We start from the raw sequence: 70,730 nt of genomic DNA on the forward strand, positions 1-70,730 counted from the left end.
ATCTATGGCTGTTCTGCAGTGACATTCTCATGACCATCTGCCCCGCTTGATGTTCTCCTTCATTTCATCCCTGTACTCTGGTGGGATTTTTGAAAGGAAGGAGTGACTCTGTCTCACATGAGGTGATTATACTTGCTGAATAATACCTGGTATAGTTGCCACCCAAAGCTGCACTGAGGCTGAAAATTTTCCTCAGCAGTGAGGAAAATTTTTGGATAGAAACAGGGGTTGTCGTACTCATCCCTCTGTTGTCTCCTCCTCCTCTGGGCCCCTATCTGGTTCAGTTGTGGGAGGCTTAGCAAGTGAAGACACTGGGGAGTGGGATCTTCTCCTCTTCCTAGGTGCATGGGAGGTTGAGCTGCTCCTCAAAACATGGTAGCACAGTCCCCAGTAAGGCCAATATGGCCCATATGGCATGCTGTACGGGTACTGGCCTGCTTGAGACTGGCTGGGCTAAGTGTCAGTCCCATGCAAGTTGGGGTGGTGCTCTGAATGGGGCCTCTCTGGAGCCCTCCTAAGGGTCATATTCTGATGGCAGGAAAGAAGAATCTGTGCTCAGTCTCAGCAAGGAGGAGTTTATCTATTCTTCAAAGGGTGGCATGGAGGGGTGGTATGGAGCCAGTGCCAGATCTGGTGCTGGTTGACTTTTTGATACAAAGAGAGTCTTTGGAGGTTATATGGATACCTCAGGTCCTTGCTCAACTCCATCATGGTACCAGGATGGGTGCTGGGTTTCTTGCTTTGCCCAACTGCTGTGGGGCTTTGCCCTTAAAGGAGTGATGTATTATGTCCTCCTTCTGGAACTTCCCTTTGGTTCAGAACTATGCTTAAGCTTGGTCCAATTACGAGAGACCCATTTTGAACAGGCCTAGGTGCCCGAAGTGCTGGTGTCAAGGTAGCCACTATAGAAATTGGAGTAATTGGCACTGAGGCTATCGGTGCTGAGGTAATTGGTGCCAAGACTGTCGCTACCAAGGCACTCAGTGCCGAGGCTGTTGGTGCAGAGGTCTTGTACGCCAAGGACTTCACTCATGTTTAGGTGCTTGGTGTCAACTCTGTTGGCATCCTCTTTGCCTTGTTTCCCATGCCCAACCCCGTGGTCGAATGTGCACTCAAGGGAGCACTGGCCAGTAATGGTTTATCCAGTCTTGCTCTGATCATAACTGTCACCTTTGGGTCCAAAGTGACCCCCATGGACTGCTCTAGGATCCTGGAAGAGAAGGACTTGTACATAGAGCACCTGTCTGGGATATGGCCCTGTCCTAGGCAGAAAAGACATCAGCTGTGTCTGTCCTTGATGGAGATCAGCCTGTTTCAGGGTTTGGAATCTGCCATGAAGAGTGGCAGTTGGCACAAAACACCTCACCCCATTGTAAAGGAGGTGTACAAGGGGATTGCCAATCAATTCCTCTCCCCGCACACACCTTCTTTTAAAGGATTGTCCTTCAGATGAAAGTGTGAAGATAAGATTTCTTCACCAAATAGTTTGAAAAATAATTGGTTTAGTGTGTCTCGAGAGAAGTGGGTCGGACACTTACTGGGTTCTGTCTTGCTGCCACAGGCAGTAAGGAGAATCAAGTGAGGGGCTTTGGCCGCCCCCCCATCACATTCTTACATAGGAGCACAAGGAAGCTCAGGGCGCATTTTTGAACGTTATAATTCTTGACATCTGATTTGTGTCCATTTATTCTTTTGTGTTGAGACTGTCCAGTTTGGCCAATGTGCATGGCAGAGGGGCACTGTTGGCACATGATGGCATATATCACATTGGTAGATTTGCAGGTGAATGAGCCTCTGATAGTGTGGCTGATGTGATTAGGTCCTATGATGGTGTCCCTTGAATAGATATGTGGACAGAGTTGGCAACGGGCTTTGTTGCAAGGATAGATTCCTGGGTTAGTGTTTTTGTTGTGTGGTTGCTGGTGAGTATTTGCTTCAGGTTGGGGGGCTGTCTTTAAGTGAGGACTGGCCTGTCTCCCAAAAATCTGTGAGAGTGAGGGATCGTCTTTCAGGATAGGTTGTAGATCCTTGATGATGCGCTGGAGAGGTTTTAGTTGGGAGCTGAAGGTGACGGCTAGTGGCGTTCTGTTACTTTCTTTGTTGGGTCTGTCCTGGAGTAGGTGACTTCTGGGTATTCTTCTGGCTCTGTCAATCTGTTTCTTCACTTCAGCAGGTGGGTATTGTAGTTTTAAGAATGCTTGATAGAGATCTTGTAGGTGTTTGTCTCTGTCTGAGGGATTGGAGCAAATGCGATTGTATCTTAGAGCTTGGCTGTAGACAATGAATCGTGTGATGTGGTCTAGATGAAAGCTGGAGGCATGTAAGTAAGTATAGTGGTCAGTAGGTTTCCAGTATAGGGTGGTGTTTATGTGACCATTGCTTATTAGCACTATAGTGTCCAGGAAGTGGATCTCTTGTGTGGACTGGTCCAGGCTGAGGTTGATGGTGGGATGGAAATTGTTGAAATCATGGTGGAATTCCTCAAGGGCTTTGTAGCGAGGTGGTGGGATACCCCACAGCTCCGCTGAGGGACGAACCTCCCCTAACACCAACGTGGGCGGAGCCACTGGGTCCTGCGCCCGCCCCTCAGAGGTCATGGCGCAGACCCGGAAGTATAAAAGCCCACCTGCAGAGCTCAGTTGAGAACCAGCTGCCGGAGAGACCAGACATCTGTGACCGAGCTCCCACCTGGGAGACGGCAGCAGGCCGCGGCCGGCCTGAGGTCGCACCGGGCCAGCCGAGCCTACCCCACGCTCGTTACCCCGAGGACTGGCCAAGCCTGCCCCTGTCCAACTACCCCGAGGAGGAGCCGAGCCTGCCCCTTGCCAACTACCCCGAGGCGCAACCGAGCCTACCCTTCGCTACCTACCCAGAGGAACTGATGCTGTTAGAGACCGCCGAGGACACTAGCACGACCCAGGTACCCTACGAGGGGGAGTGTGGAAGTAGCCTGGGGGCAGCCGACCCCAGTCTGGCTGCAGCACTGCCAGAGCCGATGTCAGTGTGTTGCGGCCAGGATCCCCACTGATAGCAGCGAGTTTCCGCCACTGCTAGGGCCTTGGGCTGGGACGCAGTGGAGTGGGAGGGCCTGCGTCCCTCCTGCCACCCACTCCTTGGGTGGCAGACTCCCCCTTTCCCTGGCCTGGAGAGGCTAGGACCTCTTCTTGCTTATTGACTCAGCCCCTGCTTAAGGGCCTGAGTTCCTGACTGTTTGGTTGCTGCCCCCCCGACCTACGGCCTGGGCGTTGGTATAGAACTATTGGCTCAGATCCGGCCTAAAGGGCCTGAGCCCCTAACAGTGTGTTTGCTGTCCCACACTACCGCAGGGCCAGGACTGACAGCGAACTAGAGCGAGGCGGTGGGATACCCCACAGCCCCGTTGAGGGACGAACCTCGGCCAAGCCCCATTACAGGCTTCTTTTCCATGGGTCCAGATGATGAAGATGTCATCAATGTAGCGCAAGTAGAGTAGGGGTGTTAGGGCACATATATAACGTTCAAAAACCAATCGGAGAACACTTCAACCTCATGACTTATGAGGAGAGGCTGAGGGAACTGGGATTGTTTAGTCTACAGAAGAGAAGAATGAGGGGGGATTTGATAGCTCCTTTCAACTACCTGAAAGGGGATTCCAAAGAGGATGGATCTAGTCTGTTCTCAGTGGTGGCAGATGACAGAACAAGGAGTAATGGTCTCAAGTTGAAGTGGGGTTGGATATTAGGAAAAACTTTTTCACTAGGAGGGTGGTGAAGCACTGGAATCGGTTACCTAGGGAGGTGGTGGAATCTCCTTCCTTAGAGGTTTTTAAGGTCAGGCTTGACAAAGCCCTGGCTGGGATGATTTAGTTGCGGATTGGTCTTGCTTTGAGCAGGGGGTTGGACTAGATGACCTTCTGAAGTTCCTTCCAACCCTGATATTCTATGATTCCCTGGCTTTCCTACCCATTCTGCTGCACAGTTTCTGTGATGCCTATTCTATCATTATCTTCATTTAATACCAGGAACTCAAGTTCACCCATCGTAGTATTTAGACTGGTTGCATTTGTATACAAGCACTTAAAATTTGTCAATATTTAGTTGTCTGCCTTCATGTGATGCAATTGAATGGGTCTTTTTTGTGTTTGACTGTTTCTTCTGAGTTCCTACGTGTACTTAATCAACTTCTGTCCTCTTCTCTTTACTGGGATATAGAGAATCCCCTTTAATAAATCCTCCTCTAACGGATGTCTCTGTCCAAACTGTGTGTTCCTCTTTACCTGTCATTTTTTCCCCAGCCCTTAGTTTGAAAATTCCTTTATGACCTTTTTAATTGTATAGGCGAGTGATCTGGCTCTGTTTTGGTTAAGGATCTGATCTGGAAGTAAATATAAAATCTCTGCTGATAAAATTTGCAAATTACACAAAAATAGCAGATAGGTAAATTATGAGAATAAAGCAATCTGGATTGCTGGATAAACTGGGCCCAGTCAAACAAAATTATTTTTAATACAGCCAAATGCAAGGCTGTACATTTTGGAACAAGGAATGTAGGTCACACAGACAGAATGGGGGACTGTATCCTGGAAAGCTGAGACTCTGAAAAGGATTTAGGACAAACAACTGACCATTAGCTCCCAATGTTAATGCAGTCCTTGGATGTATAAAGAGGGGAGAAGTGAATAGAAGTACAGACTGGATTTTACCTCTATATATGTTATTGGTGAGACTAATACTGGAATACTGTGTCCAATTCTGCCATCCACATTTAAAAAAAGATCTTGAAAAATTGGAGAGGGTGCCAAGAAGAGCCACAAAAATGATTCAAGGACTGAAAAAAATGCCTTATAGAGAGAGGCAATCTGTTTAGTTTATTAAAAAGGAGACTGAGAGGTGACTTGATCACACTGCATAAGTAGAGAAAATATTGGGTACTGACGGGCTCTTTAACCTACCAGAGAAAAGCATAACAAGAACAAATAGCTGGAAGCTAAAGCCACACAAATTCAAGTTAGAAATAAGGCGCAAATGTTTAACAGTGAGGATGATCAACCCTTGGAACAAACTACCATGGGAAGTGGTGAATTCTCCATCTTTTGATGTCACAGATCAAGACTGGATACTACCCCATATGCTTTCTTATGGAAGTAGTTGCCACAGGGATGCTTTGAGGTTGTGAATGGGAGAGGAGGTGCCCACCAGACAATCACTGTAGTAAGATGTGGGCCACGCTACAAACTGCTGCCTTCAGTAATGCTGAAAATGTCCTTTGTCGGGATGTGTGATGTATACGTCTCAATAATATTTAATTTAGATACAAAACAGGATCCAATCCCTGAATTCTGGGCAAATTTGGTTCCTAATTCAGATTCAAACTACTCAGCTGCTTTCCTTTGTTTCCGTAACCAAAACAAAACCAGAGAGCCAAGAACCCCCTAACTGTGGGGCTCTGATCCATCTCCAATTTCAATACAAATATATGTTTAAAAAAAGCAAATACAAATCAATTATTATTATTTTACAGTATGTGTTAGGCACTGTATAAACATAGTCCCTGCTCTAACGATTTTACAATCTAAATCAGGGGTCAGCAACCTTTCAGAAGTGCTGTGCTGAGTCTTCATTTAGTCACTCTAATTTAAGGTTTTGCGTGCCAGTAATACATTTTAACGTTTTCAGAAGGTCTCTTTCTATAAGTCTATAATATATAACTAAACTATTGTTGTATGTAAAGTAAATAAGGTTTTTAAAATGTTTAAGAAGCTTCATTTAAAATTAAATTAAAATGCAGAGCTCCCCATACCGGTGGCCAAGATCTGGGCAGTGTGAGTGCCACTGAAAATCAGCTCACGTGCCACCTTCACCACGCATGCCATCGGTTGCCTACCCCGATCTAAATAGACAAGAGAGGAAATTGAGGCATGAAGATTTACCCAAGTTGATCAGTGGCAGGATTAGCAATAGCACCTACATTTCTACTCCTAGCCCTGTCTTTTATCCACTGGAATACACTCTCTGAGACTAGAGAGAATAATATGATGCTAAAAGCAGGGGTGAAAATAACTTAGAGGACTTACCGATACTGCCGGAGTCCTGGGGGGCGTGGCCTCATCTGGAAGAGGCGTGACCTCAACTGGAAGAGGCGGGGCCTCTCAAGATTTAAAGGCCCTGGGGCACTGGCTGTGGCTGGGAGCCCCAACCCGGCAGCCGGGCTTGGGCGTGGATTTAAAGGGCCTGGAGCTCCCGCCGCTGGGGAGCCCCGAGCCCTTTAAATCCCAGCCTCAGCCTAGCCGCTGGAGTTGCGGGCGGGATTCAAAGGGCTCTGGGCTCGCAGCCGTGGGAGCACCAAGCCCTTTAAATCCCGCCCGCAGTTTGGCGCCTGGGCCGAGAGCCCTTTAAATCCCCGCTGCGGAAGTCGGTGCGGTCCAGCACGGCGTACTGGCTCTTGCCGGTATGCTGGACCCGACCGGAACGGCTTACTTTCACCTCTGGCTAAAAGGGTTAGTCTGGTAGCTTTCACTACACTCTTAGAAGTAGTGCTGATTATGCTACATTGGCTGCAGCATATCTGCAGCTGTAGCCGGTTGTACTATGGTTCTGTTAGAGTTTCCCAGCTAAATAAGGCTCTATTGGGTCAAAATGTGGATGGAAAAGTCGTATAGAAAGTGCGTGTGGCTCAATAGAGGTCGCTCTTTCTGCTAGGTCAGAATTGAGTCAGGGGTGCTGCTGCTGGAGGCAGTATAGGCCTGAGAGCCTTTTCCTGTTGATCATTACAGGTCCTGCGGTTCTCATGACAAAGTCAGGGTCATTGGCACCACTGGCCAAAGTCTAGTCACGGCCTCTTCGGTTCGCCTGCAGTGTCAGCTGGGCTCAGTATTCTCATTCGCTTCCCTGGCCTGTTGTGTTACACAGCTGCCGCGTACTACCTCAAAGCCGGGTGAAGTGCTCCCAGCGTCTGTCTCTCGCGCTGTAGTTCTATTAAGGGTGGTGGGATCCTTAAGCGATGAAAGAGGTTGTTTGAAACTCGACTGGCCTGATCCTGTACGAGGAGAAGCACCATGGCCTGGGGCGGGAGAGCTTCCCACGCTCTGAAAGGCTCCTGTTCGCTTCGTGGCTCCCGCTCCTTTCCCGCAGGGTGGGGAGCTGGGGAAGGTGCGGGGCAGGGGCTGCGCTGGGGCAGGCGGAGACGGGCTGGGCGGCCCGGCTCCTCCCCTGGGCGGCCGGACTGTGGAGCCGGCTCCGCACTGAGCTGCCAAGTGACTTTACTGCTCCCCTTCTCGGTGCCCTGGGATCCTGGAGGCGCCGGGCGAGCTGGCCTGGCAGTGGCGCCTTTTCTACTCCCATCCACAATGCCCAGCCCCCGGGGCACCCACCTCCCCAGCCCCACACAGTCGCTGACGTCGTGACTCTCCCCAGCCCGTGTATGTGCTTGCCTCCATGCGCACAGAGGGGGACCCGGAGCTGGCTTTGCAGCCTCCTGCTGGGCAGGAGTGACAGGCCCCCCTCCCCACACCTGGCCGAGGAGAGCACCTGCTCTGATGCGAGAGTCTGGGAGTTTCTAGTTCATCTTAACCCCCCTCTCTGAACGAGAATTGTCTGTTTCAAGTTTCCCTCCATTTGGGAGGCACCCCCCGCCTCAGACCCGGGGGAGACAGATAGACTTTACTGGGGCTCTACATATAGGGTGACCAGATCACAAGAGTGAAATATCAGGACACATTGGGCGAGCGGGACGGGGGGAGGGGAGAGGATGACAATGACAGACACAGGTGCACAGAGCCATGAGAGGGGGCCCTAGGAAGCTGCGAGAGGGGTTGTACGGCCCCTGCTGCAACCCGCACCACAAGCCACAGGGCAAGGACACCTATTGAATTCAATGAGAATTTTGCATGTGCATTGATGTACCTAGTTCTGAGATTATAAAGCCAGAAGGGTGATCACCTGGTCTCACCACCTGTATAGCACAGACATAGAACTTTCCCAAAATAATTCCTAGAAGATAGCTTTTAGAAAAAGCTTTTAGAAAAACACCATGACCCTTAGTATATTGTTAATCATTAATTACTCTCACCATTGAAAAGGTATGCCTTATATCCAGTCTGAATTTGTCTAGCTGCAACTTTCAACCGTTGGCTCATGTTCTGCCTTTCTCTGCTAGACTGAAATGCCCATTATTAACTATTTGTTCCCCATGTAGATACTTACAGTCTATAACCAAGTAACTTCTTAACCTTCTTTTTGTTAAGCTAAATAGATTGAGGTCCTTGAGTCGATCACTATAAGGCATGTTTTATAATCCTTTAATCAGTCTTGTGACTCTTCTCTGAACACTTTCCAATTTATCAATATCCTTCTTAAATTGTGCACCCCAGAACTGGACACAGTATTCCAGCAGTGGTTGCACCAGTGCCAAATACAGAGATAAAATAACCTCTCTACTCCTGCTTGAGATTCCCCTATTTAGGCATCTGGTCACCTTATTTCTGTATGCATTTCCCCAGGTTTTTTTGTAAAAATCAAAACTGAACTGCCCCAGAAATTCTGTCATGTGGAATCATCGTGAAACTCGTATGCCTCCAACCCTGCCGATGAACCTTTAGATCCACTGCACAGACTTCTGCCACTTGAGCTAATGGAGTAAGTGATGGCAGAGGCAGTAGGTTGTCATCCTATATGTGATAGATCAGCTCTATAGGGGTATGAGACACTTTTTTTGCCACTGGGTTTCACAGATATCTGCTGACAGAAGAGGAACTGTGAAACTCAGGAATCCTGGGTCTATTCCAGGCTCCTGAACGGAGTGGTCTCTAGTAGTCAAAGACCCTTCTTCCCCGTCCCCTGCAGTCTATGTCTATCCTATTGCTGTCTAACCCGCCCCAGCTCCTCATCTGATTTCAACTGCCCCCACTACCACTCTGGATTCCTTGTCCCAGTTCCCTGGTCCTGTCTCACTCTCCTCTCTCCCTGCCCCCATCCCTCAGATGGGATGTTCGTTCCAGACTGGCAAAATTATAAGGCTTCCCAACATTTCAACACTTCCCATTCTAAATTTTTGGTTGCTTAACTATAGGCTAGCTCTGCCTACAACAAAGCATATTCAGAACCTCTGATTGAAGGGATTATAAGTGTAGCAACCTCCATCATAGCTAGTCACCAAAGATTGAACCCGAGCCATCCAGACTTAAAAGCATGAGCTTCTACTACTTGAGTTCAAGATATAACTCCCTTAGCTGGTAGCTATACAGTTATCCTCTAAAAATCCACCAGAGGAGGGCACAAAACACATGTTGAAAAGGGAATTACAAAAGTGCTAAATATTATTATTAGACCTGCAATACTTTTCACAATGAACATCAGCAGGGGATAAACTGGGAGTTTAAGAATATTTGGAAAACAATTTTAGAATAACATTCAGTGCTGTGGTTTAAAAGAAAAAAAACCTGTTAAAACTCATAACTTAGCAGCATTCAGTGTTTGAAAAAAACAACAACTTCTAGGAGCTATGGGATACAAGTTAAGGATGCTGAAACAGGAAGATGTTATGCTTAGTTACCACTTGGGCAAGGCGGCGTGCTATGTAATACTTGCAGATTTCACTGTAATGTTTTACAATACATAGCAGCGCAATGCTGATTCCATTGATATTGTTGAGCAATTCCTGCTGATTTTATTTCAGCCCACATCTTAATAGTTTTGAATACTGTAGATCACAATTTTCAGCTCAGTTGGTCTGAACATGCAGAGCTTTAAAATTGCTATGCTCTAAACTGTATATTAACTACAATTTTATAAACCTGCATGTCAGAGAACTATGTGCCACTACTACTAGACAGTGGCACAAGGCAATTCAGTGTGAATCACAGAAATGTAGGACTGGAAGGGACATCAACAGGTCATCTAGTCAAACCCCTGCACTGAGGCAGGACTGAGTAATAACAACTAGACCATCCTTGACAGCCTGACAGGTGTTTGTCTAACTTCTTAAAAAACTCCAATGACTGCTATTCTATAACCTCTCTAGGTAATTTGTCCAGTGCTTAACTACCTTTATAGTTAGGAAGTTTTTCCTAATGTCTAACCTAAATCTCCCTTGCTACAATTTAAGCCCATTGCTTCTTTTTCCTGCATGTCCTGAGTGGGATGGGGGTGGGTCCAGGCAGTGGGATTGGGGGGAGGGAGGTTGAGGGAGTCGGTGGGTGTGTGGGGATGGACCCGGGGAATAAGAGTAGAGGAACTGAGGGGGACAGGACTGGGACTGGGGGAGTCGGGGAGGCTGAGGGGGATGGGACAGGACTGGGATGGGGGGAGTAGGGTAGGGGCTGAGGGGAGCATGAATGGGACAGGGTAGAGAGAGCTGTGTAGAGTGGGGCGAGGCGGGGGAGACAATGGGGCTGGGCTGGGGAGGGTCAGGGGATTGGGGAGAGGCACAAGGTCTGGAGGAGATGAGACAGAGGGGAACAGGACTGGAATGGGGGGAAGTTGAGGGGGTGGGGCAGCAGGGGGAGCGATGGGGGTGGGATGATGGGGGAGGCTGAAGAAGAGATTTGGGGTAGGGCACGGCTGAGGGCAGTGGGTTGGGAGGAGCAGGGGGACTGCGGGGGAGGCTGTTGGAACGGGGACAGGGACTGAGGGCAGTGGGTCGGGTCTACACTGGCACCTCTCAGCATTGCTGTGCCGGGCGGCAGACCTGCACCAGCACTACCCTGGCGATGGAAGAATCCTCAGTGGAAATGCAGACTTCATGACACAGACCCTCCTCGCCACTTCAAACCTGGCGCTGCTCTGGTCAGTCGCTAGGGAGGCTCTTGTCACTTTCAAACCCATGCAGGGTATCTGGCTCTTTTTCAGTTCTCAGGTTAAGAAAAGCCTCTGCATTTTGTGAGGGCTTCAGCATTCACTTTCCTACTTGACAAACTGTCTGCCTGACACATTGCTCCCGGGCCATTCATCTTTATTCATTATCAGCAGGTCCATCAGATTAACGAGCAACACAGGGGGAAGCAACACAATGGTGTCAAGGATTTTTAATTTTTCAAACCACTTTGGCCTCAACAGGGATAACAGCAAATCTGGACAGAGCAGATGGGTGTCAGGATGGGTTTGTTTTTGTTTTTGTTTTTTTTTTCAAGTGAAAATGTTTGGGTCTGAGCAAAGGCTGCAAACTTCCCTTTGGAAACCTCTGCTGATCTTTTGCCCCAGGGGCTAACGACAGCCTGGAATCCGGGACAGATTTCCAAATCCATGCAGGGTGAGATGATCGCAGGGGGGAGGGGAATGGCTGTGGGGGAGGCAGAGGGAACAGGGTCAGGGGGGCTGAGGGCAGTGGATTGAGGGTGGGGGTACAGGGGGGGACACTGCGGGGGAGGCTGAGGGAACAGGGTCAGGGTGGGGGCTGAGGGCAGTGGGGCTGAGGGGAGCCCCCCCCCCAGAGGGACCTGCCAGGGGGCCAGGTGAGCCCAGCAGTGCTTACCTGGAGCAGCTCCCAGGAAGCATCCAGCAGGCAGGTCCCTCCCAGTCCCTCTGGCTCCTTCCTAGGGTCGGGTCGGGTCGGGTCGGGTCGAGGGGAGGGCGGGGGCTCTCTGCCCAGCGCTCACTGCCGGAGTCTATAAGCCCCGCCCCGCTGCAGCAGGCGGTGGAGTGAGACCTCCTCTCTGTGTGCCCGGGGCAGGGCTGCGCTCTGCAGGCTCCTGCCGGCCGGGCAGCTGGCCTCGTGGGCCCAAGGAGGAAAGGTGAGTGGCGCCGGTGGGGCCGGCTTGCTGCGATCCCCCTCATATAGGGAGACCAGACGTCCGGACGCGGGACAAGTCCCCTAAAATCGGGACTGTCCGTCTGGTCACCCTATCTACATACTTGGTTTTCTTTCTTCAGACAGGGGTGGTGATGGGCTATTTGGAATCTCCCTGCACCTTGCTGTGGGTGGAGGATAAAGAATTGTACAGGCTTCCTCTAGTTGGGCAAACACAATTTTAAACAAGAAGCACAGAAACTGTTCTTTTTAATGTGGGTTGGGGGGTGTATTTTAATCAAAAAATGCACTGGCTGCTCAGGTAGAGATGAAGGCGGGTTGATAATTTTCGCAGAGTTAATGGAAAGTTCAGCTCACTAGTTTATCTGGGTTAAAGGGTTAAAAAAAGTTGTAAAAATAAGGCTGTGATCCTGCATCTAGTTCTGTGCAGGCACAGGATTGGGACCTAAATGTCCTCCCAGTGTTACTAACAGCACAGGGAATTAACTTCAGGTAGTAGTTTATTAAAATGGAAGGACAGTTAAAATCTGACTTGCTTTTCTACATTAATGCTCTGTTTACTTTTGTGTTTCATTCAGATTGGACAATCAAGCTAGAATAGTTAGTTCCACTTATCCATTCTAAGAACATAAGAATGGCTGTACTGGACCAGACCAATGGTCTGTCTAGCCTAGTATCATGTTTTCTGACAGTGGCTAGTGCCAGATGCTTCAGAGGAAATGAACAGAATAGGGCAATTATGGAGTGATGATCCATGCCGTGTTGTCCAGACTCAGTTTCTGGCAATCAGAGATTTAGGGACACCCAGAGCATGGGGTTGCATCCCTGAACATCTTGGCTAATAGCCATTGTTGGACCTGTCCTCTTATTTTTTTTAACCCAGTTATACTTTTGGTCTAATTCTTTGTATTACTATGGCAGTGCTCCATACATTTTCACAGAGGAATTAGCAGTGCTTTCTTGACTGTCCTTCATTAGCACAGGGCAGTAATGTTTGGGTTGCAAATACTGTAGGTAAAAGTTTGCATGATAATAGAAATATCTCCTATGTAAATTACTAACCCTGCATTTTGGGCCTGACTGGCACTTTTTGAAGTGACAGGAAGGTGTAACCACAATTTGCAAATTTCTTGCTGCAGATAATTTTTCTGAAAAAGCTATTGTGTGTAAATACAATTATTTTATAGTCGTGTTGACAACATCCTGGAAACACCTCAGCTCTCTAAAAGGCAGTGCACTAAAAGCATTTTTGCTTTGTTGTTTGGCATTTTGTGGTGACACAGCTGAGTGCCTCACTGAACAATTTTTAAAAATTAAAAGCAATCCTCTGGAAAGATCCTGTTTGTAGTGGGATCCTACTGTTGCTTGGTAACTGCAGGGATTTCTTGCAAGAACATCTGGTAGCAAGATGCCAAATTATGGATCTGTTCAACTACTTGTTTCACAGAAGGCCATATGTCCTCAGGAAGTTTGTTGGATTGTGTATTTTATTTTTGGGCTCGGGTGGTGAGAGGGGATGAGATGTGAGCATCCCTACTGTTACAGTTGCCGTACAGTCAGCATGGGGGAAGAGAGAGAGGGAAGCTGATGTGCCTTTCAGTGTTGAACCATCATAATTGTTCTACTTCTAAGCAATGGGAAAACTGGGGAACACTTGGCACCCAAGCCTGAGAGAGGCTGAGCATCTTCAATTCCACGTGTCTTCTCTGGGAGTTAAGGGAGTTTAGCACCTCGGACCACTTGGCCCTTTGCATATTTCAGAGAATGCAGTTTAATTTTTTTTCTAGGTGCCTTTGCCTAAGTCTGAATTTTCCATTGCAGGTAGTTTGCAGACTAGAAAGGTCTGAGCTGTTGCCTGCCACTGTATATGTTGCCTGTAGGAAATTAGATCCCAGGTAACTCGGAGCTGTCTGTTAGAAGCCGTAAGTATTGTATTACAGCTGGCATTTCTTATGCAGCCTTTGTGTATCTCCTCCATTGCCTTATACATACAGCATAACTGCATTTTGTATGTATCTTTCATACATACCCCAACACTATACAGTTAGCCCCAGATCTTCAGAGGTTCTTAGGAGCTTAAATGCCTTTGAGGATCTGGACTTGAGTCCGGGTGTTTATGTTCTAGTACAACAAGAAGATACGGATTTGATGCGGGAATCACTGGGGGAAGTTCTATGGCTTGTGTTATGCTGGAGGTCAGATTAGATGAGCATTATCACCCCTTCTGGCTCTCAGATCTGTGTATCTGACTTTACTGCCACAAAAAAATGTTTACTCCTATTAGGCCAAGATAACTATGGAGGAACAAGCTGGGCCCCATTCTGCCTCTTCATCAGCAACACAACTATTAACTAAATTCCACAGCTGCACCATCCTGAAATTTGTGCCATCCGATTTTTGTAGCAGTGCTGCTTTGCTCGGCTCCTGGAGTTATTAAGGAGACCTCAATATGTCTGGAATGCTAGGGTGCTATTGTGAGGGATCTCATGAAAACAGTAGCTCTACCTTTAAGCCTGGTTAGAGCATCCTTAGAGCACTGTTCTGCTCTGAAAAGTGACTTATCTAAAAACAACCCCTTCTTTCTCCATAGCTCTTCCTCTTGGGTGTATAGCTGCTGACTTTAATGATTAATTACATTGTATTTTTAATTAATTGTCCCCCTGCACCTGCAGTGTGAGCTAGACGCCTACTGTTTTATAAATCAAATAAATAATCAGGTTTTACTGCCTTTTACTCCTGTGAGCCCTACAGAAACAGCATAGCTAAGAGGAGAGGAGCTATAGGCTATCCTTCCTTGTGCATCATTGCATAATTATTCACCATGCTCTGGTGACACCTGTGCAAACTCATTGAAGGCAATGGCAATAGGTGTGACAGAGGAGGCATAATTTATCCTGCAGAATCTTTACTGCTGCAGATGGAGGTGACAAGGAAAGAGCCCAGCATGACCCTCAGATCCCAGGGTCAGTTGGCAGGGCTGATATTTAGAAACCCCTCATTTGACTTGCAGACTGAGCACATTTGGTATGGATATCACTGAGAGACCATAAACCAGAGCCCCACAGTGCCATTTTAGAATCACTTTTCAGAGTAGACCTGCACTTTAAACACTGGGTGCTGGGTGGCGCTGGCAGCCTGTGATATACAGGAGGTCAGACTAGATGATTCCTTCTGGCCTTAAACTTTATGAATGTACGACACTCTGACTTGTCTTTGCATGGCCCATCACCATATAGCTGTGCATTGGACAAAGAATGAAGCAGCAGTAATTGAGAGCTGTGCCGAATGGCACAGAGACGAGCAACCATTCAACAGTCAAGCAAGATGAAATCTCAGAACAGTGGGAAAGGACATCACAGGGAACCTCAAATGTCTTGGAAGGTCATAGTGGAAAAATTGTTGTCCAGAGATATCAAACCTAGATTATTGAGGCATGATGAGTATATGCCAGTATGCCCCTGATATTGCATCCCAGTATGAGGATAATAGTCCACAGCATGTTGATTTAGAGCTACAGTGAACAAGTGCAAATGTCAGACTGTCATGATACAACATCATGACATGTCTTTGTCCTGCAAGACAATAGAGCACAGGTGGCTGCCCTCAGTAGCTTTGACTCTCATGAGTAGAGCATTCAGGGGGTTGCACTATGGAGAAGTTTAAATATTCATGAGAATGGAGAAGAGAGATGCCTGGTTCAGAGTCTGAATCTGCTGAAATATTCATTGTCTTCAGTGATGCTTATCTTATATTGGAGTAAGGAAGCACAAAGCAGCATGGAGTGGCTCCTCTATTGGGCAGTGGGGGCAGGTGTCAGGATGTAGAAACTATAGTTAGATATTTCAAAACATTGGCAGGCTCATGGGGCTGGTGATAGAATAGCTCATCCTTCACTTTAGGGGACTACTTGTAATCCAGGCTGGGCTAGCAGGGTTGAAAAGTGATGATCATTTCAGGGGTGTTTGGTGATCTCTATGAAATGAGTCTGGGGGAAGGGAGCGTCATTCCAGTTCCCAGTGGATAAGTGTCCACAAAACCACCATCACATCTGGTCCCCTAGTAGGCATTCTCAGCAAAGAAGATAAGGACTTACAGGCACAGGGACTGAAGTGTGCTGGTACCAAGAGGTCAGATGCGAGACACATTCGTGGATTGTAGAGTGTTGTGGTTTGCCCTGTTGCTGTTTGTGACTAAACAGAGGCTACAGATTTCCTTTTAAAAGTAATAAAAGGTCTAATTTCATTTCATTATTTCATTAAAATGTAAGAGGATTGTTTCCTTCTCCCAGAGTTCCTCTGCATCCATGCTAATGGTAATGTACTGATGCGTGTGTGCCCTTATGCCCTCAGCTTGATGGGGATAGGGTGTGCATGTGTGTGTGCATGCATGTACTCTTGTCCTCTGTTCTGTGCGCTGAAGTCAGTGTTTGGCAGTCAGATGAATTCGTCATGATGGTAAGTTTCCCAGCACAATGCCATAGCATTGGCACAATGTAATCTTTAATCACAACATTGTCTTTCAGCAACATACCCTGCAGTGGTGTGATGGATCATGACAAGAGGTGATTCGTGGGAGGGGCATGAAGGGAGAGGAAGGGGCGGGACCAGAGCTGGAAGAGAAGAGACGAGACGGGGCCAGAGTTTCTTCCAGCCACGCTGCCTGGGACGCTGCCCGGTGCAGCGCAGCGGCTGACTGGGAGATTGCCTGGCTGCGGCAGCAGCAGGCTGTCCCCCGTCCAGGCTTAGCTTCTGGGGACAGCGGCCGAGTGAGCTGGAGCCCCCCCCCTCCTCTGGCGTGCTCAGAGTTGGCTCCTGTCCCCAGAAGTACTCGCTGCCCCCTCCCCAGCCAGGCTCTCTCGCAGCCAGCTATTGCTGCGCACAGAGCATGCCAGAGGGGCGGGGGGCTCCGACTCGCTCAGCTGCTGTCCCGGAAGCCAAGCCCAGGTGGGAGGCAGCCTGGCACTCTCCCAGGTAGCTGCTGTGCTGCATCAGGCAGCATCCTGGAGTGGCTTCGGGGCCTGGCTGCTAGGGAGAGCAGCCGAACATCCGGGGGAGCTGGCGCAGTGGGAGGATAGAGCCCCCCCAGTATGGTGGGAAGGGGACAGGGAGAGCGCAGGGCCTCTGCACTGGGAGCGGGGTGGGGAGAAGTCACCTGGGGAAGTCACATGTCCTCCCTTTCAGCAGGTGCCCCCAGTATGGGAGGGCACCAGTCATGGGGAGGAGCATCTTGCACACAGTGACAAAATTTGAATAATCACATTAGATCTGGGGGGTGTAGTAATCTTAGTAGGTTAGTTTGCTCTTGGTATCTCTCTTTATTGATTGAGGCCTGAAAAAAGCCAATAAGCCCCAACATTGCCCAAGTGGTATTAACCTGGGTTTGGGGGCAGTGATCACGATTCCCTTCCTCACTGCACAGGTGATTCAGCTGAAAACAGTGACATCTCGGCGGAGGTGGCTACTGCCCTCCCTGAGGTCACTGAGATCTGATGTCATGGCCTGCAGCCTTTCAAACAAAGTTGTTGGTCAGGGCTGCTTCTTAACTGTCCAGCTTGTTTGCCGTTGAATAATCTGCAGTTCTCCCTGCCCTCAGCCATTTAGGGTCCAGCCTCTACAACAACAGTGATCCCAAGCCCCTGGCCTGAATGTTGCACTAAAAGAGGCCCCTGGACTGGGACACCAAGGGACGTTAAACCAGTGGTTCTCAACCGGGAGCTGGGGCCCCCTGGGTTGCTGCAAGCTGGTTTCAGGGGGTCTGCCAAGCATGGCTGGTGTTAGACTCACTAAGGACCAGGGCAGAAAGCTGAAGCCCCACCATGCAGGACTGCAGCCTGGGGCCCTGAGCTCCAGCACCTGAGGCTGAAGCTGAAGCATGAGCAACTTAGCTTCATGGCGCCCCTTGTGGCATGGGCCCCCAGGCAACTACCCTGCTTCCTAGCCCTTAATGCCAGCTGTAGATTTTATATGGAGAAAAACAATTGTTGTGGTACAGGAGGACGATGGAGTTTTTATAGCATGCTGGGATGGGGGTGGGGCCTCGGAAAGAAACAGGTTGAGAACCTCTGTGCTAAACAACCCTTTCAGTGGAGCCACTCTAGGTAAAATCTCTTGCTGTTTCACTTTCTGCATGTGCAGAGCCTGCCTGATACTTAGGGAAAGTGCTGTGAGCACTGCCAAGCTTGTCGCCTGGAGCTGTGGATTATCTCAGCATGATGGGAAAAGAGAATCCAAACACGGGGGCTGCATTGTTTCCCTGTTGCTTTTGGAAGGCAGAGCTGTTTACAGTTTGTTTTCTTCATTTAGTCCATGCTGCGGACTTACACATGGCATTCAGCAATCACCACAGGAGGGTTCACTATGAGGAGGGGTTGTTTAGATGGTATGGAATTGTTTAGAGTCCATTACAGAGCCAAGGACTCTTGTTCTCTCCATCCAATAAATTCTTGTCATGTCATTAGCAGCTTCAGTGTGCCAAATCTCCTTTTACTGTAAATTTTGTTTCCCCGTTTTTCTTTCTTTGGGAATCTATCCATCTGTCTCTGTGTATTTCTGATGTGCTATCACTGTACTGCCAATAGGATTAGGCAAATATCCTGCAAGGTGCAAAGAGCTCTTAACTCTGTAGTGGGGGATTTGGGTGCTTAACGCCTTGTAGAATTATCCTCATGGCTCAGAAAATCTGAGTGCTTTTTTTGGTGCATATAAATATCTTTTGTTGCTGAATATAAACAGTAGATCATGGAGTTAAAGGGCCTGGACTATCTATATCTATCTAGGTTTTATACATCCTAGAACTTAATAATAGTGATAGTTTTATATTTTAATGTTAATGAAACTATGATCACTTTTTTACATTAATACCTTTTGCTGCAGTGAGTGAAGCCAAACACAGCTGGGCTTCCCTCACTCTGAAAGTCAGGAAGTGAAATTGGCGAAAAATAGAATGAAATTGACCAGCCTGCTTTCACTCTCCCAAGGTAAATAAAATGCAAAGAACAAACAAGCAGCATCAGTGGCAAGAAATTTGATTTAAAAAAAAAATAATTGTTTTAATAAACTTGGGTATTAGCAGCAAAATGGGTAAGACTATTTATGTGGAAATATTACCCCACCAGAGGGTAACTCAGTGACGTCCCCTCACTGCATATCTTGTAAAGTCAGAGTGAAGTGTTTGCAGGGAATGAGACCTCTCCAGTGTTGCCAACTCTTAGGATATCTGGTGATTTTTTTCCCCTTACAATCTCCGCTCCTGGAATCATGGAGATTCTGAGCTTACATTTTTTTAAAAACGAAAGCTCAGAAAGTGGTTGCGGAGAAAAGCTTGAAAACATTAACCTTGAAGGTTTAAATACCAGAAGGCAAACTTAAAAAAAAAAAAAAACCTATAATGTATTATTTAAAAACACATCTCATGATTTTTAAGTCAGTTTCCTGGTTGTTGCTTGACTCATGACTTGTGAGTGGTTGGCAATACTGCTGTGGATCATGGGAATCAAAAGAGAAAGGATCCCTCTGGGTTTGTTGTGATTTTCACCAGATCAAAAACCCAGTGAAAAACCTGAACCCTGGCCTGACGGTTTTATTAAATAAAATGTAAAACCCATACTCTTGTGATTCCTTTGTAGGCATAGTTACTGCCACCTTCCATTGTTCTGTACTGTTTCCTTAGACATTACTACACTCTTTCCAATTTACTTGCTTTTTTAGCATCCAATTACAAAGTTTTAACTAAATCAGTCTTTAAACTTAAAACTTGTTTGATGCTGACCTAACTGGACAGGAATGCAGGTCTTTTAAAAATTGACACAATTCTGAATTCAGCTGTTCACGCTTCTGAGATTTTACATCCTCAATTTTCCACCTTTTGACTCATTGAACTGTGACACAGCCTTCTTCACAAACACAAATCAAATCTGGATCTTCTATTTTAAATGCTAAAAAAAAAAGAAAAGAGCACGGAACCAGCCAGAATTCAGGCTTTTTTGTCTTGTCTGGACTCTTGTATTTTGTATCAGTTTCATAACTTTTTCAAATAGTTTTTTTTTTATTTTTGCCTCTTTATGTGGTTCCACAGTATAACTACAGATTGGTCCTGGATTTTGGGTGGTTTTAAAGGCAAAAGGAGACTGCTCTTTAATGAAGTTGAGAGCTTTCAGAGAGCCTGGAACAGGGATTTATATGATCATTGCAGCTGTTCTTTGAGGAGAATGAGGGCACTGAAAAGGTCGTCTTTGCAGAATCTTCATATTCATCATAGTTTTGTTCTACTTTGGTAGACAAAGTTTCGTTCAATGACGCCTTTGATCTTGAAGAATCCAAAGAGATATTTCTGGCAGATTTCATGAGACGAGTATGAATCTTTTCTATCTTACACTTATGAACTTTTACATTAGAAGAATTTGGTGTTCATTATTTCAGGCCAGTTAGTCACTTGTTTCCCATCAATTTAAGGCACGCTGAATTAGATAAATTCCGACACTGATGTTTGGTAATAGCTAAATGCTAATAATCCATTTGCTATATTGATCAGGAGCTTTCACATGTACTACAGTTAGTATGAGAAACAGCAGTCTAGTGAATTCAACACTCTGAAGACTGAGGGAAAAAAAAGAAAGAAAAGTGAGCTAACCACTTTTAATATAAAACTTACATTATCAGATGCCCTGACCATCTTCCTGAACTGTCTAGATGCTAGTTGGCTGAGCCCTCCTAACAATTTGTGACTCCTATCACAAAATCCAATGCTTGTTGAATCCAGCCACAAGCTACACCCCTCTCCCCAACCAGTCATGACTTCACTCGTTTCCCTTCTCCTCTAGCTTATTGTTTCCTAACAAGCCTAATGGGCATAACCAAAAAGCTTGACCTTCTCGTCACTTTCTGAGAACTTCTTAGAAGCTGAAGCGCTTAAGCGAAGATGCTACTACACCAATGGGAAAGCTTCTCTTGTCAGCACAGTTGGCTACTGCCTCTCGGGGAGGTGGATTATGTCGATGGGAGAAGCCTTCCTGTTGACATAGCTCTGTCTACATGGGGGGGTTAGGTTGGTATAACTACATCGCTCAGGGGTGTGGATTTTTCATATACCTGAGCAACATAGTTATACCGATATAGGTCTGTAGCGTAGACCTGGCCTGAAATTGGAGACTATGGGTTTCTAGTATCAAAACCCTTTCAGCTATATTCATGTAAATATGTCAAAGTGACAGAAGCCCAGAAAAGGAGGGGGGAAGACAACTTACAAACAATCAACGTGCTTCAGTTTTGTGTCAGTGTGATGGGGTCTGACTCACCTCTGCGGCACCCCCTGCTGGATGTCCCAGGACCACAGCATCCTCTTCATGACACAGCCCTCTGGCTATGCTGCGCTCTGTGCTCCCCACTTCCGTGGGCGCAGCAGTCCACTGTCCAGCCACTTCCCTAGTGGTGAGTGGGGGCAAGGGGGACCCACGTCCGCCCACTACTCCAGGTCCTGACCCAGAGACCCTGTAGATGGCAGCCACATGCTGCATCCCCTCCAACCCCTTAGTCTACTTCCCTGGGCCACTTCCTGGCAGCCCCAGCACCTTCTCTGCCCTTGTCTCAGGGCCTCAGTATGCCAGTAGTCAGCTGGGAGCTCACTCTCACTCCCCTGATCCTGCCCAGCACTGCTCTGTGACCGTGCAGCTCCTGCAAGGCAGCCAGTTCTCCCTCCTCAAGCTCCAGGGAGTGACTGAAGCTGCTCTGCAGCCCTTCTTATATGGGCCAGCCCAGCTCTGATTGTCTGCTTCTCGCAGCCCCTCTCTAATTGTCTGCCTCCTGCACAGCCTCCATAGGGCTCTGTTAATCCCTTATGGGGCAGTGTGGGGCACACACCCCATCATAGTTCCCCTCAGAAAACACAGATACCTGCACATAAAGCTGACCTACCATTGTTAATCTGACACATTGCAGCATTAGTTCAACACCGACTTGAAGGAAGGGCGCCACCTGTTGCGTCACAACCACCACTTCCTGCAACGCTCTGGGGCTTCTCATTGACCTGCCAGCCCTGTTTTGTGTATGAGAGCTGATAAGATGGTCGCCTGAGCTTCCTGATTGGAGCCGAGTGCAGCAATGAACTGCAAGCGTCAATGCACCAGCCCTAATTATTACTGCGGAGTGATGTGATTTGCACCGCAACACTGGCCATTGCATAGCAAAGGCATCGGAGCCTTCCCAAAACGGGGGGCGAGGGGAGGCAGGTGCCCCCATCCCCGAGGCCCTGTCCTCCTCTTTCCCCCTGGAGACCCCGCCCCTGGCTAAGCCAGAAGTCGGAGTGGGGCCGGGGAGCCTGCACCCGGGGTGAGGCCAAAAGCAAACCCCCTCCCTGTGTCCCTGCCCCTCAGGCCCCCGCCCAAGGCAGGTGGAGGGACCCAGGCTCCCCACAGCTGCCCGCACAGCTCTCCCCAACCTGGCTCTGGCTGTGGGAGGAGCCTTGGAGCCATCACCCGGTCATGATAAGAGCCACACGGGCAGCTGTGGAGAGCTGTGACATGGACCCTTCACCTGCCTGCGGTGCAGGGGGTCCGGCAAGAGCAGCCTACTCACGGCAGGTGGAGGGACCAGGCTTCCCACAGCTGCCCGTGCGGCTCTTCCCATGGCCAGACTGTGGCTCTGAGGCTCCCCTCCCAGCCAGAGCTGGGTCGGGAAGAGCCATGCAGGCAGCTGTGAGGAGCTGGCACGGAGTCGCAGACCTTCCACCTCTACCTGCCCTGGGCTGGGCAGGGACACGGCCCAGGGGCTGCTCTCAGCCCCCCTGCATTGCAGGCAGGTGGAGGGTTTGCATGGCCCACACCAGCTGCTGGCCTGGCCAGGGGGATGGGGCTGGGGCCGCCGTGGGGAAAAGTGGATGGACTATGGTCCCTGCCCCACCCCTGTTCCGGCGCCACTGTCGCATAGAGTTCTGCTGCTGGGGACTGCCATGTTGGACTTATCATTGGGGCCTTAAAGAAGCCATCATCTCCTGTTCGCCTGGCAGCTTTCTGAAGCTTGATTGATGCTCCTTGCTTTCCTGGGCTTCTGTGAAAGGAAGTAGTGTGATTTCCACAAGCTCTAATTAGAGGAGGGAGAGCAAATGAGATGGTTGTTGCCTTTTGGCAATATTCACATGAGCACTTTATTGCATACTAATGAATGCTAATTGTCGTTGGTGACCAGCTTTTATGGAAACAGCAGTGAATCCATTTGCATAATAGCATGAAAGTGTTTTTGAGAGGTTAGGACCTTGGAAAGTTTGAAGAATCCCCTTCTCCTGCGAAGGGGCATCAGTGCACTGGAACGCAAAGCCTGCTTTGAACTTTGCTTCCTGGGCAAAGGCTCTGATTCCCTGCCAGCTCTCCATGTTATGCCTGAAGCAGAACTCTTGCTAGATCTCTGGGCTTCCACACTTTTTTTTTTTTTTTAAACTGGAAGCTCCCTTTTAGATTCATGGATTCTAAGGGATCATTGTGATAATCTAGTTTGACCTCCCGTGTAGCACAGAACTCCCTCAAAATAATTCCTAAGCAGATATTTTAGAAAAACATCCAATTTGATTTAAAAATTGTCAGTGATGGAGAATCCCCCACACCTGGCTGGATGGGTACATGGGTGTCCTTTCCCCCATTCCCTCTAGCCCTGCATCCTGTGTGAGAGGAGTTCCTTTGTTGAGAATTTCTCAGATATTATTTTGTATTCAGTTGCTAACAAACAGAATGGCCCACATGTGCCACTCTGGGCAGGGCTTGCGTGGGCAGGGGAAGTGTACAGAGAGCCTCCCCCTCTTTCTGCACTGTCACAGTCGGAGTCCCTGTGCTAGGGAGAATCCCAGATGCCTGGAGAGTTCAGGGATGGTGGGGCTCTGCACAGGTCCCTATAAAGGGCAGGGAGTAAAGCATACAACGCGGTCCTCTTTGGGGAGTGTGAGGTTCACCTTGTTGGAAGAAATTTGGTCTTAGAATAAAGATGTGAGCATATGGGATTCACGGTGCAACCTTTGCTTTCCTTGCTGATAGAAGCTCATGGCCATCTGTTATTAGGTGTGCAAGGCTACTGGGGTGATCCCTTTGGGGGAAGTCACAGAGCTAACTTATTTCCTTTCTAAAGAGCTTGGCCCTTTCACTTGGGCCAGGCCATACTCTACTAGTGGCCCAAATTGTACCCCAACCAGGGAAATCCCAACCCTCTGTGCAGGAACTCCATGAGCTTCTTTAGAGTTTCCTATGAACTTCTTCATGGTGGGGCGGGATGGGGTTTGCCTCTCTGTGGAAGAAACAGGGCTTTGGCCTCCAGATCATACAGATCTTCTGATATATGAAAGTACTTGTGTCTGGGAGATTTGGTAGGACCAGTGCCACCCATGCAGCAGTCCTGTATTTGCACCAGCTCCAGAGTCCTGTGCCTGCTTTCTCTGGCTCCCTGTCCATGTGGCTCCAGTGACCTTCTCATGGGCAGGGAGAAATCCATACACACAGTGGGAGAATGACCAGGCATGCTCTGGGCTATCAATATTAAACGGATCATTTGCCATGGGTGTGCCTATCTCTCTGTAGCTCTCTGCATTCTGATACCATGTCTGTGGGCTCTGGCACACTGTGCATTGGTTAGATTAAATCCAAACCAAACTTTTCCTGCAACAATATCCCTTTTTATTTGTTCAACCTGTCATCTGTGCACTGGATTATAAAATTCTACGTTGATTTACATAAAAAAACCCTCAATGACTGACTCTGGGATATATAAGTGGGAGTTGCTGCAGTGATCTTAAGTCAAAGTAGCAATGGTTTGGGTGCTCTGATCTATCTTGTCACCCAGGTAAGCTTGCCAGTGTGATAGACAGTCCCTTACACCAAAAAATCACAATAATATTCAGGTTACTCCCAGTCCCAAAGGACTAATCACTTACCCCAGGTCAGTTGCATCTTAGATCTCTCCCCAAAGACAATGCTTGTAGCTGATCCTATAACTATCTAAAGATTTATTATATTGGAAAAGGAAATGAGAGTTATTTACAAGATTAAAGGCGGCAAACATAGATACACGCAAATGAGTTCCAATCTTAAGTTTCAAAAAATAATAGAAGATTCTATAATAAGATTCTCTCCGTCCTTTAGGGCTAACCCAGGCCAAGCACTGGGGATCTTTTGCTTATGTTTAGTAATCCTTGCCCCTCAGATTTGAAGCAGCATAAAAGATTCACTTCCTCCTTGTCAGAGTTTTTTATTCCTTGCCCTCTTCTACTTTGAGTTGCCAGTTCAGCTGTTGGGAGCAATTTACTTGCACAGCTCCTCTTCCTGGGGTGGGCGGGGGCAATCAACAAAGTCTCTTGTCCTCTGAAGTTTCACAATGGTTCGTCTGGTGCTGATGGGCCTCCCTTGGTTGGGCGGAAGATAACATCTCCTGTTGGAAACTGGTATTTCGCACTTGCTAATGCTTCTCTCCTGTCTGGTGATTTACAGTTACAGAGCAAACCTCTTACATATTACCTTATACATGGGCGGCGGGTACCGTAGGCATGGGAAGGCTCTGCCTTCCCAAACAGCCTGATGTGTTCCCGTCCATGCTCCAGTCCCAGGCCCCATCCTGCCTGCTGTAAGGCTGTTTCCTTTGTGCCAAAGACTGGGGCAGGTAGGTTGGGGACCATGCCACGCCACGCATCCTCCTGGTGCTGGGGCTGGAGCTGGCAGCTCGGCTGGGGGGCGCCTTCAGGGGTGAGGGGGCCAGCCTGCTGGGGGTTGGGCCGGGTGGCGCGGCCTGGGGAGGCTGGGGCCGTGCTGTCCGGCACTCTGGGACCAGGGGGGCTGAGGCTGTGCTGTTTGGTACTCTGGGGCCGGGGGGGCTAGGGCCACCATGCCTGGTACTCCGGGGGTGGGTGGGGAGGGGCTGGTGGCGCTAGCCTGGGACAGTGCCAGTGGCCACAGGGGGAGGGGGTGGACTGGGGGCACTGGGCAGGGGCCTGCTGCCACAGTGGAGGCTGGGCTTCGGTGGGCATGGAAGGGGCGGGGCCTCAGGTGAAAGGGGTGGGGCTGGGGCTAGCCTCCCCAAGCCAGGGGTTCACCCACTGCCTATGACCTTATACCATGGGATACAGATGTTATAATGCATGCAGCAACTCACACACATTTCATAAAAGCTTAACACATTCTTATAATTCTAATACCTTTTTTAACAATATTAACCCACAGGTGAGCCAGACGGCTTCCAGCTATGTATTGATCAGTGTTCAGTTGAGACCTAGGGGTCTTGGCATGAGCTGTCACCTGGTCTGCCACACCACAGCTAGATTCTTGAAAGAGCAGAATTGTGTTGGTATTTGGATTGGGATATCTCAGAAGGAAAAAAAATACAGTCCTGTGGTAGGCCAAGCAGTTGTAAATCCTGTATATAGTTGGAAACTGATCATGAATAAAGAACACAGGTGTTGCACCAGACTGAAGTATCCCTGATTCATGGAGGAGAGGGGCCAAGGGGCCGAATCTGGAGGGGCGCTGTCGGTACCTTGTTACACACATGTACAATTTTTTTGCATAAGCCTTTTAATAATAGGGTCATATAGGACAACTACTGAAACAGTAGCTTCTTTTTTCACTAAAGAGGTAGCCCTCCTGCTTTTTGGATGCAGAGGTGTGGGGCTCAGTTCCATGCTGGAATGGATACTTCACAAATACAGATAATCCTGTGGAGATGATGTAAATCAGAGTCTACACCAATTACACTAACGGAGAACCTGCCCTTAGGTTCTGTGGCAATATGAGCCTTGATCATCTAAAATGAAACTTAATAATTGTAAGTCAAATCATGAGACCCTTTTTCAGTTTTCACCCAGTTCTTCCTTACACATTGAAGTCCATAAGAGTTTGGCCTGAGGAAGGATCCCAGAATCTGGCCATATTTCTGACCAAAGGGAATTAATTTTTATATCAGGAAAGCTAGCAATGCAGTGGAGAAAACAAAGGAATGTCATGAAGGAAAGGCCGTGTACATGCCAATGTACCTGATTTGCATTTAGGCTACAGTCGTGAAGTTACGTAGCTGTTAAACAGCAGCTAGGAGAAAAGTCTGAATGTTGCACTCACCTAATCTATCGTTATGAGCAAATAAATAATGATCTACCACCCTTCTGTCCCTCTTCTACAACTGCTAACTACACTGGACTCACTTCTGGTTGTGTAGCGGAAGCCAATTAAAAATGTTGCCCATGCTAATTGAATAAGGATGCTTGAATAGAAGTATGACCTCATGTCTAAAATGGTAATGAGGGCTGTTAAACACAACAAAGAATCAAAGAGAAAATAGAAACGAAGGTGATGAGGAGAACCATTGCAGAGTGACATGATATAATACCCGGCAGCCAGAGTGCTGCGAGAGAGAAAAAATGTAGAGATGTTAGACTTTTAATCCTACTTAATAAATAGACTGGTCCAGTGTCGATAGCTAAACTGTCACTCAGACCCTCATTCAGAAAAGCACTTAAGCATATTCATAGGTCCATAGATTCCAAAGCCAGAAGGGACCATTGTGATCATCTAATCTGACCTCCTGTATAACACAGGCCATAAACTTCCCTCAAATAATTCTCAGAGCAGATCTTTTAATAAAACATCCAATCTCGATTTAAAAATTAGCAGTGATGGTGAATCCACCACAACCCTGGGTAATTGTTCCAATGGCTAATTAAATCTCTGCTAAATTTTACGCCTTATTTCCAGACTGAAATTATGTTTAATTTAAGCATACAAGTAATCTCTTCCTTGTTAAACAAAGCACTTAAGACCATACTTAAATTGCATTAAATTTCAGGTGATTGTGTTGCTGCTTGTGTTCTTCCTTTATTTAATGAATTTGTTATGTGCTGGAATGAGCTGAATCCTCAAGAAGTCAGCTGCAGCCCGCACGGAGGGATCCAGTGTAGTTTTGCCCTGGAATTCTTCTGCTGCTAAATAATGAGATCATGGCTGAAAGCAGTCAGTTCATGATACTGCATAGATTGTGGCCATGCACATGGAAACTGAAGGGTACTTTCACTGGAGAGCCCCCTCTTCTTCATGGGAGCAAGAAGAGTCATGTGACAGGGTTAGCATGGCACCCCCAAACCTCTGAATCTGAGCAGGGATGAGCCCCTGCAGAAGGGCCCTCTCTGGTGTGCTTGTTCAAGCCAGTGGTAAGACCTCATTTGAAATACTGCATACAATTCTAGTCACCCATGTTTGAATTTAAATTGGAATAGATGCAGAGAAGAGCTATTTGGGTAATCAGGGGAATGGAGGGCCTTTCTTATGAGAGGAGACTGGAAGAGTTTGGCTTGTTTAGACTAGCAAAAAGAAGCCTAAGAGGGGATATGACTGCGCTCTATAAATACATTAGATGTAAATATTATGGAGGGTGAGGTGCTATTTAAGCTAACCGACAATGTTGGTACCAAAAAAATGGGTATAGGCTGGCCATGAACAAATTTAGACTGGAAATTTAAAGGTTTCTAACAGAGGGGTGGAGTTGTGACAGCAAATGACAAAATTTGTTTTAAGAGAGAGCTGGACACATTTGGGAGAGCAGTTGTATGCCAGGGTTGCTTGTGATGGTGTGGAGGGAACAGGGTCCAACAGCCCAGGACTCACTTCTGGTTTATGGCCTGTGCCCCTAAGTGTCATGCTTCAGGGGTTCAGCTGGCTGCTGGCAGGGGGTTGTTTTTCCCCAATATATTCTGAGGGTTGAGTTTTTTAATATATTCTTCCTCAGAAGGATCAGGGATGACGATGGCTGGAGATGGGACACTGGGCAGGGCGGCCAGGGCTCTGAGATGGCACCGAGTATTCTCTCTTTCTATTCTCAATCTCATGCTTGGCTGGCTGGTTCTTGCTCACATGCTCAGGGTCTAACCGATCGCCATATGTGGGGTCAGGAAGGAATTTCCTCCCAGATCAGACTAGCAGTGACCTTGGCGGGTTTTCACCTTCCTCTGCATTGTGTGGGTGTGGGTCACTTGCCAGAATTATCTGAGTCTATCTGACTTAATCATTTCCCTGCCATTTCAGGGGCATTGGACACTGGTACACCTTGGTCCCTCCTATTCTCTGCCTGAAGCCCATAATAGTCTAGTCTCCTATGGATCTTATTTTCTTTGGTCTCATTTCCATTGTTGGGTTTAGTGTTGGGTGCTGGGTGGTGCTGGTGGCCTGTGATATACTGGATGTCAGCGCAGATGACCTAGTAGTCCCTTCTGGCCTTCAACTCCATGACTCTGTTCTTTCCCTCCTTCTGCGCCAGAGTGAAATCCTCCAGGGGATTCCCCTCTTGCAAGTGCTCCGGGTGGCACAGCCGCAGCACCCCCAGCTCCAGAGATCCGGGCAGTGCGTGCTCCTGTGCAGCCAGCCCCAGAGCACCGCGTGGTGCTGACTGAGCACCAGGCGGGCAGCACTGCCCCACCACCAGCCGCCCCCAGTCCCTGCGGGAGGCAGGCCAGCCAGCCCCAGCCAGCCTGGGCCAGTCAGGGCAGAGCGCTGGGAACTGCAGGAGGGGGCCTGGCCTGGGGCGGAGTGTGGGCAGGGCCGCAGTAGGCTGTTTGGGGAGGCACAGCCTCCCCTACCTATGATACCCACTGCCCATGTGGACAGCCTTCTAAAGTTCTGCAGCCCTGCTAAATTCCCCACTTCCACCTTGCTCGGAAATACTCACGGCTACAAATGATTTAATAACTTCTAGACAATCAGACCTTTGGGGCTGTGTCTTGGCATGAGCTTGTGCAGTACCCAGCATAAAGGGGCCCCAATCCTGAGCAGGGCCTCTGGGCGTTACTGTGGTATAAATGTTAAATATATTAATCATTTAAACCATATGGACCCTAGAGACAGTATGTTTTACTCCATGTGCCATCTCAAATAACCAGCGCCTGTAATAATTGCTGTTCTTTTCAGTTACAGGGTTAATGGCAGCCTTCCTTCTCTGTGGCCTGCAGGCACTGTCTTTATTGTGGAGTGGGGAGAAGCTAGGGCCGTATCCATACAACAGTGGAGGAGGCTGCCACCTGGTGATGAAACAGTAAGATTGTCATGTTATTTGAAGAGGATCAATACAGCTGATTTATTCAGACCTGTATGGACAGCCAACAAGACACTGCCTTGACTGGGTGTGTGGAGGTGGAGGTTTGCACAGGTGCGGAGTGGGTTCCTGCTGTGACAGAGAATGCCTGTTAAATAGTTGCCACCACACAACTGTGGTTGAGCATAACAGTGTCACTGACTGCAAGCCCCCGGCACACCTGAGACATGGGGGAAATGAGATGAATTTCAAGGTTGTTATTGTCACTGGAAAAACGTGAGCTGCTGGAGGAACTTGGCCCAGTGTTGGCCTCCCTTCCACTGCAGGACTGACCACCACCTTCCCCACTGCCCAGAAAATATGGCCGAATGAAGACTAAGGATGTGCTATGGAGCCTGGATTCAACTGCTCTGACCTGTGTGACAGCTACTCCAGTTGGAACAGCCAGGCGCGGAGGCAGAGGACCCTGCAGGATCTCTGCACGATAACGATTGTACGTACCAAGATGGGGACTGGGCTACTCTGACCTTGAATAGCTAGGTTCTACGCAGAGGAATGAGTTTGGGGGAGGCCTCTGGAGAGGAGGAGCACACCAGAAAACTTTCTAGGGGAAACTTCTCCCCAGTGGGAGTGAGGATGCTTGGCTTGTGGAGCAGTCTCCCAAGGGAAAGGAAGGACACCCCAATACATGTGGTCTTTAAAACTTGTCTGGGTAAAAGCCTGGCAGGTAGAGTGTAAGGAACCAGCCTGGGGAAATAGCCAAGGAATTTGAAAGAATCTTTCCCAGTTGAGCTAATGTGAGAGTGGAACTGAAATGACCTTCCGTCCTCTTGACCCCCCACCTTCCCTGGAACTTCAAAGTGCTTTTCAAATATTAATAAAGAGGGATTTAATTAAAAGCCACCATCCATGATAGTTGGGACCTCCTCTCCCCTGCCCCGTAAGTCATTGAGCTCTTGGGGATGACACAGGAATGATCTTAGTTGGCTAAGTCTATTTTGATATAATTTTGGAAGAAGAATGTAAGCCACTGTTTCCAATCTGGGGCTGCTGTCTTTGTGCCTGTCAGCGTTTGCATGGGCCCAGCTGGGCATGAATGCTGCTTGGCCTTCTACTGAATCCCGTGCTAGCCTCCACGCTGACCTTTAATTAGAAGATTAAAGCTCTTTGGTTCCCCTAGCTCTGGCTGCTTTATTACAACTAATATTCCCCTGTCTGGGCCATGAATTATACTCCACTCACCTGCTGCTGAAATACTCCCCCAGAGTTCAGAGCCCCGTGACCTCCAACAGAACAGTGATTGTTTTGTGTGTGAAGGAATGCTTGGCTTCCCCAGGTGGTTCCTGAGATAGAGTTTGTAGCCATGCTTCAGGCAGGGGCTGCTCAAGGCAATCTGCTGCCCTAGGCAGAACATCACTATGTCTCCCTCCCCTCCCACTCTCTTATAGCAGCAAGCTCCTCCGTAAACAGGCTGCCCTGGAAGGGCACCCACTGGGATCCACCAACCCTAAGAGCCAGCAGCCCTGCCCAGCCCCACCCCGCATTAGGGATCTAGCCCCAAGAGCACTCACGGCATAGGGTTCCTTCCATCTGTTCCCCCTCCCCATTGGGCTCTGAGTGGTGTCAATCCAAAGTGCAGGGGGAGCTGCACCAGGATGGGGGGAAGTCCCTGACATGAGGCTGGGGGGGAGGGTGGCTATGCAATACATGGGTGGAGCAATGGGAGATAATACAGGGGGACTGGGAGTAGGACATAGAGGGAAGATGGGGGACTAGGAAAACAGGGGCAGTGAGTAGATCATGGGGCAGATAGCACGGGGGATAGGACACAGGGCAGATGTGGCAGGAGGCTAGAGAATGGGGCCAGTGGCTTGGAAGGCAGCAGGACACAGTGGGACAGGATCCTGGGGGAGGGGAATGACTGGGGGGGCAGACTCCAAGGTGTCAGGGAGCAGATGAGGTGAGAGGTAGATGAGGGGGCAGAACCTTGGGGGGTAGCTGAGCCAGGACAGGGGGAGAGATGGGGCCAGGAAGGCTAGGACAGGGGGGATTAGGACATGGGGTGAAGTAGGGGACAGCTGGGGAGTGGGTAGTATGGGGGGAGGGGCAGGGGACAGATGAGGGACATGGGGTGTCACATACCTGGTTGCCTCCTGCCCTGGAGGGCCCCTCATCCTTGACTTGCCTGGGGAGAGACCAGCAGCAGCTGGGCCTGGCTGTGAGCTGCTGCTGGGCTGGGCCCTCCAGCTGTGTGCTCCATGCCAAGGCCTCTGCGCAGATGTTAATGCACCCAGATGCTGCACATCCTGCTGATACACATTAACAGTTCGTTAATGCACTTTGATCTAGTCCTGTTTCAAAGATTAGATCAAAGTGTATTAAGAAACTGCTAACGTGCGTCTGCAGGGTCCACATGGACAGTTACTCTGTGTGGGGTAGATTCACATGCCAGCTTGCCGTGAACTAATCTAAGGTTTTGTCTACACTAACACTTTTGTCGGTAAAACTTTTGTTGGTCAGGGATGTGAAATAAATACACACACACCCATCTGACATAAGTTTCACGAATAACAGCACCGGTGTGGACAGAGCTATGTTGGGTGGGAGACGCTGTCCTGCTGCCATAGCTACTGCCACTCGTTGGGGGTGGTTTAATTATGCTGGTGGGAGTGCTCTCTCCCATCGGCATAGAGCGGCTACCCGGGAGACCTTACAGCCGCACAGCTGCAGTGGTAAAACTGTGCTGTTGTAAGGTCTGTAGTGTAGACATAGCCAAAATGTTCATTTAGAAATCTGCCACCCTAGGCAGCTGCCTAGATTGCCTGTGTCTAGAGTGGCCTCTGGCTTCAGGCATAGCCCAGAGGGGAAAGGGGATGACTCATGGATGGACTGATGGCAGCTCTCCATCAGCAACAAACCACTCTTTGAAGTCCAGTAACATCAGGAGGTGGGTGGTACCCCTACATTATTGATACAAGTCACTTTTCACCATGCTGCTGGAACAAAGCTGTCCTAAAGCTGGGGCAAAAGGCCATGGGAGGTTCACGCCAGCGTAGGAGGGTCTGTCAGTAGCATCAAGCCTGTGTCATGGCTACTCTGCCCTCCTCTCCCCGTCCCTGCAGCCAGTGTAGAGGGCAAGGACTGAGTGTCACGGCCTCCCACTGATCCCCGCTGCTATATCGGCCTCTTGGGAACTCTGACAGCTGGCACAAGTTAGAGCAGCTTTCAGACTGCTCCGATTTGTGTAGGGGGACCAGCTTTGTGCACAGCTGTCCTAGGATCAGGAGAGCGCAATGGTGACATAAAGTCAATTTTGATCTTCCTGGGCTACACTGTCTGCTCCTGTGCTGTCGCCAGGGTTTGGAGGCAAAGTGCAGCTATGGCCCAGAAAGGGACTATGTGAAGCTGGCTCCTTCTCAGTTCACAGATCTGTCCCCTGGATATTTTTTGTAATAGTAAATGCTGGTTTTATTGATCCAAGCCAGTGTTTACTCCTGTTAGCCCCAGCAGGCAGAATGGACTCCAGCTGTGGAGGAGTGACCTGAGCTCGCCTGCCTTGTGTGTAATTGGGTGGCTAAGTTCTCAGCAGAAAATGTTTATTTCTAGTGATGCTGAAAGAGGTAGAAAAAGCCCAGCCTCGTTCTCAGATCCCTGGGGGAGAGTTTGTGACAGCAGCAGTTGGAAAAATGGTCTTCTGCCTTGCAAACTAAGCACGTGCAATCTGGAATTTGGGACCATCCCCAAGCTATTTTTGGAGTCTCTTTCAAGGTGTGAGTCTACTCTCAAAAGTGACCCTGTAAAAATGTTATTCTGGGGCTCCATGTTTGTCTCCTGATGTCTCCAGCTCAAATGTGCCCAGTTTCAAAATAAAAGGATTTTTGTCCTAACCACAAATAAACTCGGGGACCTGAGAGTCAAGCTGGGCTCTTTCCTTCTCACATGTTACCCCCAGGAATGAAGATTCTACAGGTTATATTAGGTTCTTAGTTACATCTCTGCACTCCTGTTGCCTTCAGTGAGTTTGCACATGTGTAACTAACAGGAATTTAGTAAACAAGTCTGCTGGCAATGCACAGGAAGGTATAGCTCCAGCTCCCTTTCTTCTCTGTGTCCTGTTTTTCATTGTTCCCCTGGCGTCTTTTAGAGGAGAACTGAAGTGTCATTTCAATAAATGTAAAAACTGTTTTAAGATCTCAGTAACAGACTATATATATGATATACACCATAGGAATGCTGATTGGGACTGTAACTTTTCATCTAACATGGAGGGTTGCTTTGGTTTGTTTTTGTTTTAAAGTGGGATCAGTTTACACATTTAAAATAAGGATATTTTAATGATTTGTTTTTCAAATTGCAATCAGATTAAAAAAAAAATTTAAACTTCCTTGTGAGTAATATTCAGAAGAACCAGCAAGTGGAGCTAGCCAGTGTAGTGTCACTGTTCAAACTGAGGCAAAGTCTACACGACACGCTTAAATGGGTATAACTATGTCACTCAGGGATGTGAAAAATCCACCCCCCTGAGCAACAGAGTTATACCGACCTCACCCCCGGTGTTGACAGCACTATTTGGATGGGAGAGCTTCCGTAGCTACCGCCTCTCGCAAAGGTGGATTAACTACGCTGATGGGAGAAGCTCTCCCGTCGGCGTAGTGGTGTCTTCACTAAAGTGCTACAGCGGCACAGCTGCATCAGTGGAGCACTGTATGTGTAGACAAGTGCTCTGCGCAGTACAGAAAGGGAGCAAACAGCATTAGTGGTGAAAAGTCTATTCGTTCCCTCCTGATAAGTGACAGTGTCTTTAGTCACACACCGCCAGAGAGAAGCAGGGTTTCTATGTGCTTTTTAACTGAACAGTTACTAGTAATAGTCCTTTGGGCTGGGCTGGCACTTCTCGTATTCAAAGCACTTTACAAAGCCTTGCCTGGGAGCACAAGAGGGAAGAGGACGAAGCCTCCCTCTTCCCCTATGCCCCACGTGCAGGGCCCAGGTGCAGTTGCACTCCCTCTAATCTCCTGAGCATAGGGAGTGGTCCCAGCTGGTATCCCTTGGGGCGCCAGAGGAAGGGAGGCCAGGGCCTTTCCCTCTTTTCTGACTGCACAGTTCGTCCCACCTCCCCTGCTCCCATTCCAAAGCACACCAGGGCCCAGTAGTCACAATCTGGCCATAGCTAGTCAAGCTTCACAATCTTGCTCCTCCTTCCCATGTCCTCAGAAGTTATCCTGACTGGCTTCTTTGGCTTTTGTTTTTTTAGGCACCCACCCAGTCAATACTCATCCCCATCTCTTCATCCCTCCTGCCTTCTCCAGCCCTCTGGTAGCACCCCTCTCCCTGCTTGAAAAGCACTATAATCTGATCCCCTCCCACTGCCATTCCCGGCCTGATATGATGGCCACTCCTGACTGCTATCCTCTGCCATCTCCTCTGGCTTCCATCAGTTCCTTGTCTGATCCTCAAGGAGTTGAGATCCTAACTCACCTCTTTTGCCCCCCAGTGGCTCCTGACTCAGCAGTTTGCTGAGGAACTGGAGAAGATAAGCTGTGTAGCATCTGCATGCTGGGGAATAAGGGCAGGGGTTTTCCCACAACAGTTTAGGTGGATCAGAAATGGACTTGCTCCTTGCAACAGGTAGCCCTCCTTTGTGCCCCAGCTAGTGCTGCCAAACCCTCAAGGCTGGTTTTCAGCTGTTCTCCATCTAAGAATGGCTGGTCAGGGTGTGGGATGAAGCCCGGGTGTGTACGTGGGTGTTTGTGGGTAACCCTTTTGAAAAAGCATTCACCTTCCCCGGCAACTTCTCTGCACCTGCTGGCAGCTCTGCTCATGATGAAATCAACCCGCTTGATTACACAATAGGGGCATGGTGAAAGCCTGGGTCCCCTTGGACGCCCGGCTGCGTGTGTCATACTTCTAGAAGGCCTAGCTGGCAGAAGGGTGCAGTGTCTTGCCCCCTTGTGGTGGTGCTGGGGGCTAAGGGAACATGAAGCCCTTCTCCTAAGATACATTGGACTCCTCTGAAAGATAATGGAGAAAATGAAAGATTGGTCACATTGGCCCAAGGTATCTGTACAGGTTCTAACACTGGGCTGTGGATGCGGAGGGCTCGATGAAGGGAATTCTGCAGTGAAAGATGAGTTCAGATGCGAATGGGATTTCCCTCCATTACTGTATTTAATCACAAACTGAGTGTGTAAGTTCAGTGGATGGTGAAAGGTGGCAGACTTCAGTTGGGGGAGGGGTGAAAGGTGCCAGACTGAGAGACTTGCAGAAAGAAGACTTTATCCATAGAGCAGGCAGCAGCTGGGCGGAACTCAGCTTCCATGGCCACTTCAGTCTCTGGTGCTGGTACTGAGACTGCCGACAAGGCGTCAATCAGTGCTAGCTATAGAGGCATTTTTTACAAGGTGGGCACCTCTCTCCTGGGAACCCTCAAGATTTCCCTTCACACCTACAGTCTCCACCCTTTGCCTTCTCTCAGACGGCCTACGACAGCAGCAGTAAGACCTTCCCCTCCTCCTCGGCTGCCCTCCTGGGAGTTGTGTGGACTTTCCTCACCGGTGGAGTCCTGCTGGCTCTTTTCTTTCTTGTCTTCACAATTCACTTCAGGAAGAACAGGTGAGCGACGCATCGTTTGGTTCCATCCTCCATTATGGAATTTCCACACTAGCTGGGAGAACAATTTCCAGGGCTCTCATTCCTCATAGAATCATAGAGTATTAGGGTTGGAAGAGACCTCAGGAGGTCATCTAGTTCAGTCACCTGCTCAAAGCAGGACCAATCCCCAACTAAATTATCCCAACCAAGGCTTTGTCAAGCTGGGCCTTAAAAACCTCTAAGGATGGAGGTTCCACCACCTCCCTAGGTAACCCATTCCAGTGCTTCACCGTCCTCCTGCTCCCCACCATAAACTGATCATTAGCTGCGGGGCTGGAAGGCATTACCCCTTTGGGATAGAATTGGACTATTAGGGGCAGTTATGCGGGTCCTACCTGCCTCTGTCACATCCAGCGTGGAGACAGAATGGCATGGACCTTGGGTCTTCCTACCTGCCTCTGTCACATCCAGTGTGGAGACAGAATGGCATGGACCTTGGGTCTAACTTTGTAGGGTAGGGAGATGAGCTACTGGACAAGGTGACCATAGGCGTGATCTGCTGTTGCATCACTTATGTTCCTAAGTACTGATGTGAGTGGCAGCCAAGGAGTGAAGGGGCTCCATCCCGTTTCTCCCTTTGGCCGCTCACACCACCATCTCTGAGGTCACCATTGGTGATCCTTAGCAGAGCAGTCAGCAGAGGTGGGAAGAAAGAGAGATGATTCCCACCTTCACCTCAGAGTCTGAGGACATCACTTCAAGCAATGCATCTAAGGGAGTGAAGACATCCTGGTTTCAAACCATAAAAAAACATAAGAATAGCCAAAGTAGGTCAGACCTATCTAGCACAGTATCCTGTCTTCCAACAGTGGCCAATGCCAGATGCTTCAGAGGGAATGAACAGACCAGGACAATCACTAGATGATCAGTCTCCTGGTGTCCAGTCCCAGCATCTGGCAGTCAGAGGCTTAGGGACGCCCAGAGCATGGGGTTGCATCCCTGAGTAGCTTGATTAACAGCCATTGATGGACCTATCCTCCATGAATTTATTTAATTCTTTTTTGAGCCCAGTTATAATTTTGGCCTTCACAACATCCCCTGGTAATGAGTTTCACAAGTTGACTCCACATTATGTGAAGAAGTACTTCCTTTTGTTTGTTTTAAACTTGCTGCCTATTAATCTCATTGGGGGACCCCTGGTTCTTGTGTTATGTGAAGAAGTAAATAACACTTCCTTATTTGCTTTCTCCACACCAGTCATGATTTTATAGACCTCTGTCATATCCCCTCTTAGCCATCTTTTTTCCAAGCTGAACAGTCCCAATCTTTTTAATCTCTCCTCACATGGAAGCTATTCCATACCCTTAATCATTATTGTTGCTCTTCTCCATATTTTTTCCACTTCTAATATATCTTTTGTGAGATGGGGCGACCAGATCGGCACGCAGTATTCAAGGTGTGGGCATCCCATGGATTTATAGAGTGGCGTTATGATATTTTCTAGTTTATTATCTATCCCTTTCTTCATGGTTCCTAACATTCTCTTTGCTTTTTTGACTCCTGCTGCACGTTGAGTGGATGTTTTCAGAGAACTATCCACAATGACTCCAAGATCTCTTTCTTGACTAATAACAGCTAATTAAGACCCCATTGTTTGTTGGGATTATGTTTTCCAATATGTATTACTTTGCATTTATCAACATTGAATTTCATCTGCCATTTTGTAGCCCAATAACCCAGTTTTGTGAGATTCCTTTGTAATTCTTCACAGTCTGCTTTGGACTTAACTATCCTGAGTAAGTTTGTATCATCTGCAAACTTTGCCACCTCACAGTTTATCCCTTTTTCCAGATCATTTATGATTATGTTGAACAACACAGGTCCCAGTACAGATCCCTGGGGAACACCACTGTTTACCTCTCTCCATTCTAAAAACTGACCATTTATTTCTACCCTTTGTTTCCTATCTTTTAACCAGTTACTGATCCATGAGAGGACCTTCTCTCTTATCCCATGACTGCTTAATTTGCTTAAAAGCCTTTGGTGAAGGACCTTGTCAGAGGCGTTCTGAAAGTCCAAGTTCACTGTATCCCTTGGATCACCCTTGTCCACCTGTTTGTTGACCCCCTCAAAGAATTCTACTAGATTGGTGAGGCATGATTTCCCTGGACATCCAGGTTTCCTTCATGACACCAGACCATTCGTGGTTTGGATATAGGTTGCATTTTATCTAGGGCACTGGGTACTATGCAGTGTATTAGACCAGTATACAGCCAGGCACCCAGCATGGGTTTATATGGTAGAGCAGTATTGAATTCTGCAGCAATCTAAATTGATTACAGAATGACTTACAAACCTTCTAAGAATGTTCTCACTGTGGAACTGGAACAAATGCACAATATTTATTTGCCCTCGCGCAAATAAACATAGATGTGACTGATGAGCCTAGGAAAGCAGCGGGAATACCCCATATGCAGCTAGAGGAGGTGGCCTGGCTAGTATCCTAAACCAGTGGTTCTCAAATTTTTTTTTTTTCCCACGGACCACTTGAAAATTGCTGAGGGTCTCGGCAGACCGCTTAATGATCTTTCTGAATGTTGTTTGTACCATTAGCTAACTATTGTAAAGCGCTTTGGATAAAAGCGCTATATAAAAAAACCTTAATAATAATTAAGGTTTTTTTGTTTTACAAATAAAAGCACACAACTCATAGTCTTACCTTTCTAATGTAATTGATGTCCCCTCTGTCCCCTGCTGCAGCAGTCCCTGAGCTGGGGCTGGGAAGAAGGGGTGTCTCTCCCCGGCAGCTGTGAAGCTGGGGAAAGTTGCCTCTTTCTCTGCCCACCGCAGCCCTGTACGTCCCAAACTCCCCCCACCCCTTCTTCTCACCCCACTGCTCCCTCCCACCTACCCTCTATTCTCCCCAAGGCCACCACCTCACCTTACATGTGCGTCTTCTCCAGGGTTCAGGCACCTAATTAGTGGAGCCACGCCTGTGTCCTAAACCCTGCTGGAGTGGAGCTCTGAGGAAGACAGTGGGGTGGAAACACCTGGAATATTAATTCTGGGCTCCATGTTACCTCAGGGATAGTGCAAAACTGGAGAGACTTCAGAGAAGAGCAATAAAAATGATCTGGGGCTGAAGGCAGTGAGTTATAAAGTGAGATTAAAGGAGCTAAGTCTGTCTGATTAGACTGTGGTGACTAAAGAGCGGAACACATTAACAGTCTGCAAAGATCTGAAGGCTGGGAGCACCAGGGATGGAGAGGAGTTATTTATGGTTTGATCCCTGTGTACAATTAAGAATAATGGGATGAAATTAAGGAGGAGGAACTGTAGACTAAATATTGAAGGAAACTTTCTGGATATGAGGTGTATTAAACTATGGAATAATCTCCTCTAGGTAAGGAGTGGGAATGCCATCAGTTGGGACATATAAGACTGGACTAGACAAAGTACTTGACGTGCTCAGAAACTATGGTGATAAATGCGGTATAAGAACCTATATAGTATAGAACAGAACATGTACAACCGGGGACAGCCCTGCACTGTCCCTTGAGATGGACTGGATGATCTAATAGGGATTGTCTGTCTCCAACTTCTGTCATTCTATGACAGGCGGAGGGTTGTCCAGTGGTTAGGGCCCTAGTTTAGGAGTTAGGAGGGCTAGGTTTAATTCCTTGCTATACCAGAGTCTTCACGTGTGACCTTGGGCAAGTCACTTAATCTTTCTGTGCCTCAGTTCCCTGTCTATAAAAGGGGGATAACATCACTGCCCTACCTCACAGGGTGTTCTGAGGATGGGTAGATTAAAGCTTTTGAGGTGCTCAGACCTAGAAGATGGCAGCCCTAGAAGAACCACAGCTAGATAGATGGCAGAGTTCCTAGTGAAAAAGTTCAACTGGTGCATAGGAGGCTATTTCCTGGAGGCAGCCCCTGTGGATAGCAGCAGCCAGGTAAGAGGCCTAGCCCCTTGCTGGTATGTAATAATGCTGTGTGGGAGGCTAGTCTCTATCTGTTGTATAAACTCCCCTTTTTTTAACTGTCACCCCCTCGCTTGCTTTGTTCCCTGGAGAATTGTGAAGATGTCCAGCCCCAATCTGAACATTGTGACACTGCTGGGCAGTGGCTTGACTTACGCTAGCGCTTACCTCTTTGGGATTCCGGAGCAAAGTTTGTTTTCTGGAGCCTCAATGGAAATGCTCATTCAGGTGAGTGAAGTGAACCAGGTGGGTTGATTGTGTTCTTGATTTGCCAGGAAAGGTTTTTAATGGACACACCGCCCCTGCTGAACTGTGATAGTCTCCCTGTCCTGGTTGCCCTGGGCACTGTGTTGAGCTTGTATTTTCACATACGCAAAGAGAAACCAGATACTTCCAGTCTGAATGGCCTCTGTTGTTAGATTGAGAGCAAACAACTAAACAAGAAAGAACATAAGTAAGGTCTCCAGGAGAGAGCACAGTTTGTGTAGCAGCTGCTCCTGCAGACAGGCAAGCAGACTCCTGCACTTTAAAGGAGCAGTACAGAGGGCATGTAAAAACTCAGCAGTTAGTTATCTATATATAGCACAGGGTCCATGGGCAGCAAGAGAATGGGCACAATATCTTGGACACAAATATCACTTGGAAAACTTCATAAAAACTACACTCTGCCTACTTAATTCCTGATTTCTGTCCTGGGTATGGCCACTACCAGCTAGGGACCCAGTGCAGAGCAAACGAGGTGTGTGTGTACGGGGGTGGAGATGAGAGCACTGCAGAGAGAAAGAACATCCAGCTCTCGGAGAAGGCAAACGCTGTGGAGAGAGTAAGAGGCAGGGAGGTTGTGTTCAGCCACCTGGATGAAGGTAATTAGCTGAGATGCCAGCTACTGCTTTATTGATGCTGAAGTCATGTATATGTTTCAGTCACTCTTGTGCTGCTTTGGTCTGTTTGCTCCTCTAACAGTTACTCTTGGGGGAATTCTGCACCACTCAGCATGCAGAATTTGCGCAGAAATTAATATTGTGCGTGCAGAATTTTCTTCTCTCCCCCCCCCCCCCCCAGAAATGGGCCGTAGAGCTGCTGGCTGCCACTAGGGGCTACTGGATCTGGCAGAGCCCAGCTTGCAAATAGAAGACACTGCTGGGGTGGGGGGAGCTGGAAGGTTCCTAGCAGCTGCAGTTCTCAGCATGCCCTGAAGGAAGGAGGCGGCAGCGTGCAGGAAACTCCACACAGGCCTGGGACCCAGCATCAGGCTGTTTCTCCTTCTGGATCCCTGGGCTGTGGAGGGGATGGGGTGCAGGTGTCTAGGCGGGGTGGGTGCCTTGTGATTGGGCTCTGCGGGGCGGGAGCAGAGAAACAGAAACTAGGTTGACAGGAGTTTCTTTAATTCTACTCCTGGGGGAATTTGTGTGTCTGTGTTGTGAAAGACATACTTGCTGACAGGAATTTTGAAATAAATTACAAAAATAATTGAAACTGGCTTGATTATATAGTGTTATTTTGATAAATAAAATGCGCAGAATTTTGCAGAATTTTAAAATATTGTGCACATAATTTTTAATTTTTTGGTGGAGAATTCCCCCAGGAGTAAACAGTAGCTTTTGGTTCCTCCACAGACTGGCAGAAAAGGAAGGGATTGCATCTTCATAGCCTGCTCCTGGCTCGTTCTGCCTCAGATACGCATGCTGGGTGGCTAGTAGCTGCTCCTGATGGTGACACTGGGCACAGCCCCTGCCCCAGGGTGGATAGTGCCACCTCCCAGCCCTGTGGTCCTGTCCAATAACATGAGCTCTACGGGCAGCAGCTTTGCTATTAAACTGGTGTCTTTTTTTTTTTTTTTTAATTGGGAATTCCTGAGGATGGAAGGCCACTGCCCACTGTGGTGTCCTGATTGGGAGACCTTCTGTACTAGGTTTGATTGGAGTTCCTCAGCCCAGAGTTTTCTGTCTACCAGGCATGGACTGGCTGGCAGATATGGGGTCCCTATTTACTAGTTTTCCTTTCCTTTCTGTGGGTGCTTGGCCAGGGAAGGGGGCAGAGCTCCCTTGGGAGCAATATGGAAGCCCAGCAGGGAAAGTGCTACTTGTACCTGCCGGGTTTTGCTGCCTGGTAACAGGAACCTCCAATCCCATCTCTCACTCTCTGCCTCCTGTCTGCAGGTGAGGCTCTGCTTGCTGTGTGTTGGGAGCTCCCTGGTCTTCGGGCCCATCCTAGGCAAAAGCTGGCGGTTGTACAAAGTGTTCACACAGCGCGGTCCAGAAAAGAGGGTGGTAAGTACTCGCAGTACATGCCCCGTGCACTGGAACACAGAGGCTCCTCACCTGTGAGGTGCTGGGGCTCTCCGCATGGGCTGCACTGAGAAGCAAAGGGAAATGCTTGACAAAAACCATACTCTACAAGGTCCATGAATCATTTGCAGAATGTGGATGGGCTTGAAATGAGAGAGAATAGGGAATGCCGGGACGCATAGGATCGACAGTGGGAATATAGCGCTTTAGGCACTTAGATACCAGCATCACAGGCACAGAGTAAAACCTAGCTAGACCGGGCCCCATTCCCCACTGCCTTGTGCAGTCATTTACACCTGTGAAAAGCAGGGGTAAAATGCTACCAAATCAGAATAGTGGAAATGACACGAGCAGCAAGGCAGTGGAGAATCAGGCCAATAGAACAGAGAGGAGGCAGGAGGAGTTTAGATACCTGACTTATCTAAAGCATTTGTTCTCCTGCCAGGTGGGGCATGCCCATCTGGTGATAATCACTGGTCCCTTTGTGAAATGAGTTGATGGTTTCTTACACTGTCCAAGTGTCCCCATCACAAAACCCACCAGCAGGATTGCCATTTGTAGGTCCTCTTCTTGTTAATCGCACATCAATGAGATCATGGAGACAGAACTCCCTTCTCACTCCTAGAGGGGTCTTCTTTAGTGAAGCATTGAATGAAGGAAGTTTGCCTTGCTGCTATCCACGCTTTCTGCTCATCCTGTGAATAGAGGTTGCCAGACTCCAGGAGTGTTGGGTTGGCACCTTCTACCAGCACTAAATTCACACACAAATATTTTAAGAAAGAAGAAAATACATCTCTTACAAAAGAAAAAATATCTGAAAATCACTTAGTACCAGCTTTTTCCAGCACACCCTCTGCAGATTTTGGTGTCATATGAAATTGCCAGTTTCTGCTGCTGGGGAAAACCCCAAGCCCGAGCTCAGGTCATGGTAGGTAGAATAAAAATATTTTCAACTGTCCTTTAAGCAAAGACCTCTGGGTGCCCTACCTTTGCTGGCTGGGACTGAAGTTTCTTTATAACTAGGGTGACCAGATGTCCCTATTTTATAGGGACGATCCTGATATTTGGGGCTTTTTCTTCTATAGGCGCCTATTATCTCCCACCCTGTGACCCGATTTTTCACACTTGCTGTCTGGTCACCCTATTTACAACAGAATTATCCAACCAGCCCTATTGCAGGGCATTGCTCATGTATCCTCTGGGGGTGGGATGTAAATCAAGTGTCTTTTCCAGAGTTCACTCTCTGGAAAAAGATACCAGGAGGCCGAACTGCCAAAGCAAAAAAAAAAGCCTCCCGGACTGTGCCGCCCCCAGAATGGACGGAATGCTGCCCCCCTTAGCATGTGCTTCCTGAGGCACGTGCTTCCTGGAGCCGGCCCTGCCAGAGCTCAGTCTCTGGGTTGGTGGCCTAGCACTTAGTTTTCAGCACCACTGGGGGGAGGCCTTAAGCTCAAACATCTGGATCTTGTTCCCAAACTTTGTTTTAATGATGATACATCCACGCTTCAGAATTTAGACCTGGATTTGGAACAATTCTAATTTTTGGGAGGTAAGAGAAAGAGTCAGATCCAGGGATTTGGATCAGATCCTTAAAGAGAGAAAGCTCTTTGTGAGATTTGGTCTGGATCTGGGTTTGGATCTCCAATCATACCTGTAGTTTGGAGCTGTTTGGACCTGGGTTTTTCTTCACAGCCATTTTTGGTTTTTCTAGTTATTTTTAATATAAAAACGAGTGAAACAAATGTCAGCAAGTATTCCTGACTCCCCTCTCCTGGTGCAACCACTTCAGGAAGGGCTGGAGCAGACCCTCTTTCTGCTGGGGGAGGGTTCTGAAGACCTCTGTGCAGCACAGGACAAAAGGGGGCATGCCAGCTGTGAAGAATGTGGGAGTTATCTGTATTGATTTTATGAATGTTATCTATAGATCTGTGTGGACTTGGGGGTTATTTTGTTGCTGTGCAAAGGGGAACGAAGGTGCTAAATCAGTTTGAGCTAACTTTGGACCGCATGTACCAAAGGCTACTGGGTGTAGACAGCCATAGGCAGACATACAAGGGAGGAGATAATGCCTTTGACGTTTACCTCCACAAATTGGGATTTGGCTAGTCCTGCAGTCTGAGGTTAGTCTCCAGCTTGAAATCCCAGGGCTTTGAGGTGGGAACTTTCAAACAACAAGATTTGAAGCAGTTAAAAAACAGCCTCAGAGGAAAGGAGAGACAGCGGGTCAACAGGGAAACTGACTGTAACATAGTCTCCAGGTGCTGGGGTCCCAAGATAAATGGGGGGCCTACCTAAACATGCAGGTAAGGCCAAGCTTAGGTAAGACAATATGTGTATATCGGCTTTTGTTATTTTTAACCTTTTTCTTTCTGCTTGCGATGTCCCTATGGATAAATAAACCATACTCTGTTTTGGAACAAGCTGTTTTCTGTCACTGTATTCACTGCTCCCAGGGAGGATTCTAGAGCAGGAGCAACACCAAGTTGGACCTGCTGCACATAATATGGTTGAGAAACAGGAGGCGCTGTCAAAAATGGTCCATTTTAAATCAGTGGGGTGAATTGTGGGATTCCACTCTGGGGGAAGGGGCAGTATAGACCTGTCATTTGAAAGAGCCCACGAAGAGCCACAGAGGTCACAGGTGCAGCTCATCCCTGAACCATAACACTGACCCTTCTGTGTGTTGCAGATTATCAAAGACCTCCAGCTGCTGGTGGTGGTGGTGGTGCTGGTGCTGGCAGATGCCATGCTGCTCACAACATGGATTGTCTCTGATCCAGTTCAGTGTTTCCAAAGCTTCAGTGCATCCCTGAGGGTAAGAGGACAATAGCAAGAGGCTGAACACTGCACCTTTGTGTCTGTCATGCTATGATTCAGCCCAGCAGATCTCTGCAGGCATGAAAGATGGAAGGGGTTGTTTTAGAGAAGTTTCTAAGCCACACATTTTGGAGCTGATCTTCCTCAGAGGTGTGAGGTGTTGTAAACTGGGGTTAGGGTTGGACCCTTATGGAGACAGAGGCCATTTGCGGAGTTCCAGCCAAACATGCCTGAAGCTGGACAGGAGGATCTGGTTCCAGAGCTTTGATTTGCTACCATTATAAGTTCTAACCAATGCCCTGTCTGCTCTGCAGAGAGCATGACCTGGATTCTGCAGCTCTCCAGCATGGGAGACTGGCGAGTCTGTGGCAGGTGCAGAGAAATTTGAAAACTGAAGCTTAATGAGCATGTTGGCAGATGAATACCGAAGCTGGGTATCTTTCCTCCTTGAATTCTCTGCTCTCAATAGCACTTTCCCAGTCGTTAGACAAGCTTTCACATTTCCACTTTGAAATTTGTGCTTAGACACCCCCTAAACCATGTATCCACTTGTCTGTTTGTCCATCCCTATGGGCTGGAGCAGGAGCCTTCATTTCTGTGTTCTGACTGCCTCCCAGGTGACTGACAAGGGCATGACCTGTTCGGTGGGTAGGATGCAGTTCTGCGCGTCTCTCTACTCCGAACTTTGGCTCATTCTCATTTTAGGGTTTAAGGTATGTAACCTCTCTATTCATGCCTGCATCTCATCTCACCTCCCTCCAGTCTAGCTACAAAATGCTGCTGCTGCTGCTAAAATTCTCTTCCTCCCCTAATACTCTGGCCATTTTACTCCCTTCCCTGGCTGCCTCTCACCTTCAAATTCAAGGTTCTTGTGCTCATCTTGAAGGTTCTTCCCATTCCCATTCAATTCTGCTTCTGTGTTCTCTTTCGCTGTTACCCATCTCCCCTGCCAAGACTCCCTCACAAAAGTCCCCTTTGTATCTTTCTCTCAGTCTCATCTTCATGCTTTTTTCCTTGCTACCCGTTATGCTTGGAACCATCTCTCTCTCTTTGTTTGCAAAACAACATCTCTCACCTCATTCAGATCTCTCCTTAAAACTCACTACTTCCATGAACCCATAGACAAACTGCACAGCTGGGGTAGGGGACCCTGAGTTTGTGCAACAGAACAGTATTAATAATAACCATTTAGGTTTTGTCTACATGGGGAAACTTACTAACATAATTATACCAGTTTAATTATACTGCTGTAGTTATACAGGTTTGACTTCCTGTGTGGCCATTCCTATTGTAGAATAAGAGTGCCACGCAGGGAGTAGTACTGACATAGCAATATAATTACAGTGGTAAATTTCCCTGTGTAGACAAGATTTTAGTTCTTACATAGCACTTTTCATTTGTAGACCTCAAAGGGTTTTACAAATATACATTAACCCCATTTTACAGGTGGGGAAAACTAAGGCATCCAAGGGCCAGATTTAAAAAAGTATTTAGACATTGCTGAGGTGCTTAGGAATTTAGATCACGGTATCCAGGAGCCTTAGGCAGTGTCTAGCCTTCAGCCGCTGCAGCCGCGCCACTGTAAGGTGCGCAGTGTAGCTGCTCTTTGTCACCAGGAGAGAGCTCTCGCAGTGACAAAATAAAACCACCCCGAACGAGGGGCAGTAGCTTCAGCACCAGGAGTGTGGCTCCTGCTGACAAAGTGCTGGCCACACCGGCGCTTTCTGTCGTTCAGGGGGGTGGTTTTTTTCACACCCCTGAGCGACAAAAGTTTTAACAATGGAAGTGCAGTGTAGACATAGCCTTAATCTCATATTCAAAAGGGATTTAGGCATTTATGATCCAAAACCCCATTGGCAGACTGATTGGCTTCTATGTGCAAGTCCCTTAAATACTCAAGATATAAGCAATTACTTGGCTGCTCTCCTTGATATCATATGTGTTGATCATCTACATCAGCTACTTTGCTCCTGTTCTGTATTAAATTTTCCTCAAATCCAGAGGGATTATCTTTACAGTCATTGGCCTCTATGAACTCTTACTGTTCTTGCTTTTAAAAATAAAATATTCTCTTTCCTGATGCCAGCTGCCCATGTTTAATAATTCACTGAGCCTGTCTCTGGTCTCATCTGCAGGGTTATACACCCATGTAGCTCCATTGTCTTCCCTGGAATTAAGCCTGATTTACACCAATGTAAGTGAGAACAGAATCAGTCCCTTTGTGTACATATGTCACTCCTTATCTTCAAGGGCATTAACATTCTCAACCCCTTGGGAGGCAGTTCAATATTCTATCCCCATTTTACTGGCACAGAAATGGAGTGACTTGCCCAAGGTTGCACATAGAATCAGTAGCAAAGCCCTTTCTAGAACCCAGGAGTTTTGAATCTGTCCTGTGCTTGTTCCATTAGAGCAACATCCCAGTTTGTCACAAGATGGTACCTTAATCTGTCCCCTGGATATTGTTGCCAGGACAATTATATAGTTTTAAATGGGACATAGATGGCTGCCTATTCTGGCTCAGGGGATTAGAAATTGGCTATAGAGCTTTTCACCTTTTTGTCACGAGTTCACAGGTAGCTTGTGACTGAAAACTGTGATAGTGCAATGTCTGCTTGATGGTGTGTATGAAATTAATTTGAGTCTCGGTCCAGTTCCTAGTGAGACAGACATCAACACCGCAGAAGCACCATCAGAACTGAACTAGTGGCAATCCCAGCAGAGAGGCCACCAGTAGTCATGGTCTTCAAAGCGGAACTCCCTTCTTGCCCATAAAGATGGACTCTCCAGGCTGATGAGCATCCAGCCTCCCGGCAGGCTCATGCTCATTACAAGGCATTGTGAGGGGGCAGTTTGCACTGTCACTATTCCTGTTCTGTGGGCAGAGTGTTGATTGACTGCGTGCAGGGGTGGCAGGTTTGTATATTTTTTGATGGTGCCCAGAACGGGTCAAAGTTCCGCCCCTCCCCCGACACCTGCCTTGTAAGCCAATATATATATATATTTTAAAATAATGTAAAAATGTGAGGGCTCTGGGGTGGGGCTGGGGATGAGGGGCTTGGGCAGAGGGTTGGGATGCGGGGGTGTGGGCTGTGGGGTGGGGCCGGGGATGAGGGGGTTCACAGTGCAGGAGGGGGCTCAGTGCTGGGGCAGAGGGTTGGGCTGTGGGGGGTGAGAGCTCTGGCTGAGGGTGTGGGCTCTGGGGTGGGGTGGGGCCGGGGATGAGGAGTTTGGGGTGCAGGCAGGCTGCCCAAGGCTGAGGCCAGAGAGGAGGACTCCCTCCAGCCCTCTCCCTGCTAGCAGCACACTCACCTCACACCACTGTCACTGCACATGCTCCTAGGACCCCTCTCAGGTCCAGGAAGCCCCCTCACCTCCCCTGTGGTGGGTGCCATGCCGGGGGGGCTGCCATCACATGTGTGCCTCCTCCTCTGCTGCTGCCCCTCACTGTAGCCTCACTGGGGGTGGGGGATGGGGCTGCCCCTTGCCCAGCATGGGGCAGGAGCGGTGACTGTGGGCGGGGAAGCCCCCTGTGCTGGTGGAGGGTCCCACTGCAAAAGGGAAGAGTCCGTCCGTCCGAGGTGGAAGGGCAGGGGCAGGGTCAGCCTGCCCTGGCACTAGTGGTTGGGGGGCACTAGGACCCTGTAGTGGCAGTTGATGCCGGGAGCCAGCAGAGCGCAGCGCAGAAATGCAGGGGGCAGCAGTCTGCTGCCCAGGGTGCAGGCAGGGACGCGCAGAGGAGGCGTGTGGGGGCGACAGGCAGGACCGGGGGAGAGACCCGGCCCCAAACATTGGTGGAGCCAGGCCCCCATGCCCTGAATATTGCTGGAGCGTGGGCACCACGGTCCCATATAACTCGCCGCCCCCGACTGCGTGCTCCCTTCAGCACCTTCCACCAACACTCAGGAAATTTTACAGAAGAGAAGAGAAAATAATTGTACTTTTACAGGCCAATAGTTTCCCAGAGCTTTCCTTAAAATATGCACCATTTTCTGCTCTTTCTCCAGTCCACTATTTCCTGTTTCTTCCTCTCTTGCCACTTTTTTTTTTTTTTTTTCAATTTACAGATGGCTCCTCTCTGTTTTCTTGGAGTTAGACTCATCGTTCTTTGATGGTAGAACTAATTTCTTCTGTTTCTTTTTCTTCCTTTAAGGAGTTTCTGTCTGTCAGTCTTTGGTGTTCTTTTTCCAGGACTCCTTTCCATTTTGGGCTCCTTTACAATTCTTACTATTGGTTCTGATCAGCAGCACCCTCTGTCAATCTAATCCTAGACTCCCCCCTCACAATTCTACTAATACTTCTCAGTCTTGACCTGCAGCACCCCCTATTATTCCAATCTTGCCCCCGTCTCCATCCAGCTCTGCCTATGCACCTCAATTCTGACCTGCAGCAACATGCTGAGTATTTGCTGCCGAGCTACCATATCAAACTGAATTTCTGCATTATAGATCAAAGAGTGTTAATTAAAATTGCACTGAATGTATCTGAGCTTCATTGGCTCAGTATGGGTCGGGGGAAAGACTGTGACATACAGTAATTTTCCTCACTCTGGAAATCTGTAAAACCTCTTCTCCTAAACCAAACCCCTTATCCCTATTTTCTGATTCCAGAGCATCCTGTTGATATATGGGACGTACCTGGCTGGTCTGACAGATAATGTCAGTGCTCCACCAGTGAATCAGTCCTTGATCCTCATTGTTGGGGTCAACCTCATTTTCCTTGCTGCTGGGACAGTTTTTTTAGTTAACTGGTTTTTCTACACTTGGCACAACCTGGTCTTTGGTTTTACATCTGGAGGCATCTTCATCTGTACGACCACAATCAATTGCTTCATCTTTGTTCCACAGGTATGAAACAGACTGTGTTCTAAGGGCCTGGCCTGATAGGTCTCCTCCGATATGAGCACACGTAGATAATGTGTTCTGAAATGCTCACTCTCTTTTTCTTCTGGGATAGCACAACAATACAAATACACAAAGTCTGGGCGGAAGCTCCAGCTGGCTCAGAGGCTGGAGTTGTGATATGGAGCCTTTCATCTTTAACTGCTGGTCATCAGGTCAAATCCAACCAAGGTGGTAGCAACTAAAAAATCATTCCAGTCTGTTTGCTAGTCAGTGGCTTGTGTGAAATGAGTTTTGGGCCTCTGGTTTTAAGCATTTATATTACACTCATTTATACCAGACTCCTTGGGCTTGGTTCCTTCTTGACTGAAAGCTAAGAATCTGGAAGAGAAAGTGGTGTTTTGGGAAAGGAGGTGGTATGCTGTACTGCTGCTTCCTTCCAAATCTGAGCCCTGCAAACAATGCAGGAATCCCTTCCTTACAGGACATACCAGACTGGAATGTGTTTGCCGAGCACCCCAGAAGGGGTTAGGGGAGGAAGTTGGGGTTTATCCCTGTCCTTACATTCCTGGGGATCTGTGGTGTCTGCAGAGCGCACAGGACCTCAGGTCTGCAATTTTTTTCCAGTAAATTAAACCTTGCACTTCAGGTTTTTGAATACTATTTCAATTAAATGTTGATAAATAGTGACTAAAATATCACCCAAAAAAGTGACACTGCGTTCTCCTGTTTGGACCAAAGTGGCTCAGAAGCTGAAGAACTGAGCCAGACCTTGTGGGATTTGAAGCTCTGGTTCCAGGGAGTTTGGACAATCACAGTAACCACATGGCCTCCATCCACGAATCCACAAGACCACTTTCCTTCCAATTCCTCCTGCCATTCCCCCAAAATATCCAGGGTAACTCACACCACCATCTACTTAATCCCCAAGTCCATAGCAGCTCTATCCTTCTGGTCAACCCCCAAGAATCCAGTAGCTATGCGTCTCCTCCCAGTCCTTAATGGTGCCTCCTTTCCCTCATGTTCCTGGTGTTCTGACCCCTCCTCCACTTCCCACAGGGCCCTGGTGTCTCTGCTAATCTCCTCCTCTCCCCCTTTCCTCTCTGTGGCTCTGCCCCTTATTTATGGGGTTTGGTAAAAGAAGTAGCCACTGCCATCTGCTTCTCCCCTGGGTAGGTGACCACCTCCCCACATATTGCTCCCATAGCAAAGCCAGGGTGCTCTAGGAGCCATCAGAGGAGTTTGTGGAGTGGGAGAGGAGCAGGCAGATGGGCGAGAGGCTTCAAAGGAGACAGTAGTTGTTTTTCTAGCTCTCTGGTAGCTGTGGGCTGTTCCTGCCATGGGAGGGGTGAATTTGGCAGTTTTCCCCACCCTACTAGTCCTCTGCTCTCCCCTCCTCTGCCCTGACAAGCAGCGATGGGAGGGGCAGCCCTTGGAGCCACCCCTAGACTTGTGACTACCAACCGCCACTGGATTTGGTCAATATGATACCCCTGCAGGGAATACTGGTGTTTGAATCAGAGGTCATAATACAAGAGAGTGAGCCCAGCACTATACATGGGTGCAAAGGGTCCATCAACGGGCAGTTGTGCACATGGACTTGGACAACGGGATTGGTTACTGCTGGTGAATCTAATCTGTTCTGCTGAGGTTCTTATACCACACTCATCACCATAGTACTGAGCACCTTACAGCCTCTACTCCATCTCTCTTGTCCTTCTCTCTCTCTCTGCCATAGTGTTCCTCTTCCAGAGAAGCAGGTCAGTGAGCGAGCCTGCGTGCTGCAATGCAGGCAGGCAGCTTCACCGGGCTCTGATGCTTCCTGGGCTGACAGTGGGTTTTGCTGTCCCCTGGGATGTCTGCTCTTCTCCACACTCAGATAGTAAAGCCCAGCTCTCCAGTGTGGGAGGGGGAGGAGCGGGAGCTATTTTAAGAAAAGCTATTGACAGGGCTTCCTGTGTATTTCAGGAGGAATCTGATGTGCTAGGCCACAGTCTGTCTGTGTTAATGGATACAATCTGCAGGTTGCTATAAGAAGAGAGAAAAGAAGAAATGGATGATGGTTGGTTTCTATATTGGTTAAGGAGTTGAGGGCTCAAGGGAATGAGCCAGGGAGGGAGGAACAGAGATAGAACTGTCTTAAACCAGGCCCAGGAAAGAGTGGGTCTGTACGAGTGCATTTGCCAGCACCCCTCAATCTTGACCTAAAGCCCCCCCTGCTACTCTGTCTGTGAGACCCACACAGCTGCACCAAAACACCTCAGTCCTAACCTACAGAACCTCCTGCTCTTTCTGCCTACCCACAGCTCATTCCTGCTCTGCATGATGATTCCTCCCATCTGGTACTTGCATCACTCCCCAAGCCCAGTTCTGTCCTCAGTGAAATATGGAAGCTACAGAGAGGGGTGACAAATACCCTTCTGTTCTGTTCAGCCAGATGGTGAGGCACTTTGGCTACCTTACTTTGTGTTCCCCACCTTGAGGCCCTTCTGTCTCAAACACTAAAATCTGCTACTCCCTAAAGAATCCACCCAGATAGTGCTTTCCCCTCCTCTAGTGCCCTCACTCCTGAGCTTCATCAACATGAATTAAACTTCACAGTCCTGGGGAGGTCTGTGAGCCCCATTCTACAGATGGGGAAATGGAAGCACAGTGAGAGGCAGCAGTTTGCCTGAGCCCACACAGCAAATTCATGTCAGAGCCAGAATATAACCTGGAACTTTTGATGTTCTGTTTCCATCTTCTACCACTAGATGACAGTTCTCCCTATAAAATCACCTGAGTGAACCCTGCCTTCGCTCCTCTCTCTTCCTTCCCCAGATTGGGTAGTCTGTCTCCCTGGGCTGTCAGTTCAGTATGGTGCATGCTGCATTGTTACCTTCCACCTGCTCTGATGAGGACACTGGTGGTCAAATTATGAGGAAGAACAGGAGGAGGAGAATATGTTGCTGTGAAAGCAATTGATCAAGACAGTGGAGTGGGGACCAGATCATTGGAGCAAGATTCCCGGGACAAGGGAAAAATTAACTAAAGGGGTTACAGAGCCTATCACTTTAGGGTGTCTCTTTTAATCTGGATTAGGTTAGTAGTGCCAAAGGTCATCTCTGATGGCCCATGAAAAATTAATTAGTGGACAACAGACCACATCACAAAAGATACCATCACAACTGATGCTTGCAGTCTCAAAGGGGAAAGCACTGAATGGACCACTGAGTTCCCCTTTCACTCCTAGGGAAGGTATCTTTTGTTTATGACTGAGGCACATGGATATGGGTGGAATAGAGGAAAGTTGACCTGCTGTTGCTTCCTGGGTAGTTCATGTTCTCTGGTTAAAGGCAGTCACTTTCCAGGGCTGTTGATCCAGTGCCTTTCACCAGCACTATATGCATGTAAACATTTTTTTTTTAAAGTTAGTGCAATTTTTAAAAAATACCTGTTTAAGATTCCATATCATAACAGAAGTACATCAAATAATGAAGTGCAGAGAGAGGGTAAATCAGGTGTTCCTCTTTATTCTCATAATACAGGATTAATACAACCCATTTAAAGAAAAAGCCCATTGTATGATTAACCCATGGAACTCACTGCCACTAGTTATCACAGAGGCCAAGAACTTAGGAGGATTTTAAAAGGATTGGCGTTTAAATTGATAATGAAAACATCCACAGTTGCTATCTGTGATACATAAATGTATAAACCCTCATTCTGCAAGGCAAAAGCCAACTGCTGACAAGGGTTAGGCAGAAACGTTTGCAATAAGCAAATTATTCCATAATTGTCCATTACAAGGTTTCTTGCACCATTCTGTGAAATCCTTGGTACTTGCCATTGTTGGAGACAAGATAGTGGACTGGGTGGACTAGGGCTGGCAATTCTTATGTTCCTCTCAGTAGCAGAATTCATGTGAAAACTGAAGCATAACAAGTAATTACATTTTATACCCAACTATTTGTGAATAATGCCCACCTTTATTTCTTCCTGATATTGTGAGGTCAGGTCAGGTGCCTGTTTCTTCTTCAGGACCTCATGTCCTCAATAACTTTGTCTAGGGAGGGCTGGAAGTTGCTCTGTGATAGATCAGCTGTGTCAGGAATCAGTTGCTGCAGTGGAATTGTCCTGATTAGCTAGACTGTAAGCTCTTTGAAACAGGGAGCAGATCCTCTCGGTAAAGTGCCTGGCATTCTGTTGGTGCTATTCAAATAATAATATCTTTTCAAGTAGTGAAGGAGAAGCTGATTTCCAGCTATTGAGCTGCACCATGCAATTTATCATAGAGTTCCTGAATGCACAGTTGTTCTGTTGCTGATCTGAGAGCTTGAGCTTTTTATCTAGCTCAAGCTTTGTAATTCACCTTTTGTTTTGTCGGCTTGATTTTCCTAATAGTTTTGCTCTTCCATCATTCATCTGAAATAGATGAACAGCTGGAGCCTGAATGCACTAGGTTTTCATTCTGATACCAGTGAAAAAAAAGCTGATATTGAGTGGTATTGGTTTTCAACATATCATTCATGATTCAAGATTAAGAAAGTGTGTGTGAGACATTATCTTTGTCTATTTCTGACTCAGGGGGCCCTGGTTTACAACACAGTTAAAGACTGTAGCATAGGCAGGATCTAAAAGTCTACACAAGCAGCCAAAACCAAAGGCTACACAGGGATGGGGGTGGGGGGTGAGGGGAGGATCAAGGCGCGCGTGTGTGAATTTACCCCTTTGTCTCTGTCTCTGTGCATGTCTGTGTCACGCCCTCTCTTTGTCTCTCCCTGCTCTTTGTGTGTGTGTGTGTGTCTCTGTCTGCATCTATCTGTCTGTCTCTCTACGTGTATATATATTTCATGTGTATATAATGGATGTTTGCACTCAACAGCTCAGGCAGTGGAAAGCCTTTGAGGAAGAACAGAACCAAACCATTAGCCACATGGCAAAATATTTTTCCAGCCCCAGCAAGAGCTTCCACTCCATGTACAGTGAAGAGCAGATCTGCCAGCTGATAGGGGAGAAGAACTCCATGCAACGGCTGCTTACTGAGGTAATCTGCACTCACAGGCAGCTCGTGCTAGTGGAAAGAGCAGTCCCAGCCATTGATCTCCCTCTGGCTCAGTGGCCAGCAGCTGTTGTCCTCCCTCTGCTGTACTCTCTCCCCGCCTCCTGCTTTGTCTGCTGAAGGATTTGTAGGTTAGAATACCCTCTGTCACAAATCGATCAAAATGGAGATTTCCCGTTGCATCAGCTTCCCTCAAGAAATAATACATGGAAAGGAATTTTTTTAAATGATTTTACATCTTTTTCCCAGATTTATCAAACCTGATGCATAAATTAGGGCAACTGGCAGAAAACTGGCCTGATTTTTTGGAGCTCACACAAAGATCTAATTTAGAGGGGATGCGTCCTATCCCAAAAGGTCTCCAGCTCCCACTCCCTTTCAGCTTTCTCCAAATTATACCACCAGAAGTGCTTTGGCTGTTAGAACAACATTATGTTCCAATGTAATTGGTGCAAATGTTTCTATATGCAATCTCTCAAATACCCACATCTTGCAAATGTTCAAGGACATGTTGAGGTGCAGCTAGGAAAGGAACAGGTTGCACATGCTTCACGTTTCATTTTAAAGATATGTGATTCTGCTATTTCAAACTATAATTATTTAAAATGTATAAGCTAATAGGGTAGAACTGTGCAGGACTGGAATTTTAGAAGCTAGAATATCAGGGTTGGAAAGGACCTCAGGAGATCATCTAATCTAACCCCCTGCTCAAAGCAGGACAAATCCCCAAACTTTTTTTTTTTACCCCAATTCCCTAAATGGCCCCCTCAAGGATTGAACTCACAACCCTGGGTTTAGCAGGCCAATGCTCAAACCACTGAGTTGTCTCAGTTCTATATGGAACTTTGAATGATTGTATCTGGATTCTCCGATCTGTACAAAAAAGTGCCATTTCTGTACTGCAGTGTAATGGTTTGCTTTCCAGTAAGTAGGCCCCAGTGGAGCAATTTTTTTCCTGCTACATTTTCTTAATGTCCCACTTTTTTGTCTCTAAGACATTCATCTATTCTATATAGACAGCTCAAAGACCAGGTCTAGACTCACAAATTAAGTTGCTCCAGCTACATCGCTCAGGGGTGTGAAAAATCCACACCCTGAGCGTCGTAGTTAAGTCAACCTAACCCCCGGTGTAGTCAGCACTAGGCAGGGGAGCTGGAACAGTTTTTATAGTAGGGGAGCTGAGAGCCATTGAACCAAACTGTAAACGCTGGATATGATGGAAACCACTTCAAGTCAGGGGGTGCAGCAGCACCCCCAGCACCTCTAGTTCCCGCACCTGCAGTAGGTCAATGGAAGAATTCGTCTGTTGACCTAGCTATTGCCTCTCAAGGAGGTGGATTACCTAGGCCAATGGGAGAACCTCTCCCGTCACTGTAGTAAGTGTCTGCACTGCAATTGTGCTGCTGTAGCGTTTCAAGAGTAGACAAGCCCAAAGACTGCCACTCTAGCATTTCCTCTGAAAAACAGACTGACTTCCTGACCTGTTTGCCTTTAAATCCTCAACCTTAATGCAGTATTAGCATTGTTTTCTGCACCAAATTTGATGTATTTATTAATTTTTTTATTTGTTACAGAAAAATGCTGTGATCGAAAGCCTCCAGGAGCAAGTGAACAATGCTAAGGAGAAGCTGATGAGGCTGATGTCTGCAGAGTGCAGCTATGATTTGATGGGCCTCGCTGTTCCTTCCACATCCTTCTCCATCTTGCCTCAGAACACAGGTAGCCATGCTGAGTCCAGTGGCTGTGCCATAGAAGCTGAAGGGCTGCATGGAGACAATTTTCCTCCTGGTCAAGAGCAGAACCCTTGGCACTGTCCCAGTCTCCCAGATACACAGTGCAGTCCAGTGTCTGTTGGCAAACAAGTTTGTGTTGGTATCACCCAGAACCATAAACATATAAAGCACCAAAACACTTCACCAGAAGATCTTAGTTGCTATGAGGCACTGTTTTGTAACCCTATGGACATCTCCAAATACAGCTCTAAGGATGTCCAAGAGCAATGGAGGCCTCCAAACAACAAGAAATGTATCGACAATCCACCAATACCATTGAGCCAGAATCTCTCAGCAGTTGATGGGAGAGCAGAGCAACCAGAGAGCTCAGCAGCAACCAAAGAGCAGCCCTCAAAGGTCAGTGAAAAGTTGCAGGAAATCTTGCAAGAGCTGAGCATTGGCGGCATAGTTAGTGCCCAGGCATCACCCAGGGGGCCTAGGCAACCCAGCCACAATGCAGAACATGAAAAGAGTGCAGCCTGGAGATCCTGGGAGAGTTACACAGGCATCTGCACTTACCTTAGTCCTTACAGGACAAGACGGCAAAGAAGAAGAATCCCAGTCCATCCACCTTCCACATGCTTTCCTGCGTCCACGACCCCACAAGCGTGGAGTCTCACAAACAAGGCAGTCAGCAGGACACAGAGCGGACAGAGCACTTGGAGCCGTCATGGATTAACACAAACATCTCTGGATAAAGCAGGTGACACCAGTGATGGAAGGTTCCTCTATCAGCCATCACCCTCCTCATCAGTCATCGACAAAATGTGCAGCTTCCAGCTGAACCATAGGAAGAACTGGCCTGACGAACAAAGCCAGGAAGGGAACGGCCAAGTTTCAAACAAACACCAAGGCTCTGCCCAAGTGAAGAACTACAATGCTCTGCTGTATCCCTCCAGTCCCCGCAGCCTCCAGCAGCAGCAGGGGGATGCTGGGAGGGACCTGGAACAACCCCTTGTGCCCTCCCTGTGCCTTTATCCAGACTCTGACTCCAGTAGCAGCTCAGAGGAGACGTTCAGCTGCTGCCACAGGCCTCACTGTGAAATCTGCTTCCACAGCCCTGGGGACTCCAGTGACAGCTGCACCACTGACACAGACCCAGAGCCTGGCGGGTTCCTAGCCCACTGGGCAAAGCTTTATGGCAGGCCTCAGCCCATCGTGAACTTCAAAGATGATCTGAAACCCACGTTGGTGTAAATGTAAATGAAGACATCCTATTCCAGAGGCATCCCCCCAGACAAGTTGTATTTTAAACAGCATGGAAGGAACGCACCATCTGAGGGAAGTGGGTTGCTCAGAGAACTGGGAATGGGATATAAAGGCCCAGATTCACAAAGCTGCTTAAGTGCCTAGTTCCCAGTGAAATTAATGGGAGTTAGGTGCCCAAGTACCTTTGTGAATCTGGGCCAAAGCCTTTACCTGTCTAGGATGCTAATTCAGATCCAGTCTAGGTCAGGAGTGACTGACAATCACAACCATCTGATAGCTGGTTAGTGGTATTATTGAAATGAGTTGGCGGTTTTAGTCTAGTTGCTATGGACAGCTGCCCACATCACATACAAACTCATCACACTAATTGGCCTTCTTGTCAGCACTCTGAGCAGGGAGGTCAAGGATTGAATTGACCAGGCTGACTGTACTACCCTCCCATCCTAGAGGGCTCCTTCTGGGTCGGAGGTGATTTGCACAGCTGCGGAGCAGTGTATGGGGAAGACTTGAATAGCTTTGACCCATGCTCTTCCTGCTCTGTACAGCACACAGCCAAACAGAGACCTTCAGTCCCCCAGAGCTGTCAATGTGGAACCTTTCACCAACATTGCATTCAATTCGAATTTGTAAAAAAGAAATGTGGAATTATTTTCACCTTGGCATTCAGCCTTAATGAGCTAGTCTCTCAACACAGCAAGAATCTGGGGGTGGCAGAAAACACTAGACTTCCTATTTTTGTTTTGTTGTCTCTGAGCAAGCTAATGAAATCCAAGGCTGACTTCTCCAGATCTGACTTTGCATTTCACTCAGTTTAAATATACAGCAGCAGGTAGATACTGAGCAGAACTGAAGGGGGAAAGCAGAAAAAGCTTGACAGCACTGCAGACGATTTTTTAAAATTGGGTTTGTGTCCTTTTGTGCTTCTTTATGGTGGACACAATAGGTGAGAAAGGTTTGGAGTTTCTTAGTATTTTCTGCTCATGTTTACCTTAGATATATCAGGAATATCAAATCTGGTATCCCTGCTTTTGCTGGAAGACTTCTTGGGGGAGACAACCTCAGATAGTTATTGCGATCTGCCGCATCTTTACATAGGAGGAGAGGGGTGCTGAAATTTTGGTTGAATGGAGGTCTGTGTTAGACTAGGGTTACCATATTTTGTGCCTCCAAATGGAGGACACTCCACGGCCCCCGGCCCCGCCCCCAGCCCCGCCCCCTCCCCAAAGTCTCCGCCCCCTCCCCTGCTTCCCGCGAAGCCTGAAGCAGGTAAGGGAGGTGTGGGGGGGGGGAGGAGGCGCGGCCCAGGCTGGCCCCCCGGCGTTTCCAGCCTGGGTCGGCTCGGGCCCTGGGGTGCCGGCCCCCGCCGACCACCCCCGGCCCGCCCAGCACTGCCGGCCCCCGGCGGCCCGGCGCACCCCCCGGCCCCGCGGGCCCGGCTCCCCGCGGGCCCGGCTGACCCGGCTCCCCGCCGGCCCGGCTCCCCGCGGGCCCGGCTGACCCGGCTCCCCGCCGGCCCGGCTCCCCGCCGGCCCGGCTGACCCGGCTCCCCGCGGGCCCGGCTGACCCGGCTCCCCGCCGGCCCGGCTCCCCGCGGGCCCGGCTGACCCGGCTCCCCGCCGGCCCGGCTCCCCGCCGGCCCGGCTGACCCGGCTCCCCGCCGGCCCGGCTCCCCGCCGGCCCGGCTGACCCGGCTCCCCGCCGGCCTGGCTCCCCGCCAGCCCGGCTGACCAGCTCCCCGGCCCCGCGGGCCCGGCTCCCGGCCCGGCACCTTGCCCCCGGCTCCCCGTCCGGCCCCGCGCCCGGCCCGGCACTGTGACCCTGGCCCGGCACTGCGCCCCTGGTTCCCGGCCCGGCACCATGCCCCCGGCCCCGCACCGCCGGCCCCGGCCGAGCACCACCGAGCCCTCCCGATTTTCCCGGACATGCCCGGCTTTTGGGGATTTCCCCCCAGACGGGGATTTGAGCCCCCAAAAGCCGGACATGTCCGGGAAAATCCGGACGTATGGTAACTCTATGTTAGACAAGCATTAACAAAAATGAAACAGTTTAAAACAATGTAAGTAAAATCCCCTTTCAATTACTCTCTGGCAATGTCAGAATTCTACTAGTGCTCTAGCCTTGGGGTTCTCAACCTTTTTCTTTATGAGGCCGCCCCAGGATACTATAAAAACTCCACGGCCCACGTATGCCACAATAACTGGTTTTCTGCATATAAAAACCAGGGCCGGCATTAGGGGGTAGCAACCAGGTCAACTGCCTGGGGCCCCATGCTACAGGGCCCCCCATGAAGCTACATTACTCAGGCTTCGGCTTCAGCCCTAGGTGACGGGGCTCAGGGCCCTGGGCTTCAGCCCTACGTGGTTGGGCTTCAGCTTTCTACCCTAGGCCCCAGCTGGCTCCAGTCCAATGTCTTTCTACCCTGGGCCCCAGTCTAATGCTAGCCCTGCTTGGCAGCCCACCTGAAACCTGCTTGGAGCCCCCCCCAGAGGGCTCCAGACCCTGGCTGAGAACCACTGCTCTAGGCCACATAGAATCTTCCAGGCTTGACAAGGCCTGGATTTCTAAGGTAAAAACAATAAAAAATGTATCTTCTGGAAAAAAAATCCCACCTTTCAGCCCTGCTTTGTCCATAATAAAGACACAAACAAGAACACCATCCCAATTTTGTTTTCCTTCACTTGTCACCTCTAACAGTTAAAGAAAACCAGTTTCCTCTAGCTGTATTCATTCCCGAGCTGCTGTTTCCATAGCTGTCTAAGCAAGTGTTTGGGGCTGCCCAGTGTGGCAGTTCTGTTGCTGATTAAATGCATTGAATAGGTGGAACCTACTGACACAAAGTAATCACACAGCATGGGCCATCTATACAGGTGCACAAGGTGGGGAAGGAACAAAAGACTTCTCTCAGTGCACCCCAGCACTGGGGCTGGCCACCAGCTCCCCTGGCATAGGAGGCACCCTAAGGAGGTTGGGGGACACAGGAGAAAAAGATATAGCAATATGCACTCTCCCCATTTGCTTGGGAGCTCCAGCAGGCATTAATGCATAGGGCCTGGCAGTGCTTCCACAGGGGTGTGGTGCAGAGGTAATTCAAATCTGTGGACAAGCCCCAGCTGAGCTCTGCATGGTGAACCATATCTCTTGGACTGAGGGGAAGATGCTGGAGCCTGGTGCATAGAATAGAATTTTGCTTATGTTTTATTTATAGCCATTATTTTTGTGACAGGCTGCTTGGAGCTCAGCTCGCCCAGCTGGAAGTCACTCCAGCTCTGTCTCTTGTAAAGCTGGGATCCCCTAAGGGACAAGTGCAGCCTGCAGAGACCTAAGCAGTGGCCTCTGGCTGAGCGTTCCCTGCAAGTGCAGGCAGTGCACACATCTGAAGGACTCAAACATACCATGGCGGTTCCTCAGTTGAGGCGGATGCTGCTACAAGGCTCAGCAGATCTCAGGGGATGCTCATGGATAGGCAAATATGGGGGTGCCCACAGAACTCGGGGCAAATTGCCAGGGAGTTGCTTAGTGCTGTACAGTTGGGGCACCTCTGAGGCACTGGCAGGTCTGTGAGCGTCTTGTGGGTATTTTACACCAGGCAAGACAGGGAACGTTATTGGCATAGAGCAAACAGCCCCGAGCCTTAAGCAGCTGGGCCTGGAAAAAGTAGCCGTAGTTCTGAGCTCTGACCAGGAGAGGCTGCTACTGCCCTGCTTCCCCTCCCAGCTCTCCATCCCTTTGCTGGTGGCTCCACACAGGAGGGGGAGCTAGAGTGGGGCGGCAGCAGCTGCATGCATTCCACCCCCACCGCAGTGTAGCAAGTGTGTGACTTGCTTGGAGACTGAACTGTACTTCCGGGCCCCGGTCACCTGACCAAGGTCAGGGTTACAAAAGGTCAATAGCCCTGTCATGTGGGCGGGGTTGGTGTCTAGGATGCCATCCTGTGCAATGGACAAGGCTGGCTGCAAGTGAAAAGGAAGCGATATAAAGCCTTTTATTATTATGGGGTGTGTGTGCTGGGCACTGTACAAACACATAGACAGAAATAGTCCCTGCTCCAAAGAGCTTGCAATCTAAGACTGTCCTCCTAGGAAGGATATGTCTCCTTGCTGTACTCTGAGCCAGCAGCAAAGAATGTGACCACTGTCACATGGAACTCAAAAGGCAGGGTAAGTGCCTGCTCCCAACTAGTGAACAGGTGATCTCTGTGTTAATTGTTCCTTTTGCTGAGATCACAGTCCCTTGTATTCACTGTATTGCGTGCGTGTGTGTGTGTGTGTGAGAGAGAGAGATTGTGATTTCTGGTTTCTCGGTTACTTGAATATCTACCGAGTAACCCCTGGTAATCCCTTATTTTCATGCCAGGGTTCTATAACTCTTTCACAGTGTGAAGAACATTTTAATAGAGAGGTTGTCACTTCACATCCCTGTTACAACTACAGCATTTGCTCACATTGAAAAGTAACATTAAGAAACTATTTCATGGCTATTTAGCGACTGGAAAAGAGAAGAGCCAGCAGTCTGTGGTCCACCAGCAAGTGTTCTGCAGCCACCAGTGGTTCACAGACTACAGTGTGGGAACTTGTGCTCCATGCCGTCCCTTACGTGCTGCTACCATTTGGCATGATTCAGATATTGGGCTGTCTGTGGGGTTGGGAACAAGTTGGGAAGAGGACTCCCATTAAGAGGGTGCATCATTCATTTATTTTGTCCAGTTAATCTGATTTGTACTTTACCTTTGGTTGATTTGTACTTTCCTTGGTTTCTGTTTCTCTTAGCTTGTTCAAAACATTGTTTAAATGAAAGGTGTTTTTACCACAGTCTCTTGCAGTGACTTTTGTGTCTCTTACTTCCCTGAGTGGTTGTAGACCCCTGGAAGATTAAAAAAAACCATACTACTAGTAGTAGCAAAGGAATGTTCCTGTGTAGCTCAAGTAGACAGGACTTGTGTCTTAGGAGCGGGAAAGTCCTGGGTTCAGTGCCCATTCCTGCAGCTAGGAGCATAGGTGGGGGTCTAAACCCAGGACTGTGTGTCATCCCTGATGCTGGATAAGTCACTTCAACTTGCAGTGCCTCAAGCTTTTAATTGTGTAAAATGGGCATAATTCTGACCTTCTTGGGGGTGAAGTGTTGGGAGGAGTGATTCACTGGTGCCTGTACAGTGATTGATTCTGTTTTAATTATTTAAACATTTATGTTTGTGATTTATTGATTTTATTTATGATTTAGCTGGTGACTAAGGATATGGACAGACAGTTCTCCCTTCTCTGTATTCTCCATTATACGCCTCTTGGTGGAGAATGAATCGCTTCTCTATGGTCCCTGTTACACTTTGCATGGCCTAGCTGGATCCAGAGCTCCTGACCCTTTCCCGGTGTGTTCTGGCGGGTGCTAACAAGCCCATATCCATTCCAGCATTGCACTATCCAGCCCTACCGGGCAATCCTGTGCAGTGAGGCGGGGATTATTGTGTTTCTGCTGAAAAGGGTTTTCTAGAGGAGCCTGATAATAACAGTTCCCCCTCGGCTATCACTTGTGGACAAGAGGAAAAAACAAACTTCAAAAGATAGAAGGAAGACAGAGCAGCACTCTGCAGTGCTCCCCAGAGCAAGCTCATTGGGGTACAGGGGCTCTGCACTGGTTCTGCACATAGAGCATGTTATTAACAATACCTAGCATTTATGTATCACTCTGCATCTTCGGAGCACTTTGCTTATTCTCACCCAGTGTAGCTCAATAGCTCTATCTCTCTATAATAATGGGGAAACTGAGGCACTGAGTGGTGAAGTGACTTGTCCAAGACCAAACAGTGAATCAGTGGCAGAGCTGGGGGTAAAATCCTGGAACTCTGGCTACCTTGAAATCCTGCATTTTGGAAGCAAATTCCTGACATCCAACACCTGCCACTATTACAAGGACATAAGACTAGTCCCCAGGTGAACTCAAAGTCATCATCCTCCCTTCTAGAAAGCAATGTTTGTTGGAAGGGAGTTTAGGAGACTCTCCCGCAGGAAATGATAGTAAAGTTTCACTTTATAAGTAAATTTTGGACAATTGGACAAAACAGGCAGGCAGCACTAACACAGTGACATTTAGGACACTTACTGCAACTCTTAATAGCTTATGTCTAAAAAATAAAACCTACTGTGACTAATGAAACTGTCTATATATGTTATGGCAGCACAGATAGTGAGCTCTTTGGGGCAGGGACCTGGCCTGTATTTTCTGTGCAGCACTTTACAAACCTGAGAGTATTGTAAATACCAGTACTACTGCCTAGAAATAATGTTATTAAAAGTAAGAAGACATCACCCTACTCAGGGTGTATTTGTGGGTGGTGGGGATGACCCACAAAGCCAACACCAGTTTAATCTAAATGATCCCTACGGTTTACTCAGTGGATATCTTTTTATAATAAATTCCATTTAAAAAAAAAATCAAAAGAATGTTAAGGTTGCCTGGTTAAGAACACAAAAGTCAGGAAATGCTGAGTTTAACGGTAGCACATGTAATCTTAATTCTCCTTACAATGCATTTCAAGTGTTATTACACTGTAGACCACATCTTACTAGAGTGATTGTGTTTTTGATACCTTCCTTCTATCCAGGATCACACAACATCCCTGTTGCAGCTACAGCAATGGTCGACATTGAAACGTATGATTAGGGAAGCACTTGGTGTATTTTTCGCTGTCTTTGTGAAAGTTAGCAGCTGACAACCAGGAGAAGAGCCGAGCCGAGCCACGCCATGCCACTCTCTGCACTTCAGCAGCAAGTGCTCCATGGACCACACTGTGAGACCCACTCTGTTACAACACAGCCTTTAATTATGTGATCACGTTTGGCAAGAGCCCAGTCTCATTCACTGCCCAGCATTTGTCGTGTACATTGATCCATCACCAAGATCGATGGATTCACTACAAATCTATATAATGGTAATCGCAATCAGAATGGGGTGTGAATGAAGGCACAGAGCAGCCTGTATGACCCATCTCATTCATTATGTTGACTGCATCATTCAGTGCACGCACTCTGATCTGTTACTAACAAAGTTATTCATTGGAAACATCAGAATGGCATATCGGAAGCATCAGCTTGCCCTTCTGCCAGAGCCATGTCATTGGTACAAGTGTCTTAGCACCTGATGTGCCTCGGGAGCATCTTGGTGTCTCCAATAGCTGAGAAAGTCTATCAGTATCTACTACAACTAGATTAGGAGGCTCAGGGGCACCTCACAGTGTCTTAGGCAGTCTGCAGGGAGGGAACATGAACAAACAAATGTTGCAGTATCATGGTAGCCTCTAATACATCAGGATACAGTAACTTTATCATGCAGAGCAAATATAAATAGCTGGGAATCCTATGAGGGGTATTTGTCAGTTTTCAGGGAGAGTGCAAAACTACATGCATGATCTAAATCCAATAAGCAAGGAAGACGCTTAAAACTAGAGAGCTATAGGAAGTAATGTGGGCTAACAGCTCTGTATCTTGTATTTGTAGCAGTGCTGGGCAGGGCCTTGAATAGTGAGTTACACTATAAATGATTACAATACATAAAAGCCCTTGTTAGAGCACAGCTATTTTTTAACTGCTTACCCAAATAATAACGATGCTGGATAAAGACCGATTTTCATCTGACAGTTAAATCTCTCTCTGTAGTAGATTATAATGGTTGTAAATATCAGCTCTTGTTAGCCCCATTACAATAGTTTTCATACCAATAATAGTACATCAAGTACTCTCCTGCTTTATAATCCAGCCCCCATGCTGCTCTGATGGAGAGAGATATTTCCCAGTTCTCAGAATATTTGATATCCGTGTGCTTCAGTAAATCAGCTATGCAGTCTTTCCTGTCCCTATACACACTGCATTAGCTGGTCAGCTACTGTGTCATAGGATAAATCCTTTGGGCTATATTCTGGCCTGCAGTACAAAAGCACCGAGCTCTCAGTAACTTGTATGACAGGTACATGACTATATCTGAGGACAGAATTTGGCCCTCAAAATAAAATAACAGAAATAGACCCTGGGGAAGAAATGTGGCCTATTGGTTAAAGGAAAGAACTGGGTGTCAAGAATCTTGGCTTTGCTTACTGACTTGTGTAACCATGGACAAATCACAAACTTTCTGAACTTTAGTTACTGTCTCTGGAAAAGGGGGATAATAATGATTTCAAGCTTACTTAATACACATTTGAAAAGCACTTTGAGGTCCTCAGCTGGTGGATGCTAAAGATGTGCTGAACATTATAAGAGCAACAGCATGAAAGGACATGTTCCTACTCATCCCAGACAACAGGCCTTGGGTCATAATTAAGAAACCAAAACATCTGTTCAGGAAATGAATAAGCAACCAAAAGAGCATGAATTGGGGGAGAAATTAAGGGGGAAAAAAGCTGAGATGTCAGCTCTGGAGATCACTGTCTTCTCTCCAGAGGGATCCAATACAATTTAATTTTTAGATAATGACCACTTACTCTGTGAGGGTCAGTTTCTAATCATCGGTTTCAATGAATGCAAACGTACTTCTTTGTGTGGTTGTATTATGTGTTTGTACACATAGAGCTAGAAAATGTCAGTTATAAGGGTCACCTGACTTCTGGCTCAAATTGGAATGTAACCATAGGCTAACTGACGAGCCAAGAGCCCTTCTCACATTCAGAAATGTATCTGCTACTGTAAATTTGGGATCTCTATCACACACCTATGTGGCGATTTTTGCAGACCCCAACAGCACTGAAACAACACCAAGAGCAAGCCAGAGAGGTCTGGAGAAGTATTTCAAAATCTCTGCCGATGGGAACTTGACTCACTGTGCAATCAGACTGCAAGTGGCCATGGTCATGGAAGTAAAACAGATGCTTTTGTGCTGGAGCAGCAGCATCCTGTTTATTTAGTGGCACTAGGCAAGCTTCCTCATAATCCAGAAAGTCGACAGTCTTGCAGCAGCAAGGGGAAAGCTGTTTCACAGTGACCAAAACCTACCATAGCTACTCGAAATCCAGAATTTTAAAAAGAATTCATAGGACTTAGAGAGTAGCTGCCAACCTCTGTGCACCTGAAACCTGGATAACTGAGATTTTGCCTCTCCTTTTACAGGATTATGGTAAAATAATTTCCCTTTGTGACCAGTCTGGGTTGTTTTGCTGCAGAGTCAGAAATGAGACAGTGACTTTTAAAGATCTTCCTTCCCACAGGGGTGACGGGTGAAAGAACAGGTCACAGCTTTGTTCTGTTGCAACATGCCTGGAACTGTTGAGAGGGATCTTTTCGTTATAGCAAAATCTTCAAGTCCTCAATGTTTTTCCAGGTTTGCAACCACCTATGTTGAATAGAAGCAACAGGAATGCCTGGTGACTGTAGCTGTTTTAGTGGATTGGCTTAAAAATGGAAGATGGAAATCAAAAGTTGCCCTTGCAATGGACATTTCTGCTGAACACACCACAGAACTGTCCATGTGCATCATAAACATTGTATCTCTTCCCTCAAAATCAGCAAATCTGAGACAGCCCCAAGAGCAGAGTATCAGAAATGCATTTACAATAGCAAGCAAGATGATTGATGGGAGAGACCTGGATGATTCATTGACTGGGGTGGAGGTCATTCAACATATTCCTTTATTTGAAACAGCCCATTGTATTTTTGTCACTGTCTATGCTGCAAGTCCACAGTGGAGTACCATTAAGTATTTTTATGAGTGGGATATTTGTGACCAACCAGTTGATTCAATCAGTTAATTTAAGGACACTAGAGATTATACGAAATTGTGCTGTCTACAGGCTGAGATCCCATCCTGGGCTAAAGAGGGTTAAAGGCCAGATAGCCACACTTGCTCTGGGTTTGGTTTTAAAAAGGGGGAACTCCAACAGTGGAAGCTGGGAAAGGAAAGAGTGTAGGCAGGTAGGGACAGTCAGGAACTAGAAGCCTTGCTGAGAGGCAAGGTATGGTCTGAGGACTGTGGCTGGCCAGACTTGGTTGCTGAAGGAAGGCTCAAGCCAGGAAGTTAGTGACTGAACCTGAGCTTTCTTTGTGAGAGGCACAGAGCCTGGTGTAATGGCTGACAATAATGTACAGGGACTCTGTATATTCATAGATTCCAAGACCAGAAGGGACCATTGTGATCATCTAGTCCAGTGGTTCTCAAACTTTTGTACTGGTGACTCCTTTCACATAGCAAGTCTCTGAGTGCAACCCCCCTTATAAATTAAAAACATCTTTTTATATATTTAACACCATTATAAATGCTGGAGGCAAAGTGGGGTTTGGGGTGCAGGCTGACAGCTCGTGACCCCTCCATATAATAACCTCACAACCCCCTGAGGGGTCCTGACCCCCAGTTTGAGAACCCCATATCTAGTCTGACCTCTTGTATATCACAGGTCATAGAACTCCCCTAAATAATTCCCAGAGCAGATCTTTTAAAAAAAAAATCCAATCATTTAAAAATTGTCAGTGATGGAGCATCCACACCCATCCTTGTTCCAGTGGTTAATTACTCTCACCCAGTAGCGTAGCTAGGGGGAGTTCAGGGAAGCAGCTGCTTCCCCTCAGTACATTTTTCAAAAGCGGTGCCTGCCGGGCCGCCGCTGGGGTCCTGCAGGCAAGTTGGGGGGGCAGCACAGTCGGACTCCGGAGGAGCCATTGGGGGGGGAGGGGTGCGGCCAGAGGAGCGAAGGGGCCGGCTCCTCGGCCATCGCGCCCCACGCTCAGTGCAGCCCCAACATCGCCACCGCGGCCGCCTCCTGCGGCAACTCAGGGCTTGGTGGCCGAGCGCTCCGCAGCTGGTGGGCAGATCCCCTCTCCCCGGCAGTTTCCTGCTTCTGAGCTGAGGGAAGCAGGAAGCTGCCGGGGAGAGGGGATTGGCCCACCAGCTGCGGAGTGCTCGGCTGCCGAGCCCTGAGCTGCCGCAGGAGGCGGCCGCGCTGAGCGTGGGGCACGATGGCTGAGGAGTCCGGCCGCTTCGCTCCTCCAGCCGCGCCCGCCGCCCCCCCAAATGGCTCCTACGGAGACCGGCTGAGCTGCCCCCCCCTTGCCTGCAGGAGCCCAATGGCGGCCCGGCAGGCTCCGCTTTTGAAAAAAATGCTGGGCTACCCGGGCGAGGGAACCAGGAAGCTGCCGGGGAGAGAGGATCTGACCGCCAGCTGCTGCCCGCCCCACTGCTTCGCTCCCTCCAGCCCCCGGGAGAAGTGAGCAGCACCCGCCCGCCACCCCTTCCCCCGGGCCCGGCGCCCCCTCCCCCCCACTGAGCCCCTCCGAGGGGGAGCGCAGCATGGCGGCAGCATGGCCGGAGGAGCCAAGGGGGGGGCGCAGAGTGACCAGAGGAGGAGCCAAGGAGGGGTGCCTTTTTTATGGTTGCTCCCCCTGCACTGAGAAGCTGGCTACACCACTGCTCTCACCGTTAAAATTTTGCACCTTATTTCCAGTCTGAATTTATCTAGCGTCAACTTCCAGCCACTGGATTGTTATACCTTCCTCTGCTAGATTGAAGAGCCCATTATCAAATGGTTTTCCCCTATGTATGTAGTTGTAGCCAGTAATCAAGTCATCCCTTAACCCTCTCTTTGTTAAGATAAATAGATTGAGCTTCTGGAGTCTATCACATGAAGGCATGTTTTCCAATCCTTTAATCATTCATGTGACTCTTCTCTGATAACCTCTCCAGCTTATCAACATCCTTCTTCAATTGTTGACACCGAAAACTGGACACGGTACTTCAGCCACGGTCGCCCAAGTGCCAAATATAGCTGAGGTAAAATAACCTCTTTACTCTTACTTGAGATTCCCCTGTAAATGTATCCAGGTGACCTTTTCTGTGGGAAAACACTAGCACCACATGCTTTGGAGTTTGAAATTTAGCAGAAATTTGGTCTTTGTGACAGACTTGTGCCTTGTTCTGATCCTGTGAAAATCTACCCAAATTTGGCCAAGCTATAGAAAAATCTTAGTGTGCACATACTCAGTGGTGACTTTTTAGAAAGTTTAGTGGCTAAAATCTCTGAAGATTCTATGCACCCTGAGCATGCTCCATCTCCTCATAGGTTGTAGGGCTGACCAGACTGCACATGTGCCATCCCCAGAGAGCAACTGAGCATGCTCCAGCCTAAGGCTACAGGGGCAAAGCCTGAAGTTCTCTGCAGTTGCTGCTCTGGTGCTAGGCAACAGAACTGAGAACAGAGATGCTGTTTCTCTTGTGCTTTCAAAGACACGTGCTCCCACCCCATCCCCTGCTGGTGCCCAGGCAATGTGGGGAAGGAAGCTGCCTGGCTTGAATACAGTGGGGACAAGAGTCAAACCAGGAGGAAGGGCAAAGAGAAGATTGAGATGAAGAGCCTGATGAGTCTGGGACTGAAGGGGAAAGAGGGTGTGGGAGACTGGGAGCAGTGAGGGACTGGTGTGTGTGGGGCAGGGAAGATAGATCTGAAAAGGAGCTGGAGTGTGGGGGAAGCTG

At 48.2% G+C, this 70,730-nt stretch overlaps 1 protein-coding gene across 1 annotated transcript; it reads left to right on the forward strand.

Annotated features, from left to right (window-relative positions):
- Nucleotides 1–11,602: 11,602 nt before the first annotated feature.
- Nucleotides 11,603–60,373, forward strand: GPR156 (G protein-coupled receptor 156). The gene is made up of 13 exons (XM_065586959.1): nt 11,603–11,704; nt 13,543–13,643; nt 29,630–29,753; nt 30,080–30,246; nt 36,229–36,365; nt 40,420–40,555; nt 42,487–42,597; nt 45,305–45,430; nt 46,050–46,145; nt 50,043–50,279; nt 55,138–55,299; nt 56,889–59,442; nt 60,321–60,373. Exons 4-12 carry the CDS (start codon nt 30,142–30,144, stop codon nt 58,281–58,283), a joined length of 2,505 nt encoding a protein of 834 aa, XP_065443031.1. The 5' UTR covers nt 11,603–11,704; nt 13,543–13,643; nt 29,630–29,753; nt 30,080–30,141; the 3' UTR covers nt 58,284–59,442; nt 60,321–60,373.
- Nucleotides 60,374–70,730: the final 10,357 nt, after the last annotated feature.

This window comes from Chrysemys picta, chromosome 1, assembly GCF_011386835.1.
Source record: "Chrysemys picta bellii isolate R12L10 chromosome 1, ASM1138683v2, whole genome shotgun sequence".
NCBI classification, from domain to species: domain Eukaryota; kingdom Metazoa; phylum Chordata; order Testudines; family Emydidae; genus Chrysemys; species Chrysemys picta.

Excerpts from the sequence above, each read along its gene's own strand:
- GPR156 (XM_065586959.1), top strand. The coding sequence starts at position 30,142 with ATGGAGCCTGGATTCAACTGCTCTGACCTGTGTGACAGCTACTCCAGT. Across the intron at positions 42,598-45,304 it reads GCGGTCCAGAAAAGAGGGTG|ATTATCAAAGACCTCCAGCT; the intron begins GTAAGTACTCGC and ends TGTGTGTTGCAG. Across the intron at positions 55,300-56,888 it reads TGCAACGGCTGCTTACTGAG|AAAAATGCTGTGATCGAAAG; the intron begins GTAATCTGCACT and ends TATTTGTTACAG.